Source organism: Diachasma alloeum, unplaced genomic scaffold (assembly GCF_001412515.2).
Source record: "Diachasma alloeum isolate Michigan unplaced genomic scaffold, Dall2.0 Dall_scaffold_00371, whole genome shotgun sequence".
In the NCBI taxonomy this organism is placed as follows: Eukaryota; Metazoa; Arthropoda; class Insecta; order Hymenoptera; family Braconidae; genus Diachasma; species Diachasma alloeum.
Window position 1 is genome coordinate 1,438,016 of NW_021680510.1, and position 72,089 is coordinate 1,510,104.

The window sequence follows — 72,089 nt, forward strand, 5'->3', positions numbered from 1 at the left end:
AATTTTTCACCCATAGCAATACGGTGGATGATGTCGAAATATACCTGAAATTAATGGTCAGATGAGTATGGTACAGCTATGCTAATGCTCTTGAGAATGTAATGATAATGTTAGATTAACTCAAATTTCACATAGAACGTTTGTCATGATTTTTTGATTATCAATTAATTGAAAAAAAAGATTTCGTTCATAAGTAACGATTGTAATGAAAGTTATCTCCCGTATAGTCCTTTGAAGGCGATTGAAAACCATGTTATCAGCAATGATGGTAGAGAAGTTTTACGGCAACCAGAGCAAACACCATAAAAGTCTGTGTATTAGTAGTGATGTCACGAGACTTCACGGGACATCACGAGACAACACTTTGAAGGGATCGTCTCGGTCTCAGTGAAGACGAAAATTTTTGGTCTCGTACGTCGCAGTCTTGAAATACGCAGTATCGACTCCTCTCCTAACGTATAACTTTGATACTTCTGCTATATATTGGTGACACTATATATCCGCCCCCCTCCCACTTCCACATTTGACATTGAAAAATCGATTCTTCGAGAAGGGTTATTAATATTGAAATCAAACTGGGTTCAGACAGCCTGGCCTCAGGGTGAGATCATGCCTACCTCATTCGCCTAATCGCAATCGGACGCACCTCAGTCTAACATCAGCCTAATCCAAATTTGATCAGAGTAATTGCCGGCGGAGGGCTGAACTGAAGATTGTGACCACCTTATCGGAAACTGATCAGAATCATTACAAGCAGATGGACCTCAGTTCGAGATCAGCCCCACCTAATTCAAATTTGATCAGAGCAATTGTAGGCAGACTGCTCATTTTAAGATCAGGTCGAACTAATCCGAATTTGATTAAAATTATTGCAGGTGGGCGAACCTCAATTTAAGATCAGGCCCACCTAATCCGAGCTTGATCAAAGTGACTGCAGGCAGACAGATCTTATTAGTTACTTTATTCTGTCAAATGATTCTACATTTTGAGCCTCCAAGACTCGAATTCGTTTTCAGTCTGGGTTTAATCCAGGTTCAATCAAGATTTAATCAGTGTACAGCTGGGATTCGAGTTTAACCCAGGTTCTGCCGGAAATAAGTCGGGATCATGAATCAATTTGAATAAGTATTCGAGATAATAGTTTAGCAAAAATTCAGATACTTTATGTCAAAATTTCACAGAAATATTTTAATTTCCCACATATTTAAATTTGTCTTACCGTATGTGGGATGGACTTGACTATCATTAACGTTAATGATTTATCCGCATTATTTTAATTAATGAGACTTCGTCTCAGCAGTGAACATCACGGAATGCATGGAGAGGAAAGTTGGATAACAATTACCTAGAAAATTGTGGCAAATTTTACAGTACGAAAAATAACCGTGGAGCGAAATATAATTCAATGAAAAAATACCTGTTTGTGGAGGATATTTTACGATTCCTTCGGTAAAAAAGACATGTATGGATGCAAAAATTATGCTCCTGTGCAGTAAGATACCCCACACTGGTTAGGGTATTTTTTTTCTTGCACCCCTCTAAATTAAGGTCATGGGAACGAATGAAAGTGAAATTTTATCCGACGTATTCGATAAAAAATCATTCTTCGTTACAGAAAAGTTATACGCAATATTGAGCAATCATCCACGTTTACTGGGATAATTTTTGATGAAATGCAGGGTAAATTTCACAATCACGGCACAAATTACCTTCACGTTCAGTAAAGTTTTCCTAGCCAATGGAAACAAATTCACTACTCATCCCGTACTTTTTCCCCTATTTAGGGTGAAGAAGTGCTAAAAATCGAGTTCACTTCGCAATTACTTGACTTATTTGGTAATTTTTCTCTAAATTTTTTCTTCTTGTCACTGCGGAGTAACTCATTTGGTAATAAACGGACTAGCGACATGAAATAGTTTCGTCAATATTCTCCACCTCTATTTTTAATTCTATATCAATAACAGTGCAAATAGAACGAAAAAAATGAACCCTCTATATCAATAATCGGCTGACTAAGAACGCACTGAAATTCCATTAAAGTTAAAGGTAGGTATATATGATTGCGATATTGATCGTCTCAATGTTGGATCAAGGTTTCTGAATCAAACTTTACGAGAAGTTTTTTTTCTATAAATTGTCTTACGAAACGAAAAGAAAATTCTGAAATATGTAGAGCCGTAATGTCTATTATACTGTTTGCCATGAATAGAAACATGATGTTTTTATTTTAAATAACGAAAAAAGGAAAATATAGATCTGTTGCGGATGACGCAGTTAATTACCAGCAATATCAAATCTTGAATGAATACGGAGTAAAAATCTCCAAATTTAACTGCATATAAGCAAAAGGACAGGACTTGCTCGCCCTCACCTACGGACCCCCATAAGTGTAGATGTTATGCCACTACCACCAATCGAATGAGCGTCGGTGTAACGGGAGGGACCGGTACCATAGAACACCAGTAAAAAGTCACAATAAAAAGGAAGGAGGCGACAATCCCTTTCATGAACGAACATAAGAAGTGACAGATGTATGCATTTGATTACCGAAAAAACGGATCAATCCGGCGAAACTGTCCTACAAGGTACTGATGGAAAACAGGAATATCCAGCATCCCAGCAATAAAAATGCGGATTTAACCGTGGATCTCTCAGAGAAAACGGCCCACCGTCGAAATCATAAAAACCTCGAAGTTAATCACTGACAGGTAGCTGAATGCACTGCACCGCTAGATACTCGAAAAGGGGAAATCAAAAGGCAGATGATACCTCTAGACTATTCAGTTATTTCACATTTTCTAGAAACTGAAAGACAGGAAAGACCCTTCTAATTTATAAGTGTCCGGACTCTTCTTTGGATTCCTTTTAACCAGGCCACCCTTCACACCTTCGATAGGGTGATGCAAGGAGATTCGTAGATAAGGGAGTGATTGAACATTCCCTCTCCATTCTAAAACTACATTTTGGGATGGTCATTTCGCACGATGTCACTCTGGACGAAAATCTAAAACTTTGACTGTGTTCACTGTCTTCCAAATTTTTATCTAAGACAGTCTTTGTATTATCGTGAAGCTGGGACTCTTCGTGACGACTTATCTCTGGTAGCCTTCAGCCACTCACTATACTAGTGTGGCCATCTTGAACCGAGATTTTACTGTTTACTCTCACGTAGATCAGTGGAATCCTGTGAAGAAGTAATTTCTTTGACTCCTCCTTCTACTCACCGAGTCTTCAGTCAGTTTCTGTACTAATTTCTTCACCAACCCTGCCCGGCAATTTCTTCGAAACTACAATATGCGAGTGGATCTTTCCAAGCCGAGACCTGCGTATTCTTTGCACACTGATTTCAACGAGGTTTTTCACACTCACTATCCAAGTGAGTCTCTGTGCTGAGCCACTGTCCTGAATTCACCGAGTCATTGTTTACAAGATTATCCATTCCCAAGACTCAAGTTCTGTGGACCACATTTAGGATTCCTTCAACTTCTTGATATTAATCAAATATCAATTTCGATTCTTCAACAACACCATCGACATCATCCGTGCCTTCAACCCCTACTAAAGTGTCAGAGGCTCCAGGATCATCATCGCCGTCATCACCATCAACACCATCACTGCAACCTCTCGGCCTGGCTCACTAGCCACCCGACCTCCCGAAAGATTTGAAGGAGACATCGAAGATCCTGAGATACTGCGTCTGAGTGATCGTAATCACTCCTTTGACATCTCACTAATCGTGAGTCAAACAAACACAAAATTATACATTCGCCCCTCAATTTTTCCACTAATATTTCCCCGGTTTTTCTTGGATCCTATGTATCTAACAGTGTGCGCTATAATAAATTCAGTAAACGGAATTCGAAGGTCTCTTTCTTGGTGCGTTTTTTATTGCTAACTCTTCTGTATGATAGCCATTGTACACTTTAGTGTTTAATCCCATGCAATCAGATCCCAACCGATCTGTTGTGAATAGTTACGGTCAGATCGACTCGAAGAGTCAATTTTTCCCATTATTCCATGTTATCAAATAACCAAGTGTCCGCAACAGATTAAAGCTCATAAGCTAACAAAGGATTACTAAATTTTGTTCAACTGTACTGACTGTACTGACTAACTGTTTACCACATGACAAACTCATCACAAGAATAATAAACATTAAATTTTACATGAAATATAGGAGCTTTTTTGGGGTTCCAATCAGCTACGCCCCCGTCGTGAACCGTGGGTAATTCACAAACGCTGGTGGACACTAAATGTGTACCACTATAGATTCCAATAGCCCAGGCGCGGGCTATTAGAATGAGATTTTTCATACATCGGACATGGATTATATGTCTAAAAGCGAATAATTAGTGCAAAAAAATTAATTGTTCATTGTTCGTTTGCCCCTCAGACGCTTCAAATGTTAAAAATAGTCCAGAACCTCCAATTTTCTAGCTATAGAGATTTTTTGTCAAAATTTTTGAAAAAATGTGGGCAATAATAATTACGAATTAGTTTTTTGAAATTCAGCTTCTACACAGCTAATTTTTTTTCTCAATAAAAAATTGCACCGTTCATGTAAAATATCCTGAAAAATGTTTCTGAAAGAATCGAGAATATATTTAAATATTTTAAGGATAATTTTTCTTCCTATTTTACATAAATGGCGCAAATTTTCATATTAAACAAAACGAAATTAGCTGTGTAGGAGTCGAATTTCAAAAACCTAATTCGTAATTGCTATTGAACACGTTTTTGAAAAGTTTTTGAAAAAAAAACCTTTGTAGCTGAAAAATTTGCGGCCCTGGACTACTTTCAACATTTTAAGCGTCTGCGGGGCAAACGAACAATAAACAATTAATTTTTTAGCACAAATTATTCGTTTTTAGACATATAATCGATCTTCAATACATGAGAGATCTCACTCCAATAGCCTGCGACTTTTAAAAGTCATAGTAGTTTTCCCTTAAGAAGGTACAGCGAAGGTTGAGAAGGAACACCCATTTTTAGTGTGTTTTACAACAATATCACCAGAATTATATACAGCATTACTCAAGTTCCGAACATCAACAGAGTCCAACATCGTAAATAAATGATTTCTGTGTTGAAACAGCCGTGTGCTGAAGAATGAGGAAATCGTAAAAAACAGCCGGAAGTTTCTCTTGAGCTAACATATTTACCATATTGACCGCATTCAATAATTAGACACGGTGGCCAATTACAAAGGAACACTCCGATCGTTACAACGGAAATTGTACCTCCCATCGTCAACCAATTAGATGGGAGTAAATTGATTTTTCTTCCGGAATTACACGGAGAACAAATAGAAGAATAATTATTATGCAGCACGGTAAAATGGGTTCACTTCAACGGACCCGGAAGAATTCACGTATCAGCACCAGGAAATTTTACTGTGAAATATAGGATTTTTCATCACACTATCCTTATCCTTATCCTTGATTTTAACTTTTGATGCGACAAGTGGCCCATATCCTGATAGGGTCTTCTGTGACAAAACGAATGGATAGCATATTCTCAAAGAAGAAAACCCTTGAAACAAAAAAGTTACGTCAAAAGATACTAAATATGTTGTTTTTTTATTCTTTTAACTCATAATTTTTGGTCAACATTTGGTATTTTCAACATGCCCTACACTATAAGTGCATGTGTCACTCCACTCGTGTCAAGTAACATGACCGCCCAAATGTTGAAAACTGCTACATTTTCCGCAAAACGATGAACGATTTCCAAAAATCAAAATTCATTTTCTTCTTTAATTTTCAAAAAATATTATTCGTTAAAAACATTTTTTGATATCTATCAAAATTGTGACGTAAACCGTATTTGAATACTTCAATTGTTAATAACTTCTAACTGCGAAACTGTATTGCGGGCTAAGTTACAAATTCGATTTCAGGACATCAAAAATATGAAATATGTAAATTTCAATTGTTCACATGAATTTCATATCTTTTGCTGTCAGCGTATCGACTATCATCGTAAACTCGTGCCTGCTGCTGTTCTTGCTGCTTGTAGTATCCCCCTTCAGGTGCCTCTCGATAGGGTATGCCCGTCGATTACGCAAGATGAGCAGCACAGATTTCAAATGAAATTATCAAGGCGAAAATAACAAGATAAATTTGGCTCTTGGACGATCTCATTCCACGATTGATGGTCTTTAGATTAATGTGACAATCAATTGTTGTCGCGAACAGAATGCAATTGTTCTAACGAAGAAACGTAACAATCATAATGTTCAGTCGTAAGAAAATTTTTCCTAAAATTGGCCAAAGTTCTTCTCACCTTCGAAACCCAATCGTGGGCAAATTATAGAATTTAATTTAATAGATAATAGTATGCGTAAAAAAAAAATTATTAATGGGAGTAGGGCAATAAGAGCAAGATTATGTAGCTGCAAAGCGAATCTGTATATTATCAGGAGATCGATAAAATCACTGAAATAATATTGCACTTAATACATCAAAAATTGTCACTGATCGATCCTATCGTAAAAAGGAGAAAGGAAATCGATCTCGAAATATCTTGAAAATCTCGAATAAGCGTAAGGGTAAGTAAAGACCGAAACCGAAGCGCCACTATGTGAGGAGATGAGAAGGCGCATGCGTAGCACGCGCGGCCGATCTCGTGAATTTAAAAACGTAAATTCCGATGATTCATCCGACTGACAAACGTGATTAATAAATCTTCCAAATACAGTGCACTCTCCTTTATCCGCAGGCCTCGAGAGAGGGTTTGGAAATCCATAACAACCCTAACAACCTCAACAGGGACAGAGGATGTCAAGTGAACCCCATTTGAAAAACTGTCCTCCCGGTTTTTTAATTGACCAGCTGATCAATTAAAACCATACGATTGGCTGACCCCCCCTTCCCCTTCTCCGACCATCACAGGGAAAGACATATAAGGACAACCCCCTAAACATCGGAGCTCAGAATCGGAGCTCATAGCCCTGAAGATGCAGACCGCAATGTTTGCGAAACGTCGGCGCCATGCTGAAACCAAACGCGGCATCCATCCGAAAGCCAATAATGTCATTAATAATGGCCGCGAAAGCTTCAAAACTAAGATGTATACATTTTGTATCAAATAGCCTGACAGAAAAAAAATATACCTGAGTGGAAAATATTTTATACCGGAATCAGATATATTTATAATCCTGAATCGAATATATAATATAACCAATTCAGGTATATTTTATACTCAATTCGGGAATGATAGATCTGAATGCGGTATATTTTATGCACGAATGGAGAATGATACAGTAGTAGTAGACTCTCGCTAGTTGCACGCCCGTTAGTTGCTCGTTTTCCCCTAATCCCCTTCTCGGACCTTCTTTTGTCCTCCGTACGTAAACACAGATGTCCAAATAATTTTATTAGAAAATAAAACTAATTCCCTTAGAATAAATTCCTGTAGGCGAGAGTTCTTTCCAGGTATGCAACTCGAAAATAGAAAAAGAGAATAGAAGTACAGTTGTGTTATGGAAGAAGAATTTTATTGCAAAATGTGATGAAAACTTATAATTTTTGCCATCTGGACAAGTATGACAATGCATGGACAAGGGCGGAATGAAATTGCCTTGTCCAATCAAGCCAAATACCGAGGATTCCTCAAATTCATAGGCATGAAAGTGGCCATTGAATTGCAAAGTACACAATTTTTTAAAGATAAGCCACACTTTCGATGGCATTGTGACAATTACGGATTGAATCGCACCCAAAACAGAATCATTACTCAGCCGCACAACTATAACCATTTCGAGAGAATATTTCGTGCCCTTCACGTTGATCCAATCAGTTTCTGTGATATTTTGGATTCCTGAAGGAAGTGAGATATAGAGCGGAGCATATTGCAGTATTTTTTTGAACTGCTATGATACTACTCTTCTTTGATATTTCAACATGAGGTTGAAATTCTTCGCCCGTAATGAAACAAATATTCAGTTCCCATTCTGAATCTTTCGCGAATGTCACAGGGAGTTTGCGCCGATTTTCGGGCTTTCTAGAGCGTTTTTTTCCGATGCTTGGATTCAAACCTATAGTATTCAAGAGTTGACAGGGGGCCCACATTCTCTATCACTTGTCAGGAATTAAGACAATTATGCATTTTCGGAAATAATGAACGAAATAAATAAAAAAAAATACGCTTGATTGACATTTTTCACCAACTGCTTAAAGATATGCTTAATCTCCAAGTTGATTGCAGGATACATTAAAACATCAATCATTTCTCTCATCGTTTTATACAGGACTCAAACATTTTCATTTTCTTCTTTATCCCGAAGCAGGCAGAGCGAATTTATGAGGATCAACGTGTTTCTTCTTATTGGAAATGGGGTAATTTTAAATAACTATACTGGTAAATAAGTGAACAGAATTTTCTTTTATTTTATACGCTTGGAAGACACATCCGCTGAGTACCGTTTCCTTAGAGGAACTAACTATATTGACAAGAGGGATCCAACACCCTGGGCCCGATGATTCACATTCAAAAAGGTCCCACTCATGCATTGTGTTTAGACTAGAAAAACAGTACTTTACTATGTACTTTACTTTGTACTAACAATAATTTAAGCGACGGGCTATTCAAAATTCTCAAAAGTATGTGGAAAAAGTAAAAACTGAAATTTTTTTTTTTCACTCGGAGAGCCAAAGGGTCAGATCTTGGATTTTTTCAGGGGGAAAGTTGACTCTCGGCAAAATCGAATTTTCACGCCAAGTGAACGTTGAATCCGTATCTACTGACGATTCTGAGGCCGATGAGACACTCGGAGGCGCGAGATATGTAGAAATAAAAAATTTGTATTTTCACCCGTGGCAAAGGGGAAGGTATTTGGATTTTTCCAGGCGGAGTCCACTTTCGGGAAAATCGAATTTTTTCGCCAAGTGAATTTTGATTCCGTATTTATTGACTCCTCTAATGTCAATGACACCCTCGGAGGTGCCACAAATGTCGAAATAAAAAACTTTCATTTTCACTTGGATTAAGGGTCAAATTTGTTAACAATTTCATTTTTTATTTAGAGAATGCATGCATGCGGAGGGACAAGGGTGGCTAGAATAGATTCTGCAACCTTCTCCCTCTGTTGAGTAAAAATTTCAAGCCTACGTATTCATGCGTCTCCACTCCACCCTCTCGTGAAATGTCGATTTTCGAGATTTAAAAAAAGAACAATAATTGAATTTTTTATTTTAATAATGCATGCGTAAATAGGGATATGAACCCGGATTTAATATAGGCCCATAGAATTACGGGGACCGGCAAGGATTTGGAAAGTCTGAATACAAGTCCTGCTTACACCTAACGAGTGCTGAAATGGGGCATAACCAGAGGTAGAAAGGTCTCGGAAGCACTTGGGAAGAGGCTTCCCAAGACCTATCCAGTGCTGAACAGAAAGACCAGTTCCCGGCAGAGTCGAGTCCAGTTCTGACGGAAGTAGAACTTGTACCGTCCAATTATTCGACTCGGGTTGCCTCGGCGTATAGACGCAGTCAGATTTCCCTCCCGCGAGGCGAAGCGAAAGGGAAATGTGTGCTTTGCACCCGCCGGGGCGAAAATCTATTGACAGAAATCTATTATTCATTGCAATGAAGGTTAATTCAAGTTCAAAAAAAGGTTGAATTAATCTTATTGAAGGTTAGTTTACACTTGAAAAGGATTAATTTAACTCCACAGTGAGCGTTGTTTGCACCCACTTATGTTGCTTTTTTCCCCATAAGTAGGGTTTAATTTAACCTGTAGAGTTTGCGGTTAACTTTAACGTTTTTTGTGTTAACCTTCCAACATCAAAAGATATTTCTCCGAAAAGAATCGAACTATATTTTTCATCACTATACCGTATGATGAAGGAATATATCGAAGGATGAAGATGATGGAGAATTTTTGTACATCAAGAGTGAAAACTTCCATAGAGAGAATTTTAGTTGCACTGAGAAAAAAATTTTCTAATATCTGAAACATAATATTTTGCTGAGTCAAGTAAATTTTCTTCAATTGCTTAATTCTCTCAGGCATCCTAACTCACATGACCCGAGAAAGGCCTCATGCTTTAAAATATTCTTGTACTCAAGTATGATTTTGTCGCAAATGAATTTACTTAAATCGCGGAGAATCGTCAATCTTCTAGTCTTTATTGTTTTCTTGATTTTTTCGTTATGCACTTCCAATATTGCAATATGTAAAATATTCATGACGTAACGCGGAACGATAGTGATGAATGAAAATTTATTCGAGTTCCGTGAAGTGCACATATTCTGAGATTTAAGCTATTGAAAATAATTTACTTCTCTCAAGTAAATATGTTTCAGATATTAGAAATGTTTTTTCTCAGTGTAGGTGTCAATTTCCTCTAGAGAAAAATGCGATTAATTTTATCATTGGGGTAAATCATTCTTTAAATTTTTCACCAGGGCGGTGATATGAGGCTCACATTCTGGGCAATAGCGCATATGCTGTCAGTACGCCTCAACTACCCTTGAGACAAAAGTTGGACATACTCAATTATACCTGCTATAATTCGAGTAAATACACGGAACAATTACCCTCTCCCTTCAATTTTCTTCACTCATAGCTAGCTACTTCTGCTATCTCCATAATTCTAGGTCACTTGAGGTGCTGTCTAAACAAATTACGATGGCAAACTAAAATATATGATGATTCGTAATGTTCTTGGAATCACTTCAAAATAATCATCAATTTTTTGAATAGTGAACTCTTTCAAAACACGTAATATTCATGTTTGTGTTTGAGTTATCGACGATTACCGGTTATGATATTCCGGGAGCTTTAAAATGTTTCGGTATTTCCCGATAACTTCGTTGCATACAAACAAAAATGGGCAGTGTCTATTCACACGCTCCACGGGAATTTGATCGTGGATATACACGGGACGTTTTCCCGTGGATTCAAGGTAATTTCTAGCGTGGATATATGGGATTTTACTTCTCAAATTAAATCTAGATAATAAACTAGACACATCGAATCAATTAATAAGTGATATGGAGATACACGGAGAGAAATTTTTTAGAAAAAACTAGAAAAATTCTAGTGAAAGAAATACCAAGAAATTTTACCTTAACAGTGTAGTAGACTAGTAAATAATTTTCTCAAAAGATTAATTCGTTGAATACGAATATCAGTCTAGATTAACGAAAATAAAAAATGAAATAAATAGTTGAAATAAATAGTTGAAAAAATAGTCGAATGAGTGATTCAAACAACTGCATGCGTCGCGTTAAAAATGCTGCGTTGCGCTTCATTGTAGAATCTCCTTTAAACCTAGTGCGCTGTTGTCACGTTGGCGCTTACCGCTACGCGCGCGTTTCAAGGTGACAATGAATGTAGCAACACTGTCGCTCGAGTGGTCGACAGGGACTCACTCGCACCGCGCGGCGCCGTTTTTCTGTCCGTTTGACGTTCCTTCTTTTTTAGCTAAACGAAATTTCCTGAGAAAAAACGGACACCACCATCGCTTAATAACAGGATTGAGTTGAGAACTCAAACTTTTTCAGAATTTTCAAGTGTCGAGAAACACGCTAAAATATAAAAAAATGAAAATCGGCGGCACCGCACTCATTGCGTGGGTGATCGAGGGTTGAGAGGGGACGCTGGTGAAATTTGAAAATCTTCGGGCGACTTTTGATTTAAAAATTAATTTTTTTCAATTTACTCATTTTTTACTTTTTTCGTACGGTATAAAATAATATATTGTGTTACAAGTGCGTAAAGAACCACTTTTTTGAACGCACGCGTAACACATCCTATTTTTTGTAATACCTGCCGAGTTCACTGTTCGGAACCGAAGTGGGGGTAAAGTGGTTGCTTTTGTGCACGGTGTGCATAAAGTTCAAAGTCGTGTGTAAAGGGAATTTCGAGTGCGTAAAGCGAAGCACGAGAATTCACTTTACGCGCGACCTCTGAACTTTACGCACACTGCGCGTAAAACAACCACTTTACACACACTAAACGGTTTCGAAAAGTGAACTTTTGAGGCAGGTAGTACAAAAAAAAATTAAATCGGATGAAAATTGTGGTGCAAGGAGCATTTCAAAACCACAAAGGAAAAACGACGTTTTCATCTGACGTACGAGGTAAAACGGGTTAGGCACGAAATTTTTCTTAGTTTTTTAGGTACCTCATGATATATCAAAAGTCGCTCGATAATTATTTCCATTAACCGAAAACTTTCAAATTTACCAGGGTTCCCCTTAAAAAATTCCCGAGCGCTGGCGCGAGCAATTTTTCCTATGAAATTTGACGCATTCGTTTATATGCAGGGAAGTTTAATGGAAATATTCCGATTCATCTTGAAGCTCAAGGAGTATTCGGCGAATTGTTTTACCTAACCATTTCGATAAATAGAATTGCGGTATTCGATGTCCGATACCGCAATTCTATTGGTCGATAGGGTAATGGAGGAAATAATTTATTACACCTCCCTGGGTTAAAAATATAGTATTCTTAAGGATATCCATGTACTTCGTTCAAGTTATCGACTTTTTTTTCAATATACGGCTAAATTTCATTTTTTCGGAAATCGTTTTCTCGAAAAAATGTTCGGAAACTAAAGTTGATATTGCGTCTAAAAAAAAGTCTTGTTCTATTCATAAGCTCTAAATGGCATTTACCCCAGAAAAAATTGCCTGAACTAGTTGGATATCCTTAAATTGCCTCATGGTTATTTCACCCTATCGGCGTTCAAATTATGACCGGGAGAGCGAGAAGATGAATGGTGCTGCTCTCTATTCTAAGAATCCCCAACATCTTTAGAGATGCAAAGTGACCGTCATTTTTTAGATCGCGTCATATGACCAAAAAATGACGGTCATGTGACGCACAATTTTCCAACTAGAAATGATTGTCACAAAACATTTGTAACCAAATTGTTGTCAAACCATCTATATAGTTGCATAACAAAATAGTTTCATCTATATGGATGGAAAAAAAACGTGATTTCCATTTCAAAATGCGGATTAGGTCAATACAAAAGGAATTCAACTGAAAATTAATCGAGAAAAAAATAAAGTTTCATCTATATAGATGAAAAATGACTGTCATTTATTCTTGTCAAGTTGTGACGGTCGCCGAAGGGGGAGGGGGAATTGTGACAGCCATCATGAACGCCTCGTCATGTGACCGTCATATGACGGGTCATGTGACGCATTTGTATCCTCTAAACATCTTCCCAAAAAGAAAATGGCTGGCCTTATTCAGGAGATAGGTATACCTAAACCAATAGATCTGAAAAAATCCGACGAATTACTCATTATTCATCCCGTTATCAACTCCATTGTCGGTTGAATCATAAACAAATCGGTTGAAAATCTAACAAAAGAAAGAGTGAAATGAAAAATTATCGAAATGGAGAGTGCACTGAATTGTAGAACTACAATGGCAACTACTTGAGGTTGGAGTCCGCGGCATCCGTGAGCCAATGATCATCCATTTTCACCGAGGAAACAATTCATACTCGAGTACGTGAAATTTACATAGTAATACTTCATATATAAGATGGAGTGCTCGAAAAATTCGTGTTTTGGGGGATCAAGAGCTTGGTCATGTCCAAGCTAGGTAAGCACATGATCAGTCAAAGGGAATACGTCCAATGCGAATACGTCCATTTTAACTTCTAATCATTGTAAGGGGTGTTCGAAAGTGAGTAACATTGTTGCGGAGTGTTCAGTTGATTAAAAATATAATGGAAGAAGAGGGATGTACGTCGATGCTGTAGTGTTTGGAAGCCGATGCAGTTGGAAATTCTTGCGAGGTAATTTGAGGAGATTGCTAAGAGGAGTCGAAAATTCGAGGAATTTTCCAATTTCGTTGAGTTAATTTAGAAAATTCGGTCAGTTGCTGTCGTTAGGTTCTAATTACTTATATTAATTCTTTCAGGAATTTATCGAAAGTTTATACAGATAGCTGAGATGATTTTTGGGGCAGCGAATCCATACCATATCACGTCCAATTTTGTAGACTGGAAGATAAAAGATGGAATTACATTTTTAGATGGTGTAAAGAAGACTGATTAAGTTTCTGCTGTCATGAGGTTTTCATGGACATCAGGGATACTTCATGAAATTTTAATTCAGGGATGCGTCGGTGAAAGTTAAGTCTTCACTGAGCCTTGGGACCCATTGAACAGTTAACACACACAAACATTCATCTCATCAGTTTGTGATATATGACGGAATGTGGGAATAACTAGGGAAAATCGCGGACCCGATCGATTTTGTTCCGTACCATCCCGAAAAACTTCATTTTTTTCTGTTTTTACCTTCAAAATACTACTCTCACCGTAATTTTCATACGGTGTTGACTTTTTCTTTAAATATTCGTTACACTCAAAGAATAAAATTAAGCATCCGCTTACTTTATTCGCAATAGATCATGAATAAATGAATTTTGAATTTCATAAATTTTTCGCGTCTTTAGAGTAGGACTAAAAATTCATTGTTTATTCATTGTTTTTAGTAATTGAACATTGTAATCATGCGTAATCTAATTTTTATGAACAAAAAAAAGTGGCAGGTAGAAGCGAAAAGGCGGTTCAAAAGAAAATTTATGGAATTCAAAATTCATTTATTCATGATCTATTGCGAATAAAGTAAAACGGATGATTAACTTTATTGTCTGGAGTGCAACGAACATTGATAAAAGCTAAAATCTTATGAAAACTACGGCGAAGGAGAATTTTGAAGGTAAAAATAGGAAAAAAAAGTTTTTCGGGGTTGTACGGACCCAAATCCATCTAGTTCGCGATTTTCCGCGATTTTCTAGTTATTCTCATATTCCGGCATATATAACAATCTGTTCAATGGGTCCCAATACCCGGTGAAGACTTAAATTTCACCGACGTATCCACTTAAGGGAATACCCTACTGAGTTTTAAAAGTTCTACAATGAAAAAGTGGCCTTCGTGAGGCATTTCTCACATGTGAAGTCCCTTCACAGATTATTAATCCATATAGGACCATCAAATATCGCGGAAATTTGCAAAAATTACGAAAACTGACTGGATCGACTTGAAATTTTTACGTCATATTCAAAATACTAGAACAAACAAAGCTACGGATGGGACTTTCCGTCGATTGATTTTCAGATTGCTCATCACACGGTAGAACTGCTCCCAGAAACAAATTCGTTAATTCAATTTTTTTTGTATTTTATGTTATTTACGATTTCCGGATGAATTATAATCTAAAAATCATCTGTTCTAAATTTCCACCATTAGCTTTGTATATTCTAGTATTCTGACCATTGTGTAAAAATTTCAAGTCGATCCGACAATTCGTAATTACATTTTGACAAATCGGTTTTTAGATTGTTGAGAATTTCCACCATGTTTGATGATTCTATATGAGTTAATATACTATTTCAAGTGACTACACATGCGGAAAAGCCTCACAAAGGTCTTAACTTTTAAACCGCAATAGTTCATCCTCTTCATAGAAAAAACTAGCGCATTCCCCAGAAAATTCTATTGGACTTTTATTGAAAACTCTATTAGTTTGCCGCTAATTCTGATTACAAACGAAAAAGTTTTTCTCAATATAAATACTAAATGAAAAATTTTTTTTAGAAGAAAATCAATGAAGTTTAATTATTAATTTATTCCATTGAGATATTTCCTCTAGAAATTCTTCAAAATTTTCTCAATTTATAATTTTTTTCCTTGTTTTTAATGAGATACAGATAATATCAATATTAATAGCACAAGTTCTGTAGAAAGACGAAATTTTGACGATTCATTCTATAGAATAATTCCTATTGAAAAAAACGCACAGAAAAGCTGGGGAATTTTGTAACGAAACAGGCGAAAAGCTAATAGAGTTTTTAATAGAAATCCAATAAAATTTGCTAGCAAATGTGCTAGCTGTCTCTCTAAAATTTGGTTGTACGTGTACAAGTAGCAGAGAATATTCCTGGATGAACCCAAAGGAGAAATTCTCTTCCAATCCTCAATAATGCCACCGTAAAAGTTTCGTATGGAGAGCTATTAGAATGATCATCCTGAGGTGAGAATTATTCATCAATTATATGAGATATGGAGTAAAAATGTTTGAATTACTCTGCTTTTCAAGGCTGCAGTCGTGGATCTTTCAGCATGGCAAGTAAGTGAGCCCATTGGTGGAACTCTTCGACGTCAAAAGAAAATTGTTATCATCACTCAATTTGAAAATTCCACCAAGTTTTCGGTGCCCCGACCTTGATAATTACGTGAATGTGCCAACTGGTGAATTGGTTTTGAGGAATATTCACAGACAGCATTTGGCATTAAAAGTATCAAAGACCTTATATCCTCCATGAGATCCACCTGCATTTTTTATGAAATAAATAATTTCAGGGTGTTGTGTACATCATTTATCCCCCATCCAAATGCTCCATGTCTCATTCACGAGATGAAGAGACTATGTCGTTCGGTTGAACGAAAAAACAATAGATGACAATTTCAGGTGCAGATTGAAGAGGGAATTTTTCTCATCGTTGGTTTCATAATTTTCGATTTTTTTTTCTTTCAATTGGTTTCTCTGCGCAGGAGGATAGAACTTAAATTTTTTTTCTCTTTGTTCCCCCTTTGAGGTCTTCTATCTAGTCTCTGAATTGAACAAAATTAGTTCAAGGAAAAGAGAAGGATTTCCGTGTAGAAGGTTGATAAACAAAAAAACATTTTTATTTTTGCGACTAATGATTTATTCGAGCAATCAATAATTACACCAAGAAACTAATAATAATGAACTTTATCTTATAATAAGAGGGGATATTTAACACAGGTTTAATATTAATTTTTCGTAATTTTTTTTATTTTCATTTCATCAATTTTTTTCTGCTTTCTCATTTGTTCTTAATTACCAACACGAAGATCTATACCCTAAGCCCTTAAACAATACGATAAGCCTAGAAAGGATAATAACTCCATAGTTTCACCATTATCATCATTTTTTTCCAAAAACTTTATTATTCCTCCATTCACTGTTTTTTTTCCGCCTTTTTTCAGTTATTTCGCCAAAGGATAGTTGGATCAATATACAAGGTAGATTGAAATAATTAAATCGACTCACACCCCCGGGTGATCAACAAAATTCGTTTTTTTTCTTCTTTTTATACAACAAAATAATGGTCTCTATTATCATTAAATTTTCATTATGAAAATTTTCATTTAAAAAAGGAACATTGTCACTCTCGTGAATTTTTTCATCATTTCTGTTTTTTCCTGTAATGGTTTTCATCCCTACTTAGTTTGTTAAATATATACACAACAGAAATAATTCATTTATCACACGCTTTGTACATCCTCGACGAATCAAAATGGAAATATTATCAAGTTTTCTCTCATTCACTCAATTTTACTCATCATAAAAATTATGTTTCCCCACACAAATCATTTTTCATCGCCTCAACAAATGAGGATAATTCCATCGCTTCATAATCATCATCATTAAACAAAAATACCATGTGTGTGTCGATCATCCTTCATTCCACATTACAAAGTATAAACTGTATGAAATATCAATATTTCTTAGTCTTGTGCATTGCCATTGCTCTCCCACAATTGCACACAATGCTATTGAGGAATGATTATCCATTCTTCTCTTGAACATTACATTTGAAATTACTTACAATTTAACAAATACTCATTATTGATTCTTATGTACATTTCTATCAATTTTTCCACGTTCTTCATGATTCCACATCATTCACACGTGTCCATACTCTCATGAAAATTCATCCCTTAATCATGCATCGTGGAATCAGTACAAAGAACGTGGTGCAAACTTGTACGACTTGATGAAACCAATTTTCTCATTTTCTATTTTTTAATGAAGTAAAATAGAAAAATAAAGATTCAGTCCTCGGAATAAAAACAGGGAAATAAATGCGTGGACTAAATGTAAAAAAGGCACTGAAAAATCATGCCGTACTAGTTTAACAAACTGTGATGATTCGAAACTTAACTATTAAATAATTCAAGTTCGAAACTAGTTTTTACAAAGTCGTATTCTCTAATTTATACTGATTAATGAGCCAGAATCCCTTGTTCCATTATCTCTGGCACATTAACTCGTGATAATTCGGCAGTTTAATGATTCACATAATGGAGCAGAGTCCTGACAACTCGTGGCCCTTCTGAACTGGTGGCAAAACCGATAGTTTCCTACCTTGTAGTGATGGTTTCATCGAAGCTGGTACAAGGAGCTGAGGATTCTCCTCAGTGGGTGTTTCGGACGCTTGGGGTTTCTCTTTAGGCTCCTCAGGCTCTTTGTTTGCTGTTACTAGGGTCTTTGTGATGTTTATTTTGATCTTCGATTGTGATGCTGGAATTGTGGAACCCGCCGATTCCAGCTCAACATTACCGTCTATTGAACTTGTCATAGCTGCCAGTGTTGTGTCTACTGGGGCTCCTGATTCAGGTACTATAGGTTCTAGTATTAGAAGAGAAAAAATTATAAATGGGAAATGAATTAGAATTAGTGGATTAAAAAATTTTAAGGATGTGTAGCCATTTCCTAAAAATCTAATGTAGTCATCATCGAGGAAAATTCTGCAATTTTTGATAATTATAAAAATTTAGTTGCAGGAACTGTTAGAAAAAAATGAAATTTCATGGACAGTTGACTACTAATTTTCAGGACAGTGACACTGAATGCGATTTAAGGGGAAAAAATCATCAAATTTCAGGTTTCACTGAAAATTTAGTAAAATTCCAAAATTTTAAGCAGCATAAAGACGAGAATTCGGTAATTTATTTGAATTTCCAATCTAATTTGAATACTCAGTGCCAAATTACATAGAATTTTCAGTGAAATTTTTCCCCCCTAAATCGCATTCAGTGGCAGTGTCCTGAAAATTCCGGAATATATTTACCGGAATTTTCTGGTTTTCTATTTATTTTCAACGAAAAATGTAACTGAAATTGACAATTCTCATTGACTTTTCCCCGAAATTCTGAATTTTCAATGACGAATTCCTTGAATTCGTAATTGATAATTAAATTAGATAAAACTTTCCGCTACGCGGGATTAATTTTCAAATTACTGATTCCACTTGCTGGAAGATTCAAAAAATAAACATAGAATTCTGTCTTCACTCGGTAAATTCAAAACTTGAAAACGCCTACATTTTATTCATATTGTCTATTTTATTTCTGGAGAGTCAACTCGGGCTGACGGATCAAAAATATTACCAACATGAAGATACAATTTCTATTTGTTTTAGTTGAAAGAAATCAATTAAAATTTTTTCAAGTGTTTGCGATTCTGGATAAAGCTTTTTAGTCCTTTGAATTTTGTACGTCTGCATAATTATCTTCGTAAACACGAGAAAGGTTTTGTTCACGTACAAGGACTTTAATGAAAAAACAGAAAAACGGGAATATCTCGAAAAGTAGGTAGGAACTTTAAAGGGAAGGTATATATGTTTTCGTGTCACGGGACTTGAAAAACCCTATTTTCAAGTCCCGAAATTGGCGTTTCTCAGATCTTTCAACAAGAAAATTAATATACTCACCTCCCCATGGAAAACATACCACGCTCCCCCACGTGCTTGCCATCGTCGCCTTCGGCTCGGAAGACAATCTTGCACGTGGGGGACGGTGATCTGTTTTCCAAGGCTCGGGCATGTAATGTACTATTTGATTGATTCCGGGAAGGTGGCAGTAGACATGGTCACATACATACATGGTCGCCAAACTTCGTTTCTTTACGTTTCAGACCATTCTAAATCATTTTCAATAAAAATTGGAAAATGCGAAAATGAGACGATTACAATGCTTCCATTTGGATGCAAAAAAGATTTTTTTTCGCAGATGGAAAAATTCCCTACAAAGGTGTCTTGTGTCACAGTGATTCATTACTCAAATAATCTAATGTTCAAGATGTCAAATTAGCCAGCGACATTTAACCGCTGATTTTCATAAAATACCAATACACTATTCATTAAAGTGGAATCACGAAAAAATTAGGTATTCATTATTTTGACTTCTAATTCACAGATGAATACGCGTAAAATATGGATAGTAAAAAAATACCAATACCCTGAGAGAAAAAGTTCCAATTCTCCAAATTTTGTATGGAAAAGTAGAAGAAAATATATTAAATGAAAACATTCAATCTATTGGATAAAGTGATTCTGTTAATTGGATTAAATTTGACGGAATTGAACCACGTTTAAAATTTTATAATGAAACTTACCAGGTTCAGGTTCAAGAGGTTCAGCCTTCACCTCAACATTACTGAAGTCAAACGTCGGTTCATCAGTCTCCATACTGTCAATTGGTTCCTCTTTGATCTTGACAACATCCAAACTCTCCTCATCAACTTTCTCATCCACCAGTTCTTCGCATTTCCCTTCACTGTCGCCCTCCAGCGGTTGTTCGAGGCTCTCAATATTTTCCTCATCCACAGGCTTCATCTCTTCGTCTGGGCTTTTAGGTACTTCTTCTTGATTCTCTGGCTTTTGTTCTTCTGCTTGTTCAGTGGATTCCTCCAGAGGGATTTTGTTCTCATCTGTCGATTCTTCCAAGGTAGATTCATCTTTTGGTTCTAACTCAGGGTCTTTCACGTCGTCAGTGGATGTTTCCATTGCTTCGTTTACATCTTCTTTTTTATCATCTTCTGCGTCTGTTGCTGACTCGTCGACAGACATTGCAGACTTCTCCAAGGCACGCTACAAATTTAAGTTTATCAATCATGGATAAAAGATAATTTTAGGATTATAGAGAGTCTTGCCCTTTCAACATTACAACTTATTTAATTAATTGTTGCATTGTCTCGATAATAAGTGCTGTTGGGAATAACGACTGAAAGATATTTTCCAGAAAACTTTACAAGCCACAAAGATATTTCGACATTTACCCTCAAAATCACTTATTAAGTAAATAATCACTGAAATAACTGTCGATATTTGAAGCCATCTAAGTCTATAAATCTAATGTCATTAGTTATCAAACTATCTTGGTCACGAGAGGTGCTAGGAGAAATCACCGAGAGCCATTTCAACAGGAAATTACACAGGTAAAAACAAGCTCTTCTATAATCTTTCCTTTTTAATCGTTCATTCCACAAGGAATTTTCAGAATAATGAGCTAAATCTAAATTGATGTGAGTCTAACTCGATTGAATTTTTATTCAACTTCTTTGAAAATTACGTTTATTTCTAATTCTATTGAAAAATTCTGCTCCTTTTCCATAATTTTTTTATAGAAATGTTTACTGGAAAATATTGGGTACAAAAAATTGATAAAATTTCTATAGAAATTGCTAGATTTGAAGTTTCCAAATTGTTTTCCTTAAATTACAAAAAAAATAAAGTGCAGTGAAAAAACTTGAAAAGTTCATGGCGAAAAATTTCCGTAGAAAATATGTTAAGGATAACAAGTAGTTCGGGTAATTTTTTGTAGAAGGAAATGAAATTGATAGAATCGAAGAAAAACTAACGGAATTTTTTTAATGGATAAATTTTCTCGTACGTGCAGTGATGCTAAAAGAAAATGGCGAAATGAATTTTCTATGGAAAATTTTATAATCTGCAAAGTCTGTATTTCTTTCCCCTTAAGGATGTTCGACACCCTTTTAGCCAAAATTGACGTTGTTTTCATTTTTCTGGCAAATTATCGATGGGAGTGACGTGAAAAAATATAACGATTTTGTGGTTTGTCATTCTTTAATGGCTCACGAAGTTGCGTAGTGGTGCGATAATTTTCATGCGTTTTTTCTACAGTTTTGTGATTCTTTTTAAAAGTTTAGAGAAAACGCAGGAAAATGTTCGCACCACCTTAAAATTTCGTCAGTCATTAAATAATGACAAAACGCAAAAACGTTATATTTTTTCACGTCAATTCCATCATAAGTTTGCCAGAAAAATTAAAAAAACGTGAATTTTGGCAGAAAGGGTGTAGAACATCCTTAAAATCCCTCTTTTCCAAGATAGTCATCCCACTAACAAAGGTGTCTACTCGATGCATATGATTTAAGATAGATCATCCAAACTGTAGTTGTCGATTCAGTGTAGGATGAGCAGTCCAATTTCACACACACCCCTCCCCCCCGTCCTCACAAGTCAAAGGAACCGTACCATGTTGTGTCGTGTTAATGTTGTATATCGAAACTCCACGTGAGTCGTTAAGTGTAGCCAGGCGAAGAAAATTTAAAACGGGAAAAAAAAAATTATTTATCATCGATAATTCCTTACATGAATTATAACCTCAACGAGAGTAAGAAATTAATTCATCAAATTCTCCCTACCATTATTTTTTAAACAATAGTTGCTCGCTCCACTAGGGCATTCTGTACATTCAGGATACCCAGAACCATAAATTCTTTACCAAAAATGTTTGCCACTGCCGATAATTTTCGTATTAGTCATGAAATTTTTATTTATTGTCCTCTAATTTTTTGAATTTTTTCTCCATTTTAATCTTTTCCCTAATCCCGGAAAATTCATTTCCTCGTACGACTCTATTATTTTGCCACATCTAAATTAATTATTATCAAAAATACTACTGCCAATTGAGCACGAACTCAACCAGAATGTTTTTATTCATATAAATTTCTATTGACAATTTATTTCAGATTTTTATCTTCAAAATTTAAGTTGTGTTTATACTAGTTTAAAAGGTGTTTAAGTATTCCATAATTGAGCTGCTCACCCTAACTTTTTTTAGAGTTATTGAACTTATTCTAACTATAAATGAAAAAGACTAAACCACATAATGGCAAATGAGAATGAAAACATTAATCTACAATGCACAAATCATCCTTAAATGATAATTAAGAAGCAACATACCGCGATACATTTTTCCTACATATTTGCAAGAATGTAAAAAAAATTAATGTTCATTAAAGACGTGGAATTCATCACATTGAGGCAAAAGAATATGCACGAAAGTTTCGTCAATGTAGGAATAACTAACGATTTATTAAAAAATTCAGGAAGACTGACCTTATGATCCTCCAGACAAAGAGGGTGGTAGTTTTTATCCTCAAAGCTTACAGCTGGCCTCAAGTGCCACTCCTCCTTCTCTTCATTGTAAAACTGCTCGAAAGCATCGTGGCATACTTGACACTGTGCATCCTCATCACCTCCTGTTGGTACACTTGGTAAAATTGTTTCCTGAGGAGTATCCTCGGTGTTTGCTCCCTCAGTCTCAGCATTTTGCTTCTCCATTTCAAACCAACTTCGAGCTGTGAACAAAAATAATGGAAGGAAAATTAATAAGTTTCCTGTCACGTGAGCTGTAGGACAATATTTCAATTCTAGAATGATGAGACGATTGAGTCCAATGGAAATTTTTTTCCAATGTCGCGCTCATCTTATTTCTTCGTAGAAGACAGGAAACGTTTTTTAGAAAGAAGGCTTTCTGAACAAGATGATTTACCATTTTTCTATTTTAAATACATCTGTTGAGAGATCTATTCCATAAAATGATAAAACGTTTTATTCCTGTGCAATTATGTAAATATCTATATCAATGAGTGATTTCAACAGGAATTATAACGAAACCTCTTCAATGGAAAATTTTGTTTGTTTTTTACAGAGCTTTCCAACACTTCAACATGTATCACCTTCATGCAATTGAATTATCTCATGAATGAGCGACGCCAGGAGAAAATATCACAAATTTTTTTCGATGGATAATTTCATAAGCTCAGACATTTTTCCAAATTTTGTCACACAGGCACTCATTCCTAAGATAAATGTAGATTTACGGGTATCCAAGTATCTTTTATAGTTTGCTCAAGACCACACTATAGATTCAACCACTCTCAATTATCAAATTTGTCAATTAAACTGCGTAAGAAAAATTGGCAAAAAATGGTGAACATTCAGCGTCATTTAAATTACATTTCGCACAGAATTGTCATTTTTTAAAATATTCGTTGTTTATAAATAAATAGTTTAAATGGTTTAAACTTTCGGAATTCTTTTTTTTAAGCATGAAATCGATTTTTGGTAAAATTTTGAATATGAATAAATTTGTTACGATTCCGAACAAATCATTTTTATGGTGGAAAACTGATTGTTTAATAATTATTTGTAAAAAAGGTTCGTGATGTTCAAAAATTGCAATTTGTTAATTATTTCATCAATCTCTCTCAAAAAGTAAACTTTCCAATTTTTTTCCAGATTTTTAAATGTTTTCTAATGGTTCAATATCGAGATTCAAATTCTGCAAAGTTTGAATAATAAAATCATTGTAAAATGTCCGGAAACTTAGGGTCAAATGGGGCTCAAATAAAAGTTCTGATGTTCGATTACAAAAGTAGAAAAGCATTTCACTGGAGAAAAAATAATCAAAGTACTTAGATATCCTCAAATAGAATAGTCAAGAAAAGCAAAAAAAATCAGTTTTCCTCAGACTTTAGCTTTTTCCCAATGTCTAGAAACTAAATATAGATTAACAACTCTTCATCTATACTCTTCCCCAGCTCTGATTTTGCTCTACGAAAACACCTGTTTTTTTTTTCAACCATTGGTTTATCTCATGTCATTTTACTACTCGAATCAACAAATATAATCCCATAAAAAAAATACTCACCCCTATCATCAGATTCTTCACAAGTCTCGAACTGGGTCCAGTCACTAGTATCATAGTACCACGCTCTAGAATGCGCTTTTCTAGCTGAATCCCTTTCCCTTCGGTTCTGCCTAAAGTGCCAATCCAAATGAGCACTGTACTTCATGGGTCTATCAGGCCCAAACCTGAGACTGCAAGAGCCACACTGCATTCCACTGTACAACGGTACTGGATTAGCAGACATCTTGAGCGTTTCTGGTTTATCAAACAAGATGGGTGGCGCCTCAGGCTCCTTCTTCACCTCCGTCTCCTTCTTCACATCAGCAGCAGCCCCAGTGATCTTGGGAACAATTCCGGTATCCACGAGCCTTTGGAACAACTCATTGAGATTCAAGTTCAACGGTAGTACTGGGGCAGCAGGAATGGGTTTGTCTGTTGGCTCAGCCTCGTATGACATTCCAGAGGCTGGTGCCATCGCAGTAGACAGTGCAGAGGATAACATATCCAGCTGTAAATCAGATTTAGATCCAGACTGAAGATCACTAGCGTCCTGAGACACTGAATCCTGCTCAAGTCCAGACAACGAGGTGCTAACACTCCCGCCAGAAGTCTCAGATTTCTCTGGAACAACAGGAACATCATTGCTCCCCTCATCAGGACTCTCCCCCTTCATCCCGGCGATCTTAACAGCACCTGCACGAACACCTCTAGGCAATACCGAAAACCTGATGAAATGTTTCTTATCTCCGATCATAATAGGCTTGGGTAGCCCTCCAAACTCAACAGCAAACGGTCTTCCATTCAGCATAACCGTTTTCAATGAGTCAGTGAACTCCAACGTGTGATTTTGACCATCGAGCTCGAATATCTGGGGTTTAGCATCCAGAAAAACTGGCACCATAGTCCTAGCATTGATGATAAGATTGATCTTCGCTATTACAAGATCAGTCCTCTTGACCGAGCCAATCTTCACCTGGGGCGGAGGTCCCTCCAACTTTATGCCGACCTTTTTGGATCCCAAGTCCACTGTAATTGGTGGACCACCGAAATAGCACTCGTACCACCTGTCATCGATGTACAATTCACGAGTTGGTGCCCCTAGTTTTATTTTATGAACTTCATTTTCATAGAGAAACTCTTTGTATGGCTCGTTGAAAGCACACATTATCGTGTCTTTATCATCGATGAGAATTCTACGAGCGCCATCCTGAAAGCCAATTTCTCTCGGATCGTCCCAGGACATGAAGACAACGCCGACTGAGCCGTAGTATCTGATCTCCCTGGGCATGTTGTCGATATTGATGGACTTCATGGTGTCACTGGCAATCTCCTCCAGGAGTTGTGGGTCTGGGCAGGGGAGTTCCCTGTTGGGTCTGCCGTTCTCCTCAGGCGTGTACTTATCTTCCAATTGTGGAGGTGATGACGGTGGTACTGAGGTGTTCACAGGGGTGACAGGATTGGGGAGATGACCCAGGAGGTTTCCTCGAGGTGGTCCATTCATGAGGAGGCCAGCGGGGCCGTTGATGTTGAGGGGGTTGATGCCCAGAGGACCCATGGGACCGTTCGGCATGATACCAGGCATCATGGGACCATTGGGGCCCATCGGACCCATCATTCCACCCATTCGGGGGCCAATGTTCGAGTTAAAGCCACCGTGGAACTGATTGAAGTCTGGACGCATTGGGGGAAATCTGGGGTTCTGCCAGGGGCCAACTGGCCTAAATTCAGGGTTAAAGTGAGTCCCTGGGCCGAAGGGAGGGTGGGCCCAGGGGCCTGGCTGCCAGGGCTGATTCCAACGGGGTCCGTTTCGGTTGTGGTGGTCCTTCCTGTGACCCATGTCCCCGTCATTCGGACTGTAGCCACCGATATCGATACCCTTCTCCCAGACAAGAGAACCTATTTCCTTTTCTTTTCTCTGGGCAGCTCGAAGCTTCTGGTCCTCATTCATCTGCCAAATCTCTTGAATCAATTTGTGGTATTCGGTTTTGCTTATTGATCCGTCTCGCCACTGTTCCTCTGCTTGTTTCATTATTATTTCAATATTTCTACCGCCACGGGAGAGATCTGATTTGTCAGTGTCTTTGTTTCTGCGGTTTGGACGGGAGTCCTCGTCACTGGAGAAACCTCGACGACGGTCTTTGGGGTCGTCTGAGAGCTTGTACAGTCGGGGACGACCTAGGCGGTCTTTGTTACGGTCTCGGTCACGCTTTTCATCGAAGCTTGTTTGCTTCTCGCGATCGTTTTTGGAGGGGGTTTTCAGTTTTGCCCAGCTTGCTTTATTGTCATCACCGGAGATTACGGGTGGGGGTGGGGTTGGCGGTCGACCTGCTTTTGGATTCGTCAGGGTACGTAGGTCAACGTCTTCGTGGCCGAATAATCTGGAGAAGTGAAGTGAGGAAGAGATATTATTAGGAGGAAAATCGGTGGAAAGTGGGGAAATGAAATAAACCATGGGATGACATGAATATTTTTATGGGAAATAGGGGAGAGTTTGGGAGGCAGAGGCTGGAAAATGCAATTCAAATGCCGTTTCATTTTGTCCTTAGATCAAGAAAAGGTGAGTTTAGAAGAAATTATCGAGAGATATTTGTAAACAAGAGAATTGTCGGCAGACAAGTCTTCTGATCAATTCTGTCGTGAATCGGTAAATTAGAGTAAGTGCATTTTTTTCAAAAAAAAATGTTTTCACTAAATCGCTTCCACAAATTGATGGAAAATCCCTTATTTCATTACAAGTCCATTTGATGTTACAAGAGGGGACCTTTGTGACCCTGCGTAAATTCTTTGGAACTGTAAGAATTTTTGCAATACATTACAAAGCATCATTCCTTGAACTGTATACAGTAAATTTATTTGAGTTGTCTTTTTTCAATTTCAGCTGGGATGGTGCTTTCTTGTGGAAGGAATTGAGTTATTCTATCTATTTAATTTGGAATTCCGAGATAGACTTTCTTGAATCATCTTCTCAAGTAATCTCGAGTAATTTATCTAGATTCATTTTTTCATGAATATCGATTCTCGACCATGCTTTTTCACTAATTCAATTTGAATTTAATGCGAAGCCTCGATTTAAGGATTCATATTTGAATTCTCAAGAAAAATGAATAGTATGGATATTGTAGAAAGATACGTACGCATCAAACTTCTCCGTTTTCGTCCTCTTTGATGCTCCCCCATCGATATGTTCAGCACTTTGTCTCTTATTCACTGGCGGTAGAACTCGCAGATCTAAGTCCTCTTCTAGAAATCAACGACACGTACATAAAACAGATTCACAAAACTCCAGAAACAAAAAAATTAAAGTTATACAATAAAAAAAAACATCATTAAAATCTGTAATGAAAAATTTAGTAGTGAAGCGTAAAAATGATTCAACTCGGCATCATCCATTTTGTATATTGTTGAATGATCTCGGGGATGGATGATATTATGACGAAAATCATTGAATTATTTTTCATAGAAAACTCTCTTGCTTATCGAAAAAGTCTTTTGACATTTCTACATCACCGAGAACAAAGATTATTTCCGCCAGATGAATATTTCAACAGTAATTTCAAAATGTCCTAAATTAGATTCCAGGCATTACAACTATTATCCATCATAGAATAATTAATAATTGAGGGAGTTCATTCGATGTCATATGGAACATAATCATTTCACGATGGATCGTAATTGCAACGCATGACTGTTCTATACCGGCAAGAGAGACAAAAAATATAAAACTATTTGAATCAACCTGAAATACAATCTCAATGGTTCAATTATCTTACAAATGAACAGGGTGTATCATCGAGAGATCTTTTGGGAAGAATTTTCTCTCTAACAAAAAAGATCCCTCTACATCATCGTCTGAAACAACTCGCTACCAAGACAATCCTCCCAATTCCCCACTTCACCATTGAATAAATAAAATCATCAAGACTCACTCTTTTCATTAATGACAACAGCAACACTGGTTGGTGGTAGAGCAGCCCTAAGATCTTCATCCTTACTAGCCGACTCAATGAGACTCTCACTATCATCAGCAAGCCCAGATTGCTCAGGACTGGAGCCCGGACCCTCCTTATTCCTCCTAATATAATTTCTCTGTCTTGTATTCTGCCTGATATCTTTGAAAGCTGGTGGATGAGGAGGTGATACAATGAGTGAACCAGACTGTTCCTCCTCAGTAAGACCACCTGTACTAACGATTGACGTTGAAACCTCCTTAGCATTTAAATTACGCCTTGGAATACGATACGGACTTGGACTACGTTTTCTCCCTTTACCGCTTAATTTCTTACGATTTTTTGATAATGGGGACGAGGACTGTGGTGAGGTACGTAAAGACGTTGGTGAACTGTCTGAGCTCTCCTTATCACGTGATTTTGATCTAACTGGACTCGCTTCACGATCTAATTTAATTAATTTCGTTGGTGAAGTTGATGACTGTTTTAAACGCGTTTTATTACCTAACTTTCTATGTGATGATTTTGAGGATACTGTTGTTTTATCACATCTAGATGATGATGTATCACGCTTACTGTCTTTAACTCTATTATCACTATGTGACCGATTAACACTCGTATTTGACGATACGGATGATAATAAATTTGCTGATAATGATGAATTTGTCGATATACCAACTTGATTCATTAATTTTGCATTATTTATGGATAAACTATTGTTACTATTGCTAGAGGTTCGTTCTTTCTTTTGATTTGAACGATTTGATACACTATCTTTACACGAATTTAATGGTTTATTATTGTTGATTGGATTATCGTTAATACTAGGTTTCAACGATCCTTCGCCGATCGGTGGATTATTCATTGTTGGCTTGATATTGCTAGCCTTTTTCATTGTCAACTGCTGCTTTAATTGATCAGAAAGTACAGTAGTTATTGACGATGTTGAGGTGACTTGGGTGATTTCCATTGGGGGCTGTTGAGTGGTGGATTTCAGGCGGGGATCACGGGATGTCTGGCGGGCTGAGGCTACCATCAGACTGCTTGCTGGAGCTATTCGAGGGCCATTCGTTGTGCCGGCATTTTTCAGGAGAGACGCAGTTGCTGCTGGGAACTAGAAATTCAAAGGAAAAATTAGTCATTTTGATTTTTCAGTTTGTTTTTTTCTGTTTGTTCCATGGTGTTTACTTCGTTCTTTAGTTTTTTATCTCTGCTGACCTGCTTAGACACTTGTTTCACCACTTGACTAGGCATAACTGGAGCCACTGGCTTTCCCTGGATCGCCTCAGTCGTTGGAACGACCATGGCCGTTGGTAATATCTGTTGATCAAGACAAATTCATTTAGTTTCATTCAAAGTAGTTGATTTTTTTCGTGAATTGATCAGGTGAATTTAGGATAGTTACCATTCCAGACTTGACAACAGCATCCTGCTCATCCAGTTCCTTCTGTTGCTCCTCGAAATTCAATTTTGCTTGTAGTAACTCCAGTTCAACTTTTTGCTTTTGCAGTTCCAGTAGTTTTTTCTGCTGATTTATCAGTTCTTCACGTTTTGAGTTTAGTTTTATAGGTGTTAGATCGGGGGAGGGAACTGACAGTGGCACTGTTACTGATGGGGCTTGGGTTGATGATACCTGTGACTGGATGGAATAAAAAATGAGAATTTGGCTTGAAATTTTAAAAATCTAATGAGTGGATTTCTATGAGGATTTTTTGGAGAAAAAAGTGAGAACCACAATGAGAGAAAAGATGATTTATGCCAAATGAATATACTTTAGACAGCCAAGTGCCCGAAATTTTAATATTAAATCTGCTCGCAACTTCTGGTTTTAATCAAATTTGTCTGGCGCAAAATGTTCTTTCTTGCTGTACAAAAAAGGTGTTTATGTAAATTCCAATTACACATACAAAAAAGAACAAGCTTTATTTTAAGATTTATGATCTCAAACGGAGAGTTTTGAAAGTCAATCGTAACAAATTTATTCATATTCAGAATTTTATCGGAAATCGATTTCATACCTAAAAAAATAAGTTTTCCGAAAGTGTACACAATTTCAATTATTTATGAATAAACAACGAATGTTAAAAAAAATAATTCTGTGCAAAATGTAATTTTAATGACGCTGAATATTCATAATTTTTTTCAAATTTTTCTCACACAATTTAATTGACAAATTTGACGATTGAAAATGGTTGAATCTATAGTGTGGTCTATATCATATCTGATATCAAAAGTATCAACTTGAGTCTATGAAAGTCTCAAAGTAAGACTTTCAGGAGGTTTAAATTAAAATCTCAAAGTCTCAAATTGCGACTTTTAAAACGCAACTTGAGAATTTCAGGCGTCAAGCCAAGATTTATGACGATCTCATTTTAAGACCTTTGAAATCGTAAAATAAGGTATTATTTTTTGGGTAATTCCTTTCAATCCCAAGGTATTTTGGAAAAACTGTTTTTGAAGTGAAATCGACCGATTTTAAGAATAAATTTAGAATCGGATAAATGAAATTTCAGCTCATAATTTTTTGCAAAATATCTAAGAACATAAAATAAGTAACGAACGTTTTCGAGAGAAAAATCAGACCTACAATAAAGATTGTCAGCAAAATTTTGTTGTCTCTCTTATATTCTAAAAATATCTTCCAAAAATTTAGTAGCGAAGCGGTAAAACGGTTTAAGCAAATTTTGAGTGTTGTCCAGTTTTCAATGAATATCTCGAAATCTAAGGCAGATAGCGCAATTTTTGCCATGACCTTTGTTGTAGCACTCAATTCGCTCTACTGAAAAGGTCATTACGAACATATCGTTATCTCTCTTAGATTCGGAGATATCCCTCGAAAAATCAGCTAACGCCTAAATCGAGTTAGACAGTTTCACCACTTTGCTACTGAATTGATAGTGAGGCAAAATTGTCACCTCTTAGTAAATTAGTCATCGAAGGCTCAACTCCCAATTGAAATTTTTGAGAAATATCTTGGAATCGAAGAGATTGCAAAATTTTCCACAAATTTTTTGTAGTGAAAAATGAAAATTACAAAAAGGTCTCCACACAGCCACTGCGATTTCTCATAGATTCGGAGATGTTCCTCGAAAATTCAGCTAGGAGCTTATTCGACTTATTACTCTTTGCTGTTAAAAAGTAGTGAGAGGAGTGGAATAAAATGAAGGGAGCAATTACCATGGATAGAAATCTTGGATTCAGATGTATAGAACCCGAAGATATCGTTGGTGGTGATGCAGTGATGGGCCAGGCTGGATCGATACTCTGTACTCGTACATCAAGGGAATACAATTTAGTAGCTGGAAAAACACCATTCCACGTTTGTCTCAGCTTCCACATACTCGCCCTGGTAGCTTCATCAACCTGTTTAGTGATGAAACATCGTGTCAAGCCCACTTCAAAACTGCCCTTGGATAGTCTCATTCAATTCAATTTCAGAGGAATATTTCAAGTTGGAAGAAAGAAAATCAGCGATTTTGCAACAACAGAAGTGCATGCCTTTTCACCCTACAGTCGTAGTTATTGATCATCTTTTATTATAACTGGGGTTGATACTCGCGTATTGGCAAAACTATTATCTTATGATTCATCTGTTACTCAAGACCAAATCTTCCTACTACTGAAGAGTAGAAGTTGAGTTTTTGGTTTGGAAAAAATTGTTAAACTGCTAGCTTTTGAATTATCTTGGAACTCATTGAAAGACATTTATTGGAGAGAATTTTAATCATACATTTTCTCCCAGAAACAATTATTTCCACGTAAAATTACCAAATGATTAGTAGTGAAATGCTTCATGTTGAATTAAATATAATTTGTTACTAAGAGAGTATCTGATAATTGAAGAGTTCGAAGAAATGCTATGCGTCCTCTTGCAGGGGAAAATATAATTCCCATTAAAATGAAAAATCTCTTGGGATTTCTCCCTAGAACGATCCGGTCTCACGTAAAAGCAACAATTAATTAGTAGTGGAACGATTCATATCGAATAGAGTATGATCATGAATTAGGCCAGTATCTAGGGACTGAGTACTTGCAAGGAAAAATGTCGAGAAAACTTTTTTAACTAAACATCCTCAATATTTTCCCAACAAAATAATCATTTCTACGTATCATAAAACTGAGTAAAGTTAAGAAATAACCTCAACAGACTCTCTCTCTCTCTCTCTCTCTCTCTCTCTCTCTCTCTCTCTCTCTCTCGACATTTTTTTTGTAAAATTACTCTTTCCCTAGATAATTCAAGAAAACATAATGAATAAAGTTTCACCACATCCGATGACAACTAAAATGTAATCAATGATTTAATTACCTTCTCGAAGACACCACAAAATGTATTGACAATGTTTTGTGTGAAGAGGTTTAAATATGCTCCATTAACGTTCTTGACGATTGAGTCGATGAGATAAAGGACCGGTAGCTTGTACTTGCTTTCCACCTGAATAAAACAACAACAACACTATCCCACTGTTCCATCCAAAACTGCCCATTTCTTCAATAATTATTTTGCAATGTGAAATTTTTCATCACCGATAAATTCACAAGGTCAACTAGACAACCTTTCATATTCTCCTTGATGTGTCGTGACTTTTAGGTTGAATTTCTTTGCAGAAATTTTCATCATTATCATTATTTCTTAATTATAAATAATATTTATATCTACACTCATTTTCAAATGATGGAAGAAGAGTTGATAAACTTCTCTTTCATTCGTGAATTGTCAACTTATTTTTTATTTATAAAATCAGACACTTCGATGTGAAATTTACATATGTAAACATCCACTGGATTGTAGACACAAGTGCCAACATAATTCTCCGAAGAGGTGAAAAAAAAAGTGAAAAAAAGCCCGATATTTTAAGTTTTTTTAAGATTGCTGAATTATAATTTGCACTCTTTCAATTTAGTTCGTCGTTTAGGAATTTATTTTATTGGAAAAAATCGCTTTTCCTTGAGAAAAAATGTGTTTTTTCCCTTTAATTAACCTTAATTCAATTCGACAAACAATTCATAGGCGAAGCAGAGACGAAATATTACAGAAGAGAAAGTGAGATAGAGAAAAAAAGTAATTCAAAAACAAACGATGGCTGCGGTGAAATGTCGGTAGTTTGTAAAAAACGGTACTTTATTTTTTTTCCACATTATCATGGTTATTCATAATACTGAATATTATCACAGACAGAAGTTTTACGTCTTTTATCTTTTTTTTGTACCGTAGAACATGAAGAACCTGGAAGAGAATTCTAACTATTTTCGTACCTTCACTCAGGTGCACACAGTAGGTTTTCTTTGTCAATTCTGTGCCAATTTGTGTACTCATTAATTCTATTCCAATGTATCACTTTTACATGCGAAAGTATTTCAAAATATTTTCACGTTGTCATTGTTTTAAGGCCCCATGTTTAATTTACAGGTGAAGAGAATTTAATGTGCTGACACTGATTAATATTTTCTCATTCATCGTGTAGAAATTAATGCTCATAGCTTTTTAGATTTTATATGACAGTATGAAGATTAATATTCATTCGTTTTAAATATTTTTTGTGTCTTGAAGTGATAAAAAGATCCAAGAATATAGCCGAACATCGCCAAGAATATCGCTTTAGGAGTAATTTAAATGACTATTTTCACCTTCGTCAATTGCATTGTAAATAATGGTAAGATACGTTCCACTGATAATTATAATTATAGGCCCTCTCCCAAATGTAGAATTCAACCAATAACATGAAAGAAACATGAGTTTTGTGGCTGTGAAAGTGAAATCTGAACAACTTGTCTACGTCAAAAAGAACTTGGAAAATTCCTGTTAAATTTTTTCAAATCCTTGGATCTCTTTACATCTCCAATTTTCAAAAACTATACAACGTGCATTGGATCAAAACGTATCCACTAACAAAATCCGAGAACACTGAACAAAAATTATCTTTATTTTCCTGTAAAAAAAATTACAGAGATGATCTGAAAAATAGTTGATAAATTTTCGACCAAGAGATCTGAGCTTGAAATCCTTTGAAAAATCTTATCAGTTCCCTATCTAGAGTCTGGATACGTTGTGACTAGAGTTAAAAACATTCTCCCTCACCCTCATTGAAAAAAAGCTAGCAAATAAGAAAATATTTATGACTCTCACTCCTTCGAGACTGTAAATTTTTAACAAACTGGCGTGAAATTGATAGGGCCCATGTTCAATTTAACATTTTCGTCAATCATTTCTTAACAATTTGTTAAATTAACTCTATGTTTAAAACTACGGAGGATAAGTAACCTTTTGTAAGTGATTCTCAACAGCTTCGACGATTGCCTCGGCGTGTTCAACGTTGTCCTCAGCAAGCATTGTGAGCATATTTATGAGGGGCTTTGAATTGATGGTGAGGTCCTTCAGGGATGAAAAGTAGTCATCCGCTATTTCCTTTGCCTTTGTCGACGTCATCCTGAGTTTAGTCAATTTATTTTCTTCTCCGATATTTTTCTCTATATTATCTATCCGAGACAGCTAGAGTTCCGCTGGTTCCGATTTTTATGTGGTTTCTTCTCTGTTACACACATGGAAACAGAAATACATCAACTTTATTTTTTCCTTCGTATTGAATTAGCTAGATAACTCAAATTGATTGAATTGATAATCTACGTGATTCTGAAATTGAAAAGGCAAATGCGCAATATTTTTTCTGCTTCGACTCAAGAAAAACGAACACGATTTCCGGTTGTTGGAAAAAAATGATTGATGATTGATGGAGATGAATTATGCGGCGAAAGGGTTGGAGGCAAAAGCGGCACAAATATATTTCTCATGCAGATTATTTCGACAATAATCGGTTATTATCAAACAATTGTATTACTTCACAGATGGGAAAACTTCGTTATTACGCAATTATCACAGAATTGTGATTTTAGCACAAAATGTCAGAAGACGTGTTTTGCGGTCCATTGAACTCTCTGCAAAAAAATCTGATGAAATTCTCTAAACTCTTTCGTTAAGAGCCGTAGTTCATTCCTTCCAACTACTTCACAATTGAATTCATTTTCAGTCAATTATTGATGTTGAATGATGAAGATCCGTGTGTTGTACGGAATGGGATTGTTGCATTAACATCACTGCAATTTCAGTTGCATCACATCATCAACTCGACAATTACCGACAGCACGAAGGCTTTCAAGTACCTCAACATCGCGTGAATTATTTAACAAGATTTCTACATTTATTCACGCGTATTCCACGGAATTATGAATTATGAGATGAGCCAGTCGAAGACTTAACTGAACTATTACAACTGATAATGTATCACAAGGCGTATATTCATAAACCAGAATAACTGGAATACAAATGTAGTAAAGAACAGGGAACAGGTCTTAAAATCGTAAACTCATTATATTTCAAATATCTTTGAAACTACTGGGTCAAGAGAAAAATGTGAACAGCGCATTTTTGTAGCCTATGAAATATCCTACACAAAAAAACCTTTCAACATAATCTTTTGAATCCATGAAAAGACTGCATTTACATGACCTGAATAATTTGTTATTACTGTCCTGTCATTGTCACCACTTAATCGTGCAAACATCTTTAAAATTACTGAATTGCGAGAAAAATCGGAGCAGACCTTGTCTGTAGCCCATAAAATTCCTTACAGAATGGTCTCCAGTATTTGCCTCCACAAGTCCACCTTTTTCATTTATTACCTATTCATTACATTCACTGTAAGTATTTGACCTAATCCGCCTTTTCATAAGGCTAAGGGCTGCGGACAGAATTCTCAGAAGGTCAAACCTATGAGTGAAAATACCTGGCGCCTGGGGGAGGCGCAGAGCACGTTTACACAGAAATGCATTGACCCCTGAGTATCGAATAGAGCTGTTAATCTCTAGGCAATTATTCCAAACGGATAAACTCTCTCTCTTTATTTGATTGCAACAAGTTAACATCTTTCGCAGGAGTTTCTCGAATCTGAGGGAAATTACAAAATTACAGAATGTTTCAACAATAATTTCGATATCCGTCTCAATTTCCGAGATATCTCGAAAAACCGTATGGGATGCCGAAAAAGACTTGGGCCGTTTCATTTCTTTGCTACTAAATTGTTCACAATCGTTAAACATTTGCTCACCCTCTACCTTCCCACTAAAAATTAATATGCATTATTGTTTTCTCTAGTAAACGGTTGTTTCGATAAGAAAAACTGCTCGACACAGCTGAAATTTTCAATGACGCATTCGTCCGACTTTCCTCAACATACACACATATATAGTAACCAGCCTTATCACCTCAGTCCACAGTGCGACAAAAAAAAATCCAGAAAATCCAACGACGAGAAAAAAATATTCTACGCATGAAATCTAGGAGAAATTGGGTGAAAACTACGTGAGGATGAAAATACAACGCGGTATTTATGTAATCGTGGCCCGTTGGTGAAAATCAGAACGGCCTTTTGTAGATGTCCCGCAGATGCCATATTAATAAAACAAAGTAAACAGAAAAATTCAGGGCGAATATTTTTTTGTTTAATTATCACGCCATTAGTTACAAATTTTCGACGTTGTTTATTAATTTCGAGTGGATGATGCACACACTCGCACGATAACGAATGGATTTCATTCACGCAGCTGGTATTTTATCCAACGCCCGAGAGCACATTCATTCCACTTTTACACGAGAAAAAAATAGTAAACGTTTCACTGACCAAATAAATATCACTCACTGATTACCAGTAAAATAGGAAAATATTAGTGTTTATTTATTTACCTTATCCAGGCATTGTGATTATTTTTTGTTATACTGCGATAAATAGAGGAATGAGGATAAACTGCTGCACCTTTTCGCAATATTAACACACGCACTACTGCTTACGCGAACGATATTACCACGGGAAAATGGCGACAATTCTACTCGGGCTGGGGTTGTGAAGCAAAATGCGTGTGAATGGTACGCGACTTGTTATTGGTCGCCTGCCGAGTGTGCACGTTATATCCGGAGGTGGATCGACCAATGGCTGGGGAGCTTACAGAGTGACGAGAAATCGTGCAATCACGCTCACCTGTTTGGTGGGGTTGTAGATTGCGGACATCTAGCGGTTCATTCATGAAATTTGAGGGAATGAACTTGAAAAAATGAGGATTTCTACGTTGATTCTGATATGAAACCAAAAACTACGAGTGTAGCTAGTTTTTTTTTGGAATTCCGTTCATTTAAAACCTAAAATTTTTTGTTATTGTTTTTTCTCGGAGCGATTAATTCTCATTGAAAATTCATGAGTGGCTAGAAACAAATAAAAAACAAACTAAATCGAAATTGGCAGCTAAAAAATAATATCTTATAGTAAAGTTTCAACGGTCTTTTTTTATTGTTTAGAGTGTGCACATCAACAAGTTTTATTTACACAATCAGTAGGGGAGAGTGGGGTAAAATGGACACTTTAGACGTTTGTTTTAATTACTCATAACTCAGAAACAAATTTATCAATTGAGCTCAGTGTAAGCTCATCACAAAGGGAAAGAATTGTTCTTTGCAATAAACAAAGAATTATTCAATTTTATCAACATTTCAACCCAGTCATTAACATTTAAAAAAAAGTCAAGTCGCCATTTTACCCCAACCTCCCCTAATGTTCTGTTAACGTAATCAAAATATTTACACTTCTTACAATCATTGATTTTAGATATTACATAATAATAATCCGATAAAATTTGTAGTCTTCACTACTTCATTTCTGTCATTTATTCGGTTCATTCTATCAAAAGACAAGGGTAGAAATCAAATTTATGGGTATTCTTCCATTATTCGGAAAAATATATCGATTTTAAAACTTTCCCAGAGACATTCAACATTTTTTTTATTTCTTCCCACGCATGAAAAAATTCAGTAGAAAACGAGCGAATTCGCTAGAAAATTCTATTGGAATTCTATAGGAATTCTCTGGGGTTTCTATAGGATTTCTATCGGAATTCTATTGAACAATTCTATTGAACAAAATTATTGAATATTACATAAGAAAAAGTCAATAGATTTCGAATTTCTGTTAAAATTTTTTTCTTAAATCTTTTCTATTAGAATTATTGGGCACAAATTTTTCAAGTTTTTTCCGCTGGATTTTGTTTTGTTTTGCATTGCAGACTCCGAGTGGAAAAAACTTAGAAAATTGGTGCCCAAGCATTCTTACAGAAGAAATCTCAAAAGAAGAATTTAAACAGAAATTCGAAATCTATTGACTTTTTCTTATCGAATATCCAATGGATTCAACGCAAAAAACCAATAGAATTTTTCAATAGAATTCCAATAGGAATCCTATAGAAACCCCCACAGAATTCCTATAGAATTCCAATGGAATTTTATAGCGAATTCGCTAGGTTTGCTATTGAATTTTTTCATACGTGCCCGCCTATATTCTTTTGCATTTCTTTCATTTCTTATCGTTGAAATTAACGATAAGAAAAAGAACAAATTTTTTCAATTTTAGCCGATTATCCCTTTTTTTTTATTTTTAGTCTCCAATTCCACATTTTGCAATTCATTGCCATTTACGTAATTCTATTCATTCTATCAAAAGACAAAGAAAGGAATCGAATTTATGAGTATACTTTCATTATTTGAAAAAAAAAAACATTTAAGGAGGGACCCCGGTGAAATTTGAGAGTCTTCGGTGCATCTGGGGACTTATTGAACGACTTTATATGATGGGATATGTTAAAAAGTGGGAAAAATCGCGGACCCAAACGGTTTTGTCCCGTACTTCCACGGCAAACGTCGTTTTTCGTGCTTCTACCTTTAAAACGTTCCTCGTTCCCCAATTTTAATCCGACTTGATTTTTTTTTCAAAATGTTCGTGACATTCCAAAGAACAAAGGTAAGCTTCCGTTCTACGATCCATTATATAGATCACGAAAAAAAAGAAAAAGATGAAAAAAGGGGGTTTTCCTCTTGATCGTCAACTATTCAAAATAAAGACTTTGCAGGCATTATGCAAAAACAATCAGAGGGGAAAACCCTTTTTTTCGTTTTTTTTGTTTTTTTTTAGATTTTCTCATGATCTATATAATGGATCGTAAAACGGAAGCTTAACTTTGTTCTTTGCAGTCTCACGAACATTTTGAAAAAATAAAAATCAAATCAGATCAAAATTGGGGAACGAGGAACGTTTGAAAGGTAGAGACATGAAAAACGACGTTTTCCGTGAAAGTACGGGGCAAAATCGATTGGCTCCAGGATTTTTCCCACTTTTTAACATATCCCATCATACAACTAAAGTCGCTCAATAAGTCCCTAGATCCACCGAAGACTTTCAAATTTCACCGGGGTCCCCCGTTAAAAACTTTGCGGAAACATTGAAAAATTGATTTTTTTAGTTCTCCCCGCCCACTTTGCTGCATTTTTTGAATTTCTTCCCGCTGAAATATTGATATTCCTCTAATACTTGAAGAAAAAAAGTGATTCGAAGTCTCCGCCGACATAAAAGAATTAAAAAATCCATTTTCTAGCCGATTATCCCTTTCTGATTGTCTTTTCATGTTCTTTTTCATAATAATAATTGGAACCCGACCATAGGAACGAGAAGTACCGATATCCTTTTACCCTATGAAGGGAAAGAGATTCAAAAATTTTCAGGAATACTTGGAGAAATCTTTGTATTACTATTAGAATAAACTAGCGAACGGGCGCGAAGCCTACTATGTATAATAAAATGGTGTAGTATTTTAATGATGTTGCTCTGTTCTTTTTAAAAGAGGGGTCATTGGTTTTGTATCTGGAACTAAAATAAGATTTCCTGGAATCTTAATCTGAAGCCTGAAATTCTTAGGTTTAGAAAGTTTTGAAGTCTTAAGTTGAGACTTTGAAAGGTTTTAATTTCAGATCTACAAAGTCTCTAGTTAATATTTTCGAAGCCTTCAGTTTGAGACTTTCCAACTCTCAAGTTGAATCTTTTGAAGGTCTCAATTTGAGACTTATAGACTGAAGTTGATACTTTTGAATGTCTCAAGTTAAGACTTTCAGAACTTAATTTTTTTTATAGTGGAGTTCTGAAAATTTTAGCTTGAAAATTTTTAAAGTCCTAATTGAGAATAATTGAGACGGAAAGTTTCAACTAAAGGCTGCTAAAAGTTTTAACTTGAGACTGTTAAAAATCTCAAGAGAGTTTTGAAATTGAGAGTTTTGAAAGTCTCAATTTAGGATCATAAGCCTCAAAAGGCTACAGGAACTTCTTGGTTTTCTGTTGGGTTGATGGAAAAAAACTGTAAAATAAAGACCCGCATCGATCACGTATTAGAAGTAGAATTTGAGCTTTATTTCCAGGACTGTTTTTTTCAAGATTAAAATTTTTAATGTAGGGGAGGGTGAGGTAAAATGCTCCACATACAAGCATGAGTATCTGCTGACTCAATCAGATGATTTCCATCAATTGAATTTCATTTTGAAGCCTGGAAAAATAGCTTCGAAATGAGAAAATAAATGTTCAACTGCACCCTGCCAATCTCGAGTAGATAATGATTGGAAGCGGTCACTTGTAACCCCTCACCCATTCCATTTCAGCAATTTTGAAACAGATTGAATAATTATAAGCAAGAAATTGTTGTCAATGACTCAATGTTTCGATTTCTAGGCAAGCCCTCATCCAGGGTTTCTTTATTCTTTCAAAACACAAAAAAAAACAAATATAAAATCCTTTAACAATATAGTCATCAAATCGAAATGGAATACTTCAACGATCACATAACTTAATGTATTAATTTTAAGTTCGATCAATGTCTTTTCTTTTTAATTCTAGGAGAAGAACGCTAACTACCATTAGAAATCAGTAAAAATATTCTTTATTTGGTAGCTATGAAGCTTTTGAGATAAACTTTAATGTTAACAATGTTTTTTTCCCGCGCTCGTAGCTTTCACATTCACCGAGACCTCTTCAGCAGGTGCTGCCATCTTCAGTATTTTTTTGACTTAAAAATCCAGAATTTCAATCTCGGGCGGATCATCTATTGTATGCAGTATCTTGTTTAGTAGCTGAAATTCAATCGGTAGCTGGCTAAGTTCCTCAACGTCTTCGGACAGGCTCTCCTTTTCAAATATTTTATCAAAATCTTCTTCTCCAGTTAGCCTCAGTGTTTTTTCAATTCCTTGCATCTGAACCGTTGAAACATTTTCGAACGTTTCTGCAGTACTATCTTCCGTCGCAGATACGTCGTTCAAAAGTCCAACGTCTGCAATACGAGCCTGTTCCAATGCCTTCATTCGCCTCCTGATGGAATAAATGGTTCTTTAGGACTGATTAACGGGAATAAGTAGAATAACTTAATGTGGACTATTCAAATATTACGTGACACGGTTTTTGGACTTTTTAGACTCCTTCTCCCCTCAGTCTTAAGCCATCACAAAATGCATGACCCCTTTATTATGCCTAATTTTTTAGATTATTTATAAAATTGAATTTTAAAGATAAGAATAGGAAAAAAGAAAACAAATGTTTAGGTGAACGATTCAATCTTCATGCGATTCTCTCTGAAAATTTTGTAATTTATTAAGGTATTTTACTGAAAAACAGGTTTTTGTTACGATTGTCCAAATGTTTTTATAGATAATGTTTATAATATTCCCCAGTTATTAGAGAAAATTCTAAATAGTTACACAACACAGTTTAGGAGATGATAAATAGTGAAATGCGGGCTTTTAGCACCGCATCTTTCAATCTTATACGAGAAAACGGTTCTTACGATGGTCTTAAAAAACGAACCCGTGGTAGATTGGTAAATTCCGAATACGGTCAATTTTTTGTAAATTTTTATAGTACATAATTTTTGCCATATTCAACTCTAAAACATGGAAATTTCGTAAAACCAGTTGTTATTTGATTCAAACAGTTATTGTTGCCTTGATCAAGGCCATATAAGGATAAAAAAACAAAATAACTTGTGAGAATGTAATGAATCAAGTCATTTAGAATTGTTTTTTCGGAAATCCATAGGAACTAACGTTATCAGTGGTATTGTGTTAGAATATGCCTTAACGATATCCAAATAGTTCGGGCATTTTTTTCTGGATGAAATCCTCTTCAGAGTTTATACATAGAATAGATTAAGAGAAATTGTTGGGCGCAATATCAACATTAGTTTCGGAACATTTTATCGAGAAAACAATTTTTGAAAGAATGAAATTTAACGCATTGCGTACTTAAGAGCTGTATACTCCCACTTTCAATCCAATCGTTCATAGTCTTGAAGCATTTTATGGTACCCATGGCCATATATGATGTTGTTCGTGATGGTGGGAGAAAAATTTACTAATATATTTACTTAAGGATAATCGGGCGAGCCCGGAGGGTTGGAAAAAAAGCAGCCATTCTCAGTAGAAAAACTCAATAGAATTCAATTTTTCTATATAACTTATTCTATTGAGATATTTTCTATAGAATTTCCTCGGTTCAAATTTTCTAAGTTTTTTCGTTTGATTTTCTTGATGAGAAAAAAATAAAAATGGAATAAAAAAAATTAAGAAAATTTGAGTCGAGCAAATTCTATAGAAAATATATGAAACGAATAAGGTATATAAAAAAATCGAATTCTGTTGACTCTTTCTATTGAACATGTCAATAGAATCAGCCAAAAACTAATAGAAAGTGTAATAGAAATTCAATAGAATTTTCTAACGAATTCGATAGGTTTTTCTATTAAATTTTTTCGTGCGTGTGAAATCTTGTCTGAAAAAAAGTTGCTAATTTGAGCGAAGTAGGTACTTGGACATCCGTAAGTGGTTGCCATCACAATATTCCGAAATTCCCGTTTGTAAATCTTTGGGATAGTTTGAAGAACTAGTGGAACGTCAGTTTTTTTATAAGAAGATGAGAACTAAATTACCTCTGCGATTTCGTGGACGAAAATTCGAAGAAAAATATGGTGTGATATCACAATCTGAGGAACCCCCTCCCCCCTTTCGTCGCAGAGCGTCACAACAACAGACTCCCCCGCCCCCCTAATCGTGCGACTTCATATTCGAATGCCCCCACACTGAGAAATAAAATTACTTCTGCCAAGTAAATTTACTTATCACAAGTAAATGTATATAAATATTTGCATTTGAAATTTGTGGATTTTATTGTAATGACTAAATTTACTTGACAAAAGTATTTTTTTCTCAGTGCAATGGAATGACACAATTAGTTGAAGCATTCAGATATTGTAATAAAAAGAATTATGAAAAATTGTATGAAATTAAACGTACTTATTGCGAAAAATTTTTTTACGACTGTGTCGTCTAACAGAACGTACTAATCGTCTCCGCCCACCGGGTGTAGTTGGTGGAAGATATCGCCGTTCTGCAGGTTTTCTGAATAACGCTTTGCATTTTCCACGGTCTCGTTCCTGTATAAATTCCAATTGCTGAACCCTCGAACAATATTCACTTCTTTCTTGAGATATTTTGTCAGAATATTCTTCATTTTCTGTGACTTCTCGCTGATATTCAGACCCAAAATTTCCGTATTTGTTTGCACAAATCTCATCAGAATCGTCTGGTTCTTGTTTGAATGCTTGCTGGTAAATCGTCAAAAAATTTCCGTTTCTCTCTGTACATATCTCATCAGGACCTTCTCGTTCTTGTTTGATTTCTTGCTGGTAAACCGTCAGAAAATTTCCACTTTTTTCTGTGAATTTTTCAGGAGAATCTGTTCTTTCATCTAGATCTTGTTCTTGTTTGATTCCCTGTTGCTGCACCATCAAACAATTGTCGCCCTTTTTATATATTTCATGGGAATCTTGTCTTTCGTGTGATTTTTGTTCTAATCCAATTCCATGAGGCTCAATCCTCGAGCGATGAACGCTGTTTCCCTCAGATGTCTCCTCAGAGTCTTCGGGTTCTAGTTTGACTTCTGGTTGGTAAACCGTCAGAAAGTTTCCAGTGTCATCATAATCTTCTGGCTCTTGTTTGATTCCTCCAGGAGGAATCTTAANATCTTGTCTGAAAAAAAGTTGCTAATTTGAGCGAAGTAGGTACTTGGACATCCGTAAGTGGTTGCCATCACAATATTCCGAAATTCCCGTTTGTAAATCTTTGGGATAGTTTGAAGAACTAGTGGAACGTCAGTTTTTTTATAAGAAGATGAGAACTAAATTACCTCTGCGATTTCGTGGACGAAAATTCGAAGAAAAATATGGTGTGATATCACAATCTGAGGAACCCCCTCCCCCCTTTCGTCGCAGAGCGTCACAACAACAGACTCCCCCGCCCCCCTAATCGTGCGACTTCATATTCGAATGCCCCCACACTGAGAAATAAAATTACTTCTGCCAAGTAAATTTACTTATCACAAGTAAATGTATATAAATATTTGCATTTGAAATTTGTGGATTTTATTGTAATGACTAAATTTACTTGACAAAAGTATTTTTTTCTCAGTGCAATGGAATGACACAATTAGTTGAAGCATTCAGATATTGTAATAAAAAGAATTATGAAAAATTGTATGAAATTAAACGTACTTATTGCGAAAAATTTTTTTACGACTGTGTCGTCTAACAGAACGTACTAATCGTCTCCGCCCACCGGGTGTAGTTGGTGGAAGATATCGCCGTTCTGCAGGTTTTCTGAATAACGCTTTGCATTTTCCACGGTCTCGTTCCTGTATAAATTCCAATTGCTGAACCCTCGAACAATATTCACTTCTTTCTTGAGATATTTTGTCAGAATATTCTTCATTTTCTGTGACTTCTCGCTGATATTCAGACCCAAAATTTCCGTATTTGTTTGCACAAATCTCATCAGAATCGTCTGGTTCTTGTTTGAATGCTTGCTGGTAAATCGTCAAAAAATTTCCGTTTCTCTCTGTACATATCTCATCAGGACCTTCTCGTTCTTGTTTGATTTCTTGCTGGTAAACCGTCAGAAAATTTCCACTTTTTTCTGTGAATTTTTCAGGAGAATCTGTTCTTTCATCTAGATCTTGTTCTTGTTTGATTCCCTGTTGCTGCACCATCAAACAATTGTCGCCCTTTTTATATATTTCATGGGAATCTTGTCTTTCGTGTGATTTTTGTTCTAATCCAATTCCATGAGGCTCAATCCTCGAGCGATGAACGCTGTTTCCCTCAGATGTCTCCTCAGAGTCTTCGGGTTCTAGTTTGACTTCTGGTTGGTAAACCGTCAGAAAGTTTCCAGTGTCATCATAATCTTCTGGCTCTTGTTTGATTCCTCCAGGAGGAATCTTAAAAAAAATACTTCGATTCTCAAATTTTTCAGGAGAATTCATCCTGCCATCTAGGTCTCGTTCAACAGTTTTCGCATTACATTGTTCTCTTGCACAATTCAAAAGTGTATTCTGTAAGATGCGTATTTGCTCCAATCTTTTCATTCTTCTCCTGTGAAGAGATGAATAGAAATGAATATTACTTAAATTACTTAAAAAATAAATGATGATTGTAAAAACAAAATATAGCAGGAATGGGAGTGGGGCAAAGTGGAATGTTTATCGCTGACTGAAACCCCCAATATATTTGTTTGTAAACAAGGATATCAACAATTAAAGTTCTTCACAACCGTTCCACTTTGCCTCGTTCACTCCTAGAATACGACATCCAACGTACCGATTGGCAAAAATCTTCTTTTTATTGTATCGGAGGGCAGGTCTAATTTTTTTACTTCTCGGATTACCTCGTACATAACGACGTTTGTCTGGTGGAATTTGGAGAGTATGTAGACATATAAGCATCTCAGGATGGGTTTTCTCCCTATGTGTTAATTTCCGACTTCACTAGAGAAGGATTTGAAGAAGGATTCCATAACAATTGGAGAAGATTTCACATGGTGTTTTTCATAAAGTTTGAGGCCTCGTAGGGGTAATTATTTGCCAAATCTAATTTTCGTAAATGTTTCAAACTGAATTGTGTCCAGAAGATATAAAAATCGCTTTACCCGATAGTTTATTGAGAGACTTGAAGAACAATGAAACAACGTGTTGTGTTTTCTCCGTGTAGAACTGCTCAGCTGTTCTATTGCTACTGAGGATGGTAATGTAGGGAGTCGTGGTTCAGGTGCAGACGTTCTTTCCGGGACGATGTTGCATATCTTCATGATCGACGCACACTATGGCACAGGTCGAAATGTGCGGCAGGGATAATTCGAAATATTGTACGATATGACAGTATTTTATGTCATAAGGCGATAAAACTATTATCTGGCGAATGTGAGTTTATAATCTGAGCCGAAGGCGAGGATTATAATCACATTCGCCAGATAATGCTTTTATCGCCGTGTGACATATGATATTTTATGTCGTTCGGCCCGAAAACCGTGATCTAACCGAGCGAAGCGACGTTAGAATCGCGGTTTATCGGGCCTAATGACATAACTGTATTCTCTCGAATCGTACTATGAGTTCGTATCGTACAAATATTCGAATGGCAACTGTTTCTTTCATGTAGATAAAATGTACGTACACTGATAAAACGGTTTAGTCGAACCAAACGAGACTCTTTAACTATTACCACGATTCGTTAACTATTAGCGAATCGCGGTAACAGTTAAGAAGCCTCGTTTGGTGCAACTGAATCGTTCCACCTTTTCTATCAGCGTACATTTATTCTACAGTATTTCAATACAAAACTCACTATATATGTGGGTGTTTCTGCCAATTATTAATATGGTTTTGTCCCTTTAAAATTTTAACTCTGTTGAGGTCTTTTTAATGGTTCTGTCAGCATTTTGAAAGCCTAACAAGTTTTTTTTTTATTTTCAGAATTTTATGGTAAGCAAAAAGTCAATGTTTTACACTTTTACACCTCATTTCATTATTGTTCCTTTCTGAAGGCAAATCGGAACAAATTTCTATATTTCTGAAGCCAAAATTTTATTGTAGATAGTGTCATTATTGATAAGTGTTTTATAAATTTATATTAACTGAAATTTTCAAATACTCGCGAATTTCCAGGAGCGACTCTCGTATAGCATGCGTGTCGCTAATGATAGAACATACCCGCTAGCACGTCCCATATGCGAGACCAAATCTCCGGACGCGCGCGCCCACCAAATGTCGGCCTGCCGGTCAAAGTTTCTACTAGGGTAAGAAAAACGTTCTGAATTGATTGAATGATGGCTTACAAAATTTCTTTGGATATCGTTTTTGGCCGAGTTCGAAGATGAAGGCGACAGCAATAATCGTTATTTTAATTGATTTGAAAATTTGCAAAAATTTTGTATTTTTTGAAAATAAAAATTCCGGGAATAATTTTGAATATTATGCTTCAAATGAATTCAGTAGTGAAGTGGTAAACGGAGATATAAGTCGACTTATCTCCTATTTGAGTTTTTGAGGAATATTTCCGAATCTAAGGGAGATGACGAAATTTTTGTTATTTCATTTGTTGTAACACCCAATCGGCTCCACAAAAAATGTTATAACAAAAATTTTGCTATCTTTCTTAGATTCCGTGACATTGATTGAAAACTGGTCAATAGTCAAAATTGACTCATCTCCTTTTACCACTTCGCTACTGAATTCAATCATAGCTTGAAATGTTCGCTTTAATGCCATTCAGACGAAATTAAAAGATGATTACGACAGGTATATTGGTTGATTCAATTTTTATGATAATCGTTGAATATTTCGAATTTTCCATGAATTTCCGGATATAGTGATAGTGATCGTTGGGATGATTTCTTCAAATGGAATCCCGGAAAAATAGACCACGGGAAATTCTTAAGGTGGGTGGATTTTACGCATGTTTTGGGTGTCTTGGATATTTTTGCTGGTCTATTTTTTTCGTCTACCCTCCAATGATGATGTCTCAAATTCATTCAAGTATGTATAAATGAAATTTTCTATTGAAATTTTATCGAAGGGCTAAGGGGAGAGATAGAACCGTAAATAAGGCAATCGGTTGTATAGAAGCAAGGGATAATAAGAATAATGATGATAACATTCAACTAAGTTAAAAAATTGTCATAATTAGTTAAAAAGAAATCTTATTCCACGTAATAAATTGAAGCAATGAATTATCCATGATAGAAGGAAATGATGCGCAGAATACCCATTTGGAAGCATATTGCTAATTTATTAGCAAAAATCACTAAACGAAATGTAATACAAGAGCAATTTCCCACTTGTTTTCTTTCAAAAGTTTTGACGAATTGTCAATTTCTTTTTGAACGAAATAAAAACGTTCGGGAAACAAAAAGCGATTTTAGGGCATTTCCAAAGGCTGGGGTCTAAGAAACCATGCTGAATCGAAAGAGCGAAAAACTCTGTTTGGAAATACATATTGAAAACTCAAAAATCTCTTTCTATCTGTTTCAAAATGAAAATTTTCCAAATTAATTTTTTGATAGGGAAAATTTGCGTTTTGAAACAAAAATTTAATGTTTTACACTTTTTGTACATTGTAAAAAAGTGGCAATCATGACACTGCCTACAATCAAACAATCAATCGATCAATCAATCAATCGATTTAGCTTCAGAGACATAGAAATTCGTTCCGATTTGCCTTCAGAAAGGAACAATAATAAGATGAGGTGACCCTCCTGACAAATATTAGAGGCTCGATAAGCGGTGGTAGAAAGAGATCCAAGTCACAGAGAATGGGGTGACCAATGTATTAATCGCTTACCCTCCTAGAAAGCAATAAAAATATACCTGAGATTTTTCCTGTGCACGTGCACCTTCAGTTTGCTGGAGGGGCGCCCGATCGTAAAAATGTGTTGAAGAAAGGGAAAAGAATGAGTCTTAGGAAATGCCAAAAGGTCGGTGTGCACTCCAACAGGGTTACTCCGGACAGGGTCAATTCGTAAAAGTGGACCCCAAGACATCCCTAAAAAACGTTATTCTTACGATTGTTCTTATAGACAATGCTTACAATATTCCCCACCCGTTGAAAGAAATTAACTGTACTACACAGTTTAGGAGATAATAAATAATGAAATGTGGGCTTCTATAGCACGCGAGGCATGGGCCAAACGGGAGTTATGGGTTACCCCGAACTTGATTTTTCCATGTTACGAGAAAATAGTTCTTACGATGCTCTTGAAAAACGAATCCGTGGTAGATTTATAAATTCTGATTACTGTGAATTATCTGTAAAATTTTATAGTACGTAGTTTTTGCGATGTTAAACTCTAAAAAATGGAAATTTCGTGCAATTATTTTCTATTTGATTCAAACAATGAGTTAACAGATTATTAGTTATTGTTGCCTTCATCAACAACATATGAGGATAGAAAAACTCAATAACTTACGAGAATGCCATAAATTAAGTCATTTAGAATTTTTTCTGGAAATCCATTGGTTTCTAACTTTTGGGTGGTATTGTCTTGGGATGTACCTTAAATCGGCGACTCTGTCACAAAAGATCAATTTTTAATCTTCAAGAATTTGAAAAATTTGAATGAAGTCTAAGGTTTAAAGACAGAGCGCCTTGCTTCGAAAAAGTTCCATACCGATACTCTCATTGTACAATATATATCGTGAGGCCTGTATTTTCTGCAGAAAGTGTCCGCGTTGTACCTCTGTTATGATGAGCTGGAAAAACGCATGCAAAAATGAAACAGATCAATGCGCACTCTTATTCAAACACGCAACCATTAACTTTTAACTTGCCACACATGAGTATGATTCGGTTAAATGATTATCAATTAAGGAATCGAACTACTAGTATCACTCAACTGATGAAGTACTTTTGAAGGGGGGGGGGGGAGTCATACTACCATTTTTAGAGTACCAGAATATTTCATAAAAAATTTTGATAATTTTTTTCAATTTTATTTTTTACGGATGAAAAAGTAGATGAGACATCATTCTGGTTCTATTCGTCAAGAATATTCATTATTTATTTGTTACAAGAAAATAAAGGGGAACCTAAGTGAAATTTGAACGTCTCTGATTGAAGAAAATAACTATTGAGCGACTTTTGATAAATCACGGGGTATCTTAAAAACTAACAAAGAGACGCTCAGGTGTGTGAGTCACCGATTTTGTCGAGTCTGCCCCCAGTTGTAGAGGACCATTAGAGGATGGCACCACCAAAGCTCTAGAGTGTAACACTCAAGAATAAGGGAAAAATTTGAAACACAAAATATATACGAGTTCCAAAATTGGAATCATCACAAAGCCGCCATGGCGCAGCGTTAAGCCTATAGAATCGATTGTCTCGAGTTCCCCGATACCCTGTTATGATTATTATAATCATCAATTAGCATTCGCATATTATAAAATCTTTTTTTTATTACCCTTCTCTACGCCAGTAACTTAATGCCTTTTTTTAAAAACACACAGTGCATCTCGTTCATTTAAAAAATTTTTTTGGGCATCATAGTTGTAAACAAATAGCAATCGTGTGTGACCATGCGCATAATTGAAGAAAAAAATTATTTTCAATAGATATTTTCCTAATAGATAAAATAGAAAATTAAAATTCTCTTAATAAAGTTTAAACTCGAGAGCTGCTAATAAGCCATAAGTTTATATATTAAATCTAAATACTGTATATTAATTTTTTTAACTACTTTTTATATATGTAAATATTGTAAATAAATTTTGTTATCTGAATAAAAACATTGTTAAACAAAAAAAAATAGTCTCGAGTTCGAGTCTCCTACTGCCCACTTTTTAAAAATTTTTTCTTAATCGTATAGACAAAATTAAATGATGAAATATCGTACAATCATTGTATAATTCCTGACATTCGGTTTCATCGTATAATTGTTAATTATTATTTGAAATAAGAGAAGAAAGAAAATATAAATGATACACTAGTAATAGGAAAAATATAATTTTTTATTGTTATTCATTTGGAGGGGCTTCTAACACTTCTGTCATCGTCGTATGTTCCTCCACGTTTGACGTCATTTTTCCAACATTTCAATTGGTATTTCCGCTTCAAACTTCGCGAGCCTCTTCTCTTCAGTGACTCCAGATTCCACTCCGGATGTTGCATCGCTAACCTAACCACCTTCATTTTGGTTTCCATGGGAATATGTTCGATTTTGCTTTTTTTTCCTCAGGAGGCTCATACTCATCGGACGTTGGCCAACCGCCATCATCATGATTATCATCATTCTCGTCATCCTCTGGATGATATAGATTCTCCAAATCTTCTTCATGGGTAAGAATTAGTTCTTCGTCTTTCACCATCGTTTTCTGTCCTAGCCTTTCCACGATACGATGTATAATTCTTCTTCCATTGTCACTGCTTCTGACGAGATCGGCCGTGTTGTTTGCTCGGCAAGGAGATCATTGCTCAATAAGAGCTGCTCACATATTTTATCATATTTCTCACATTCATTGTGTAGTACGAATATATAAACTGCGATGCGTTTATCATTTCCATATCATTTATAAGTATTGTAATTGGTTTCGGCTGTCTTAACTTGAACAAACAAATAAATAAATGAATGAATAAAATAGAGGAGTAAGCACTACAGTATATACCGGAGGATTGAATCGTAAAACATATGATTCAACATGAAGAAAATTCATACTATTTGAATTATTTACTTCCCGTCGTTGAATTATCAAAAAACAATGTAAAAAATCAAGCGTTTTGAGTGTTCTCGTAACTCATCTTTTCGTACGTATATTGTATATGGTTTATTGTTGAAAAACAACTACATTGAAACATAAAAGAGATTTAACGATGTAAAAATTTTGTAAAAATAAATCGAATTCTGTAATTTTGGCGGTATGCTAACATAATAATTTTACATTTTGTATATTTTTCGTGAGCAGAGCAATATTCAATGCTCACTCTTGTTCAAACACGCAACCATTAACATTCACCTCGTTATAGATAACTTTTACACGCCACAAAATAATATGATTTTTTTGCAAGATTATGAAAACGTGAAGTAAAACTACTATCACCATTCAACTGCTGAAGCAGTTGGCGTGCTCTCGAATACTTCGAAAGGAACCGAAATGAACAAAAGAGAGAAAAAATTCTACTTCTGCCTCATTATACTAAGCAATTGCTTCGGCCTCTTCGAATTCGGAGTGAAAAGAATTAAGCTAAGGGGGAGAGGTACAGAGCTTCGGCTACAGAAATCTCGACTTGCAAGAGTTTGGAGCCTTATCTTGATCGGAATCATTTTATACACAAACTATCTCATACCAATTTTGGACTGTTGGATGTATACTCAAGACAAGTGGATGATGTTTGATTATGCGAAGAGTTTCCAAACGATCCTTGGAAGTTTGATCGTTATTGTTCTTTGGATCTATTGCTTTTTGAAGCAAAATTCATTAATCAAGATGGCTAACAAATTCATCGAGATCGATAACTTCTTCGAAAAATATCGTCACATTTTTCAGTTGACGGGATTCAAGGATGTCATCCCATTCACTGTAATATTCATAATAATGTCGATCGCTGAAGTTGTTATGGAAAATGCGGCATACGGTTATTACGGCAAATATTTATGGTACATCTGGTGGTACAAGTACCTGTTCCCTCACTTTGTACTTATGACATTCATCCTACAATACGCAACCGTTATCAGAAGTATGAGGATCCGCATGGAATCGTTGAATAGAGGACTTGCGAAATTGACAAGTTCATCGCATGACTTTCAGAACAAATTTACAGTAGCTGGAAGAATGTTTACGAATGAAATGATGCTTGAGAGTTTCGACTCTATCAGAAATCTATATGAAGAGCTGTATAAGCTATCGGTGGAAATTTCGGAGTTCTACTCATTTCCGATCCTGCTTGTGATGGCATATGTTACATTTCTAATCGTCACTTTGGCGTATTGCTTGGTGACAATGGTAATGCATTTTTATTCCAGTGAATTAATCGTGAGAATATTGCCAGGTTTGTCATTCTCACTATTGACTTCTCTATCTGGGCGATTGATACATGAAATTGAAGGACTTGTCAAGGAGGTAGGTAATATTTGTTTACAGAACAAATATTATGATTGAAGATTGACTTCCATTATGATTGAAGAATACTACCAAATAATATGGCGGAAATTGAAGAAATGTTGAGAGCTGAATGCGAAAGTACGTACGAAAAACTTCGTAAAAAACCGGTTTAAATCAATTTTTGTAACATGAACTTCTTTTAAATTTAACGCCTGAACTTCTCAAATTGAACTTCTCTCAAATGAAGTTTTCCGGTTGTATTGTTTATTGGAAGAATATGGGTACAACCAGCGTTGTGTTTGATCTAGTGTTATCTGTTTTGTTGTGGTTTCTTGTGAAAGGGTCGACTTTGTCGATATGAAGTTATATATCTTGTGATAATCATTAACCCCTTGTTTGGTCATCATATGAGAGCTTGTGACTTTGGTCACCTCCGCGGGGATTTACCGCCGTGTTGTTAAGGCATGAGCGGTGTCGAAAAACAACACGGCAGAATTTCGCAAAACGGGCAATTTCATTTAACATGGGAAAAAAATTATTGGTCTGTTCGATCTAATTTGTTTTCTTGAGGAATTCCATACATAAATCATTAAAAAAAATAACTATAATTTTCTAGACACTTGAATTAATGAACTCAAATTTTTTAGGATGATTCTGCTTAGTCAGTCAATGGGAAGATAACAAGAACGACATTCTGCGGTGTTTCCTTCCTATAGTGACCAAACTAGGGTTAAAAGTAACTATTACATAGAGAAAAAAAATGGTTTAGCTTTAGAAACTAGTTTCTAGATTTTAACTCCAATTTTTAAGCTTTATCCTTGGTACGATCATGAAAACTAACCAATTTGGGGATTGTTTTGAGGAACAAATATTTTCTAAAACCAATGCTGAATTTTTCTCAATTTTAGAAAATTTTCAAATTGAACTAAAAAATTGCGGCCGAGGTATTTAACCCTAGTCTGGTCACCTGACGGGAAAATGCGACTTTAGTCACCTTCACGGGAGAGTGCCACCGTGTTATTTAGGCTCCAGCGTTGCCGAATCTACTCTACACTTCCCGGGCGCGTTTAGCGAGTTCCCAGCAACGTCGCGCAACAGGCAATTTCATTTAACACGGGAAAAAATTGTTCACCTGTTGGAAATAATTTTTTTTCTCCCAGAATTAAGGATACAATATTGAAAACGAAATACTAGAATTTTCCAGATACTTCAATTGACGAATTCAATTTTTCTCAAATTTTTCCGGTCAACCAGTCGATGGCAAGGTGAATAAAACGACGTGTTGCGGCAATTCCCTCGCATGANTCTCTGAAACTAAGCAATATAGCAGATTTTTACTGAAAATTCAGGAGGGGGAGGGGAGAATTGTACATCGAGAATTAATAATAAAATAAGTTTAACAATACAACTTCCCTCCCCCCTCCTCCTCAAATTTTCAGCAAAAATTCGCTATCTCTCTTAGTTTCGGTGATATTTTTGAAAAACTCACTGACTCAACTTTTTTTTGTTCTGAATTCTCAATTCACAATTCCCCCCTCCCCCTCCTTGTCAAATCATCCCTCAATAATTAAAGAAATTGTCTAGATTTCGGAAAATATTTTTTCTAGAATTAAGTATATTTTGATTTAAAATTAATCCCCGTTTTGATCATTAATTTTAACCGATTTTTTTCGGGGCAATTTGTAAATTTTTTTCCAACCTTTTTGCTCTGTGTAACCCTCGAACACTCGTATTTGGCCGCTAGCATCCATCGCACGGTTAGCGCTGCGCCGTAGGGGTAAACCGAGCGCGCTGTTGCCACATTGGCGCTTATACACAGTACGGGAGCTGGTGCATGTACCGTCCACCTAAGGAAAGTCGTTTTTTCTCGCTCCGCTCTCTACAAGCAGTCATAAACGGTTAAAATGGGTTCTTTGAGGTTTTTACGGGAAGATGTGAAGAGGACAGATTTTTTATTAACATTCAACATATTTAATGATGCCCTGCAATTGCCATCGGCCAATAAGTGATGGAATCGAATGTTGAGGGTAATACCGCCCAACATGCGTCCAATACTGCCCACCTTGTGTTGATGACTTTTGAACAATGCAGACCAACTGTTATAATTTTTCCTATTTTCATCCTTCATTCTATACTTTGGCTCCATTTTGAAAAAGATTTCACGTGACTAATAATAAATTATCCTGAATTTATCCGGTGTTCCAGTGGCCACCCCCCACTAACCCCAACAATCGAGCTGTCACTTGACCGCCTTCGAACTGCAGAATCTAGCAGCCGTATAGAAACCCTGGGCGGCATTACCCACAAATGCGGAGGCCGATTAACTAGCCAATAATAACTGATGAAGATATTTTTCTGCTATCGCAAAGGTCGCAATGGATATAGAAATGTATAACGAACACATATTTCGCACTCCATTCAATTATGGGTCAACTGAAAATTTGAAAAATCTTAAATTCTAGGGTCGAAATATTTTAAGAATTCGATAGGAAATGATTTGGATTTTTTTAAACAATGTTTCTACTGGAGAAAATTGAAAATTTCTGCTGGAATTACTTGTTATTATGAAACATTTGCGTACTAAAAAGGAAAAAAAATCTCAGCCAATTCTGAGGAATACGGGTGGGCTGTATTATTCGCTGAACGGTACAGGCACACCCTCCCCTATAGAGAAGCTGATGCCTGTACCGCTCACCCGATTTTGTCCACAACCATCAACTTGAAAATTTTTTTCTGTTTCTGATCATGAAGAATTTGATGATACGATGTGATTGTCGGAAAAATTTCACTTTATTTACCACTTTAAATATGAAAAAACACATAACGAAGTTTTGAGGTCTTTTATACAGTGTAAAATTTGTGGACTTGTAATTAAGGTTTTTGATAGTTTCAAACGCTGAATTCTCATATTAAACTGTGGTTATTCGATTCGTGGTACTTTCACGCGTAATTTGAGAGCAATTCGAACTCCAAACTCCACTCATGTCAATAATTATCAACAATTTTGTTGACGCCGAGTGGAGCTGGTAATACCGCTCATAAGATCGGCCACGTAGTTGCTCGACAGCACTCGAGTACAGGTTAGGTTGCAGCGTGAGCGATACACGCAAAGTCCTATGAGCGGCATTGGAATCGTGCTGAGCGGTATTATCCGACGGCGGGTAGTACCGCTCAATAGGCGCTGTCTTTTATTTTCAATGAATTTTGTGGATTCTAAGGAGAATTAGGCGTCTACACTTCGAGAATAACGAGTTCAATAGTTAAAGAAGTCTCACAAGTACGTTTTTTATACTAATNTGAGCAATACACGCAAAGTCCTATGAGCGGCATTGGAATCGTGCTGAGCGGTATTATCCGACGGCGGGTAGTACCGCTCAATAGGCGCTGTCTTTTATTTTCAATGAATTTTGTGGATTCTAAGGAGAATTAGGCGTCTACACTTCGAGAATAACGAGTTCAATAGTTAAAGAAGTCTCACAAGTACGTTTTTTATACTAATGTTGAAATATAAAATAGAAAACTGGAATTTCCCCTTAGGTGGGCGGTACAGGCACACCCTCCCCTACAGCGTGAAACAACCGGCAGTGAAATCACCAAAAACCCAAGTTGTCACATACACATACGCATAACCCTTAAAACATCATTTTTTCACGTTTCATAACATTTTCGGTCATTTGCAATCAAAATTAGAAAATCGAAAAATCGGTCAAACACGAGGCTTTCATTCGAAAGCAAAAACGAAAACGAGCGGCGCGGCGCTCATTGAGAGAGCGATCGAGGGTTAACATAAAAAAATATACTCTAAAAATATTAATAACATTCCCTATATTTAAAGCCCAAAGTGATCCTGATAGAGTGACAAATCACGGCGCTAGGGAAAATGAGGAAGAAAATTGAACACTGTCTTAAATGGGAGTTGTGGAGACAAAAACGTGAATATTTCGAAACCTGGAATCGACAAAATGAGTTCTTTTCATTTGGACGTCCACATTTATTTCATTGGAATGGAAGTAGTTTGCGATTGCCAATAGGGAAAATATCAATGAGATAAGCAATATGATGGGTATGGATATAATATTTGCGAATATAATGGTGTGATTTGGTAGTTTTTTCCAAATTATAATTTTTGTGGTTAGGCATTTACTAAAGCGTTATTAACGCTTTATTGTTATCTTTTTTAATCATTTTCCTGAAGTTTTTTAAGGTTCAACGAATAAAGTTCTTTAGACGTGGACCTTGAATGCGCTGAGTTTCAAAGGAAGGATCGAATGTTAAGAGTCAAGGGAGATAAATATAAAGTGTCTAACTTGAGGGTTAAATATTAAAAGCTCAACATTAATTTGACCTTCTATATGTGATTCATAATATTGGACTCTTTATATGTAACAAAGGATATTTACCTCTCAACTTTTCCTCTTTGATGCTTGTGTAAGGCTCTCAGAATTTCACTCGTAATATTTGGGATTATGAAAACAATCGCAAATTTCTTTTTTTTGTGAACTCGCTTACGCTTCGGTTATTACACAGTATCGAACTATTTTATATTCAAAGATAGTTTTCAATGGTGTTTTCCGATTTTAGTTCAAGAAGATAGCGCCAACTGCGTTTGAACTGTTACATAGCTTCCCTGGTGATCATGCCTTGACTACATCAGTAACTTGACTCGATATCATCATTAAAATATATGAATTGCCGTCTAATTCTTCTTTCATTGTTATTCATTATTTCTAGGTGATATGTTTCACACAGGAACTCCTGCACAAAGACCTTGTATTCACGGCTTATGGATTATTTCCGTTGAACAGCACGTTGTTCCAGTCGGTGAGCCAACTATAGATTAAAAATTGAAAATTTTATGGATTTCATTTTTCTCTTTTCAAATCGACAATTGACTGTTTTCCGGTGGGACTTTTTCATTTCAATTTCCTCTTCTTTCGCTACAATTAATCATCTTGCAGTAGCACAGGCGTGATGCATCCTATTTAAAAAAAAAAGATTTTTAGGTGTCTTTCAGAACAAATACGAAATTAATTGTTTTTTCAATGAATGAAGGAAGGAATATCGAATAAATTTCACTTTTACCCTCGTATTTTGATAGAAAGAATTCAAAAAAAGACAAGAAGGACCATAAACGTCGGAGACAAAACATTTTATCGGATTATAGTATTAGCATAACGTAATAATCGAAATACTACATTCTGGGGAAGGAGTACAGTAGGATCTAGCAATTCGGATACTTTCAACACCGCACGGCCTAGTTGTTTGCATAATTCCCCTCTTGCTTTCTTCATCCCCACTACTTCCTATAGTTCTCCGAAGCTCGGCCTAATATAATTTATCAAACATTAACATTATATTGTTAATTAATTATTAATAATATAATTTATTAAATCAAGTATTTACGTGTTCTACATTTATTGGAGTTCAGTATCACAATGAATTATGTAATAAACTTCATTAATAATTACGACGATTACAATAGGACTAAAATTAAAATTGACATAACAAAATATAATTCAGAAAAGCAATATTTTTTTATATCACATTTTAAGAAAAACCTCTTTACAGCATGGGAGCTAAAAGCGCTGCATGGCATCCCTCCCCCATCCACCCCCGATTACCGTCGGAATGACTCATCCTAAGAGTAACTTTAACAAATTTGACAGGTTAACTCTTCAAACAATCGGAATAAATTGAGTTTACGAGACATCATTAAAATATTTGTTGAAAATTTTCAGTTGCAGACAAGTTCATCATTGATATGTAGACAAGCTGGCCCCAACATGGGACAATAAAATCAATTATTAGAAAAAAGTTCTGCATTTCTAAAGGAAATAGTTCAATAGCTTCGGAGTTACCTGGCTTCGTTGGGACATTTCTCATTATTCAGTGCATAGACTTTGAAGCGAATTTGAAATACCAGATGCGTGCATTAGGCTGTGCACATATCTCAGAGTCAGGTGATTAATTACAGAAGGGATAAGAAGGCAGTCCTTAATATGAGAACATCTAAAGCGAAAATATATATGCAAACAGCTGGGTCCTATGCATTTTGCCAGTTTGCGAACTGCTAGGTACTACTAAAATCCTGATTTGAATGCCCTAGTAGAAATCCAGACAGGTATTACAAAGTAGTATACTGTGTTACCAATGCTTAAAGTTCGACTTTTTCGTACACCCACGTAACACATCCCATTTTTTTGTCATATCTATTGAACTCATTTTCTGGGATTGCAACGGGTGTAAAATGAATAAATGAAGCGTTAATAAATCAAGCATTTCCTTTTTTGCACAGAGTGCGTAAAATTCACGGTCGTGTGAAAGCAAATTACGAGGGCATAAAGCGAAGGTTTGTGTATAATAATTTACTGTACCTACTCTGTGTGCTCTGAACTTCGCACACATCGTGCAGAAAACAAATGTTTTGTGCCCACTAAGCCGCCCCGCGGAGTGAGCTTTTCTAGCAGGGATTATAAAATATTCCATTTTCTCTTATTTCGTCGTCATTTACAATATTCCAAGTTATACGCAGTAATAAATGGATTGGAATACGTTTTTTTTGCAGATATTTTCTTCTGCACTCACCTACTCAATCATTATTCTTCAAACGCAGGGGTCTGGTCGTGCAGTTGCAACTGGATCCAATAATCAAACCCATTGAAGATATTGCAGAATCGATTCATAGAAGTATTATAGATCATAATTGTGGAAATTATTGTGTATGTAATAAAAAGTTAAGGTGTCTATTATCATAAACTCTGGAATAAATTGCAATTGAGTATCGGTATAGATAACAATACACAAATAGATATTCCCAAGTATACGAGAAGAAAAAAAAAAAGACTTATCCAGTTCGCTAGCACATTGTCGTTTTGTGGCCAAAATTACTCAGGAGATCCCTAAAGCATCCAGGGCAGAAGAGTCAAACGTCCAATGTTGAATTAGTATCGGCAATCGAGCTTTTCAGCATTGGACGCCGGTCTTCAATCAGAATTGAAATACTCCACTGTAATACCAAAGGTAAAACGAGAGTGGCAAGCAAAGCATTTAGAAGGGTCAAATTTTTCTGACATCCCGTTGGTCTTTTACAATTTACCGACTTTTTACAATTTTTTGAATAACATTGTTTTGGAGCTCTACAGAAATTTGAAGTCCTACAGAAGCCCTGCAGAAATTTGCCTAAGTGGATATTCATTCACGCACACCCTGCCAAAAACAACCACTTTACGCACACTAAACCGTTTCGAAAAGTGCACTTTTCAGGCAGGTATCACAAAATAGTATATGTCGTAACGAGTGCAAAAAAGTGTTTTTTGGCGAGTGGGAGGTTTATATCACGAGCCGAAGGAGAGTCACGTCACGAGGGATTATATGACTCGCGAAAGTCCTATGAATGGCGAATATATGAATGGCGAAAGTCAAATCAAACGAGGCTCCTCAAATATACATTCGTTAACTATTAACGAATGAACATTTGGTGGGACCGAATAGACCCTAACCTCCAATCAAAATCCACTCGTTAACAATAACTAATCGGTTTTATCAGTGTAGAAAATTTCTCTCCGTGTAAACTCGGCAGGTATCACAAAAAATAGGATGTGTTACATGTGTGTGCGCTGAAGTGGAACTTTACGCACTACTAACATAATATACTATTTCATCATGCTGTGACGAAAAATGAACTTTTCGACACGCTCCGCGTGCCTAAAAGTCCAATTTCCGCCACATTGTGATGAAAAATATTGTTCGTACCTCGTGAAAAAATGTTTTTTAGCTCGTGGGATTATATCACGAGCCGAAGGCGAGTCACGTCACAAGGGATTATATCACGAGCCGAAGGCGAGTCATATAATCTCACGAGCTAAAAAACATTTTTTCACGAGTTACGAACAATATTTTTCATCACAATGTGGCGGAAATTGGACTTTTAGGCACGCGGAGCGTGTCGAAAAGTTCATTTTTCGTCACAGCATGATGAAATAGTATATTATGTTAGTAGTGTGTAAAGTTGCACTTCAGCGCACACACATGTAACACATCCTATTTTTTGTGATACCTGCCGAGTTTACACGGAGAGAAATTTTCTACACTGATAGAACCGATTAGTTATTGTTAACGAGTGGATTTTGATTGGAGGTTAGGGTCTATTTGGTCCCACCAAATGTTCATTCGTTAATAGTTAACGAATGTATATTTGAGGAGCCTTGTTTGATTTGACTTTCGCCATTCAAGTGAACCATTCGTTAACTATTAACGAATATTTATTTGGTCATATTCAACTCTACCATTCGTTAATAGTTAACGAATCTCGTTTGGAATAAATGAATCATTCTATCAGTGTAGAAAAATTCTAGTGCGAGTACTGGAAAAAATCGCAATCCGCCTCTTTTCCCGTGCTATGGCACTAGAATTTCTCTAAAAGACATTCCTCTCCGTGTACTTCAGAACGGTAGTGGGGGTAAAGTGATTGTTTGTGTGTACGAGTGCCTAAAGGTCAGGAGCGTGCGTAAAGGAAATATCGAGAGTGTAAAGTAAAGCTTCGCTTCACGCACTCGAAATTCACTCTACGCATGCTTGTGAACTCTACGCACGTCGTGCGGAAAACAATCACTTTAGGCATATTGAACCGTTTCGAAAAGTAAGCTTTTCAGGCAGATATCACAAAATAAATATTTAACGATAATGCTTGTATTAAAGATTCTGTAGTTCGTTCAGTGATGCTCTAATGTTGATTATAGATCTTTTAGATTTTTCCCATTGATCGTTGTCGATATGTTCGCTATGCGGCGCCGCGCTCACGGTGCGACCAACGGCGTTGGTAAGTCAAGGATAAGCCTTATCAGGTTATGACAAGCCTATCAGATAAGGATTCAAAATTACAGCTCACTATGTATTTCGGAAGTACTAGCCCTCTGAAATACACACAGAAAAACCTAAACGTAAATTCCGTTTTGTTAAATTCCATTAAATTACGTCAGTAAATTACGTAAATTACGCCAGTAAATTACGTTTTGCTTAACGTCAATATGATGTCTGATGGCTTTTTTTCTCATAAAAATCGGAACTTAGGCTTTAAAATAGTATATTTCTAACCTAGGGAGGGAAAATAAAGGATCCTCAGCCGCCAGTGCAATTACCAGCCCAGCCGAAGGCGAGGGTGGTAAGCATGCGGCTGAGGGTCCTTATTTTACTTCCCGTGGTTAGAACGCGATTTTCCGTCTCGGCGTAGGCGCAAAGTCAGAGTTTTCGCGGGAGGGAAATGTAACTTTGCGCCCACCGGGACGGAAAAGTGTATTTTACGTTTATCAAAACGTAAATTACGCCTAAACGAAGTGTGTTTTACGTTTATTAAAACGTAAATTACGCCTAAACGAAGCGTATTTTACGTTCAGCAAAACACAATTTACGTTTAACAAAACGTAAATTATGCCTACACTGGTAAAAAAATAATATATTGTGCATCAAGGACAGAAAGTCATGTTTTCCCGCCCGAGGTGCACATGCTATTTTTTAACACGCCTGCAAAGGAAAGCTCGTATTTTGCTCTTCGATGAGCGGGAAGAAAGTGAGTACTTTCCGTCCTCGGGCGGAAAGTCAAGATTTTCCGCCCTTGGGAGCAACTTTCCACCCGAGGGCGGGAAGTACTCACTTTCCTCCCGCTCATCAGGGAGCAAAGTACGAACTTTCCGTGCAGGTGTGTGAAAAAATAGATTCAGTAGTTGAAAAAAATTGCATTTTCTGTACACACAAGAATAGTATCTTATGTCATAAGGCGATAAAAGTATTATCTGGCGAATGTGAGTTTATCGCCGTGTGACATACGATATTTTAGCGAAGCGAGGTTAGAATCGCGGTTTATCGGGCCTAATGACATAAATGCCATTTCTAGCACTACTCCTTCGTTATTCGATACTCCCATATGTATTTTGCTTCCGAAAAATCTTTGATTTATGCGAAACGAAGGATAGTAGTTTTTCGTTTCGATTGTCTAATAATCACAGACAAAAAATGAATCATCAAATGAAACAATAAAAATGATATGATAGAAATCGTGTAACTTAGGGATAAAATATTTGTTGATAAATTTTTCTCCATGAGATAGTTCCATCCTAAAAAGGCACCGTCGGGTGTGAATTATCCACCTCTTGATCCAAATATTTTGTTGTCGTCGAAAGCAGAGCAATTATTCATGTTTGGGACTTTGAAATTCGAATCAAACAAATTCTTTTTTGGCAATTTTCAACTAGTAATTTTGTTGGCCCAAAACTTGTTTGACAACGTGTTTGTTTTTCTCTAAGTGTATGAACCCTCGAACCACGTGTTCTCCCGTGGGGAAAAGGGAATTTTCTAAATCACAGGAATAATGCCCATAACTACTGATGTATTTTCACTCTGTTACACGTAACTGCATAAAACACATAACTTGAAAAATTTTTGGTTTCAAGCCTTTCAAAAATTTTCTTTTGTATGATAAATCTCAAAACAATCTTCAAAACAGAGTCCCAGACCTCGCAGTAATAGACTGATGTCTTCTTTTTCCCAAGTTTTGTGAAACCCCCCGCCTCCCAACTCCTCCAAATTGCATCCAAATCTTATTCAATAATGCAATTACCTCACTCTCGTCAGAATCATCGCTACTGGGCTATTTACCATTCTTCTAATCACTTTCAGAATTTGTGTTTGGGAAATCTGTGTCTTCTAAAAGATTACGTATTTCAGAATCTGTGCAATTTCGTCGTGCCTTGTGTTTGCAACGCCCGCAAAACATGCAGATCGGAACAACTAAACGCAGGGCCTGTGTTTTGATATGTGACACTGTCGTCGTCGAGTAAGGCACACACGCACGCATGGCGCGTCCCCACTACGTGCAGCGGGCGAAGCGTTCTAGCCATTATTTATAACAATTGATATTTCAGAAACAAATTAGTTTAAAGAATTGGAATTTTACAGTTTTGATTGAAAAATAGCGAATAAACTGACCCTAGAATCGCCTTTGTGGACTGATTTTGGGAAAAAAAGATAGCATTATATCCATTTTTATGCGTAACAAATGTAAATATGGATAAAAATAACAAATTCATGCGGGCGCTGTTAAAGAACGAATTGAACTATATTGTAGAATTATTTCAGATTTTTTTATCAATATTTCCTCGATAAACGAGATCCTCGAAGTTCCGGAGCGACAGAGAATAAAATTTTTTTAATTGCGTAAAAATTAAGGAGTTGAACTCAAATTTAAAAAATTTTCAAGATTCCATATTGACGATCATTTATTCACCTTTATGATTCTTTTAACAGAATGAAAATATCTTCATAATTGATGCAGATAATGCAATGTTCTTGTCGCGGGGTAAGGATCTCTATAGTATACAGACCCCGGCCTGGGAAACAAGAGCGAGAGGGGCCCATATACATATTATGAACCCCATATTTGAGGGATTAATTCTTCTATTTTATAACATTTGACCACCAAGTGGATAGGCGTACATACACACATGGTCCTCAAACTTCGTATTTTTACGTTTCAGCCCATTTTATATCATTTCCAAGGAAAATTATGCTCAAGTAGTAATAGAAAACGTGCAACTGCAGTTGCTACGCGAGTAATTATAAAAGTAATTGTTCGGTGGCAGCACCATGCAGTACAAATGTAATATTCAGACTTATTTTCAACAATTATTTCAGTTTCAACGAAAAACGTCACAAGTTTTCGATCCTACAAGTAGTTATTATTTTAAAAACAATAAAGATTTTTCCTCCTTCTTTCCCGAAGAATTAGGACCAGGACCGTGCACTCTCCCCTCTCTACATCTTCTTTCGACTCCAGAAATGGAGAAGGGGAACTTCCTGTTTCACCATCCAGTGCGCGGATGTATTCGCAGTTCAGAAAGCTTCCGAGCGTCAAGAAAACTACAACGGATATTAAGCCTCTCTGTTTTCGAAGTTTCCCGCCCTGACTTCTTGTGTTTTTTTCCTTTTGATTTGAACAATTTATAGTGCAAGTACAGTAGCATAGTACACAGTGCTGGAGAATCAACCTGCTATAAAGTGATTTAAGCGTCTGAAGGAGACAGTGTTTCAAAAATAGTCAAGATGGTTCGTATTTTCATTGATATCGTCATTGATAAATTCAAGCCCACACTATTATAAATTTTTAAAGATATTTAAGAATTTTCGTCAAGTTACAGTGTCTTTTATTGAATCAAGTCACCGTCGCATTCAAATTTTAAGGAATTTTGGCATTGAATATTCACAATCTGATGAAAAAATAAATGAAAACTGTAAATTTCAGTCCAATTACGATATGAAAATTGATAGAAATCACAAGAATTCACGTAAGTTGAGGAATTCTTGTCTTTCTGCTGCTCAAAAATTTGGAATTCCATGCCCGGTAGAAATTGCGACTTGCAATCGGCTAGCTGCTAGGTTGCGATGTTAGACACAATCCAACAGCTAGGAAATAATAGCGCTATGGATGGTTTGCGCGGGAACTTTTCAGTTCCGTACGTTCAGATGTGCGCGTTCATTTTCCCGCGGAATAGCGCTGTGGATGGTTTGAGCGGGAACCTTTCAGTTCCGTACGTTTAGATGCGCGCCTGCAGTAGTAGGTCCCTACATTGCCGCGTAAACTTTTATATCGGTATATATCGTTTCGAATTAAGAATACAAAGTGTATAATCAATTGTCACTTTTATTCCGGTTCAAAATCTATACAAAAATCATTTAGATATTATACTGATAGAAAAATTTATTCCTTGATAGTAAATAAATTCGTCTAGCAGTATGTTGGGGATAAAAACTATATAACGCATGATCCAATCCTGGATTTTGAATGTCGAAAGTCTCCATCTTCATCCGAAGTATTCAGCATGTCTTCAAATGCGTTTGAAGATTGCGCGCTACCTGGAGCATCCGAATCCCTTTCTCTATGATACAGCTCAAAATTTTCAATCTGCGTTATTGTTGGAATTTTGTGGTACATCTTCGTCTGCCTGCCAACATCTTCGTCAGACATCCCCTATAATTGATGTAATTCGTGATTCAACAAAAATTGCTTATACCTGTAATTTATTCGATAAATTGTATCTTGTGTTTTAATGGTTTTTGTAAGTAACTAAATTTTTGCAAAACTCTGTTGGTATCTTCGTAAAAATTCACTCATTACTGCGATACTTCATGTTTAAAAGAAAATTGACTTGCAAAAAAAATCAAAATATCTAATAGTATTCAAGCTAATGAACAAAATCCTATAATTAATCAGTAATAACAGAAATGCAATTAAATTATTAAAGATTCTGTTATTGTTCTACTATGATATTCCCCATAGGAATTCCTTGACATAAATTTTTTACGTTTATTTCACTTCATTTTTTTCTCATTAAAAAAATCAAACAAAAATTTCGAACATCTGGGCCAAAGAATTTCTATATAAAATATGTCAATACAATATGTTGTATTGAGAAGTCCAATTTGATTAGTTTCTCACGATTAAGTGTTTCATATTGAAAATTCATATTGAAAATTGATCGTTCACTGCACTGTTGCAACGCGCTGATATGTATATTTAGATACATAGGTTGGGTATGCAGGAGACACAGTAGCGACAGCCCAGCAGAATGACAAATGTAATTGTATTATTAATTAATGTAATCTGTCAAATGGCTTCTGTCGCGTGGGTTGTTTTTTCTCCCTGAATTAAGGTCGATGTTTTTTTTTGAAAATTACCACTGAATTATCCATAGAATTTCAACTTTTTTCCTGACACTTTTCTCACCCTTTGTTACTCTAGGGAAGAAAAAAGTCGCCACCAAAAGAACCATCGGGGGTGGTGTCCCCGCTCTACTGTCGGACGGATCTAACATCGGAGTCTGGTGAATTTCCGAATAATTCGAACTCATACTTAGCGGATCAAGTCCCACTTGAACTTGTGGACGTTAATACTCCTTCAGGGAGTGAATTTTCAGGAAGAAATTCAGCTGAATTTCGAAATCGGAAACATCCTGCGGAGTTTATACCTTCAGAGAGGCCCGAAAAACGTCTAAAAATCACCGGAACGTCGGCAGTTGTGAGCAATCAGAGTATTTTCCAAGAGTTTCCTCCGTCGACCTCGAGAGGATTCGATGGCATGCAAAAGAGATCCAGAACGTTATCAGAGGAATCCGTGGTGGAATTAATTCCCCAACCGATGCCTCTTTACATTCCGAAAGAGGAACCAATGTCATCAGATGAAGACTTTGATTTTGAAAACCCTGACGCTTTTCGGGAAATTTCACAGGGAAGAATGGAACTCACTGAAAGTGCCCCTCCGCACCACCAAATGTCTCCCACAAAAAAGTTCACGGACACGTCGAAATCTTTCAACTCCGTAAATTTTCATTCTTCTGGCCAAGAAAAGGATAACGGTGAAAAAGAAACTTCTGTAACCCTAGAAAAAACTCAAGGACACAGAACATTGATTTCAAGAAATGTAAGAGGTCCGGAAATTTTGGGATGCAGGGGGTCCCTTGAACCATCATATACAAGCGAGGGACAGTTTTCTTCTGCACCCGTAGTGAGGGAAGGGAATGCGGAGAAAAAAAATGTGCCAATGCAAGAAACAGACCCAGTACAGGGTCTGGAAAGTGTCATAAAAGAGGAAGTGATGTTATCGGAAGATTATTTTGAAGAGGGAGACGAAAACCCGGTAGATAACCAGACTGATGAAATAATATTGCTTCAGGAATTCTCGGAGTTGGACTCGTACCCTTCTCAGACGGTGAAATCAACAGAACAGTTCGAAACAAAAATAAATTTTCCTTCGAAACCTCAAACTCCTTACGTCAAAAATGGCGCAACTTTTTCCGAAATTGCTCCGAACACATCAGCACAGCTGAATAACTTGAATTATTTTCAGGCAGAAGAAAGAATGAATTGCAGCCCTAAAATACCTGTAATTCCACAACAAAGCCACGAAAACAGGAAGTCAGTTTTAGAAAATTTACCCAGTTGTTCGAAAAGTCGAGAGAGTGTCAACATAAGATCACTGCAGCCTCGGGAAATGCCACCCGCAATTGAGAGCCATTGTTCTCCCGAAAATTTGGTGAAGAACCTGAAAAGGGCTGAACAAGCAGGGACTACAAATGAATTCTATTTGGAAGAAATTTATTCAACGAAGAACTTCCAATTTGAATGGGGAGATCAAAGACCAAATTTTGATGGGAATAAATATAACCTTCGAGACGTTGTTCTACCTGACGATGAACGTTTTGAGTTATTTTTTGAAATCATCTGTTCGGTTTTCTCTATACCCATGAATTACGGGTATTTCAATGAAGAGGAGAGGAGCTTTGTGTTCAACATATTGACTTTAAGGAAGGAGGAACAGTATTTCCTGATGGTATTTCTTTTGAAGTCAGGAGGAGACTGGTTTTTCGCCAGAGAACAACATTATGACAAACTTTTCGATGTGAAAATCCACGAGGAGCTCTTCCCGCAAATGCTGGAGAAGGGATTTCTGGAGAGCGGTAAGTAAATGTTTTCTAAATGATTTTGTGAATAACTATGATAAGGACACGCAGAAAAAAGTTGGAGAATTACCGAAGAAGTCAACTAATCGTGGAGCAATTACGATTTTCAGAACTTTTTCACTCTATATCAGGCAAAAAATGCGAGATAAATAGTGAATTTTCCCCATTAGCTCGGAAAAATTTACTGAACGTGTGGGTAATTTGTGCCAAAACCGGAAAATTTGCCCTGTATTCTATCAAAAATTATGCCAATGAATGTCCATGATTGCTCAATATTGCGCATAATTTTTCTGTAACGGAGACTGGTTTTTTACCGAACGCGCTCGATAAAATTTTACTTGCATTCGTCCCCATGATCTTCAGATGGGTGCAAGAAAAAAAAATACTCTACCGATGTGGGAACTTTTACTGTATAGGAGGATAATTTTTACACTTATAGATGGATTTTTTTCGAATGAGAGCCTTGCATTCGACCGATTTTTCAATTTTCCAATTTTTATTGCAAATGGTCTAGAATGTTATGAAACGTGAAGAAATTCTGTTTTTAGGTTCATGTCTGTATGTAGGTGACAACTTGGATTTTTGGTGATTAATTTTTAGAAAATTCAACATAAATACGATGAAATTTATAGATAAAAATCTGAAAGTTCTTTTACACACGATAACTGGAGAACAAATGAATTATTATAGTTTTTACAGCATTGAAGGTTGGTTCATTCAGAAGCTTACTACGAATGGCGTTGGTAGAAATAAAGAAAAACTGATAACGCAAAAAGTAAGGTCACATGCCTTCTGTCGAATAGGCTCGAACCCGTGCGTGTTTTGCCAAGTAAATCATAAAATATCCTCCACAAACAGGTATTTTTTCATTGAATTATATTTCACTCCGCGATTACCTTTTGTACAGTAAAATTTGCCACGATTTTCTACGTAATTCTTATCCAACTTTTCTCTCCGTGGAGGGGCCCGGTGGAAATCATCGAGGGACTCTATCTGCAGAGCATTTTATTGGTGAAAATAGAGCGTCTCACAAGTTTCATCCAAATGCGTATGAAATGAATCCATAAAAAATTCTAGGACACTCGCGAGGAAACTTTGTCGAAAATACTATCAGTTTTTTACCGATTTCTTGTGAAAATTACATAACTTATCCGTGAGTTTTTTTCAATAGAAATTATTAATTAATATCATCATGAAATTGCAAGTGAGTTGATGAACTCATCCTTGTAGAATTTTTTGCTTTTATATGAGGAATACCAGTATCTACCTATTCCGAAAAATATCATCTGTTGATCAAAGAATACATGAATAATTGTTTAGCAATGAATAGTAGCATCCAAGAACAAGGATAATTGAATATCATAAATTCCGTTACCTGTATTTAGGAGAGTCGAAGGAAAAGTCGATAGTATAATCCTATCCTCCTATCGTAAAAAGGAGAAAGGAAATCGATCTCGAAATATCTGGAAAATCTCGAATAAGCGTAACGTAAGACTGAAACCGAAGCGTCACTACGTGAGGAGATGAGAAGGCGCGTGTGTAGCAGGCGCGGCCGATTTCGTAGAAATAAATTTAAGAACACGTGATAATTATGTTTTGACGTCGAGGTAATAATAATTTTGTTCGAGTTTTGAGACTGTCGTGGCTAACATTATTATTCATTGTTATGGCTTCCGGATGAATGCCGCGTCTACATTCAGGTTTTGCCAACGTTTCATAAACATCTCAGTCTGTATCATCAGGTCGAGGTTGCTCCGATATTATATCACCTAGCCCTAGTGATGCAGAGTGAAATGTTTGTGCAACGTCAGTAAAAAACGGAATCTAGACGCGGCATCCATCCGGAAGCCATAATAATGAATAATAATTTTGTTTATTCAAAAATATTTGGAATTAAAAATCAAATCGAAGTTATTAAGAGATTTCATATTTTAACACACATATACATTCGCACTCCCGTTATTTAGAAAGAGGATTCTCAGGTTGAAGAATTTTCGTAAAAATGAGAAATAACAAATTCGTTCAGTTGAATAATTGCAAGTCAATCACAAGAATGATTTGGTACTAATGAACTTAGCTATAAAAATGTCGAAAATAAAAATAAATCCATTCGCGATACAATCCACTCAAATTCCTAACCGAAATAAGACTTCCTGTTTGTCAGTAACAATTTCTGTATTCCCTGAAGCACCCCAAAGAGAGAGAGAGGCATTTCGATGGCATTAGCCTAAAATTTGCTGGGTTTGAGGATGACTGTCCATATGGAACAGATTTATACGGACACGCATCCGTATAACTAATTAGATCGCAAGAATTTCCCGCCAATTTTATTTGTTCAACTCTGATTGGTGTGCGCAGATGCGTCTCTGTGTGGACGGCGACCATGCCCCGTATGGACCCGAGAGCTTGTCCCATCGGCCGGCGTCCATATATCATCCGTGATTAATAAAAATTCATTATCATTCGCACTATTGGAGATAGCGAGAGCTCCGTGAAGTGGGCACCCCACTTGGTTGGATTTGAACCAAAATTTCATAATTGATAGATTTTGAGCTACTCGTGATAGTAGTAACGTTTTTCTTGTTTGTAGTTTGAAATTGAGCGTCCAATTCGTTTTTGAAATACAGTTAGGAACTATTCCATAGTTAGAGCTGGAGTGAGATTGGATTCTCGTCTGCAATCGTTTGTAGTTGATTGTAGTTCTGGAAATTTCACGATCGGAATCGCAATAAACGTTCAATCGATTTTTTTTAACAGTTAGGAACTATTTCATAGTTGTATTTGAGATTACGTGGGATTCTTATCTGCAATCGTTTGTAGTTGATTGTAGTTTTGGAATTTTCGCAATCGGAAATCAAATGAGCGTCCAATCGATTTTTGGAGACCAAGTAGGAACTGATTGAAAGCTATTGCCAGAATGAGCTCGGATTCCTGTCTAAAATCGTTTGTAGTTGTTTGTAGTGCTCACAAATTTTCAATGCACCGAGAAAACGGGGTGGCAGACAGTTGATATATGTAGAACGATTTGTTTGTAGTTGTTTCTAACAGTGAAAAAAATGAAGAACCTTATAAACCAACGTTCATACTTGATTGTAGTTTTGGAATTTTCCCAATCCGAACTCAAATGAGCATCTGATCGATTTTAGGAGCCCAAGTAGGAACTTGGTAACAGCTATAGCCAAAATGAGCTCGGATTCCTGTCTAAAATGGTTTGTAGTTGTTTGTAGTACTCCCAGATTTTCAATGCACCGAGAAAAAAGGGTGGTGTAGCATTGAGATACGTGGAAGAATTCGTTTGTAGGTG

At 36.2% G+C, this 72,089-nt stretch overlaps 4 protein-coding genes across 8 annotated transcripts in view; 2 read left to right on the forward strand and 2 right to left on the reverse strand.

The window, feature by feature from the left end:
- Window positions 1-17,069: 17,069 nt before the first annotated feature.
- LOC107041696 lies at window positions 17,070-37,318 on the reverse strand. Of its 3 annotated transcripts, none has more exons than XM_015262363.1 (13): window positions 37,196-37,318; window positions 34,721-34,988; window positions 32,768-32,893; window positions 31,639-31,824; window positions 29,867-30,100; window positions 29,680-29,781; window positions 28,441-29,575; window positions 27,649-27,754; window positions 24,536-26,892; window positions 22,939-23,180; window positions 22,783-22,797; window positions 20,190-20,664; window positions 17,070-18,422 (listed from the first exon to the last, which is right to left on the reverse strand). In XM_015262363.1, exons 2-13 carry the CDS (start codon window positions 34,883-34,885, stop codon window positions 18,088-18,090), a joined length of 5,478 nt encoding a protein of 1,825 aa, XP_015117849.1. In that variant the 5' UTR covers window positions 34,886-34,988; window positions 37,196-37,318; the 3' UTR covers window positions 17,070-18,087. The 3 variants fall into 3 exon arrangements, with proteins under 3 accessions (XP_015117849.1, XP_015117848.1, XP_015117847.1); XM_015262362.1 differs by having other exon boundaries at window positions 27,649-27,751; window positions 29,650-29,781; XM_015262361.1 differs by having other exon boundaries at window positions 29,650-29,781.
- A 3,919-nt stretch (window positions 37,319-41,237) lies between these two features.
- Window positions 41,238-46,418, reverse strand: LOC107041666. 3 transcript variants are annotated; one of them, XM_015262312.1, is made up of 5 exons: window positions 46,340-46,418; window positions 46,079-46,178; window positions 45,633-45,786; window positions 43,655-44,376; window positions 41,238-41,678 (listed from the first exon to the last, which is right to left on the reverse strand). In XM_015262312.1, the coding sequence occupies exons 2-5, from the start codon at window positions 46,126-46,128 to the stop codon at window positions 41,381-41,383; spliced, it is 1,224 nt and encodes a 407-aa protein (XP_015117798.1). In that variant the 5' UTR covers window positions 46,129-46,178; window positions 46,340-46,418; the 3' UTR covers window positions 41,238-41,380. The 3 variants fall into 3 exon arrangements, with proteins under 3 accessions (XP_015117798.1, XP_015117797.1, XP_015117796.1); XM_015262311.1 differs by having other exon boundaries at window positions 46,012-46,178; XM_015262310.1 differs by lacking the exon at window positions 43,655-44,376 and having other exon boundaries at window positions 44,911-45,786; window positions 46,012-46,412.
- Window positions 46,419-52,331: 5,913 nt separating this feature from the next.
- LOC114841392 lies at window positions 52,332-59,940 on the forward strand. Its single transcript, XM_029126360.1, has 4 exons — window positions 52,332-53,297; window positions 57,861-57,932; window positions 58,011-58,100; window positions 59,845-59,940. Exons 1-4 carry the CDS (start codon window positions 52,332-52,334, stop codon window positions 59,938-59,940), a joined length of 1,224 nt encoding a protein of 407 aa, XP_028982193.1.
- Window positions 59,941-68,568: 8,628 nt separating this feature from the next.
- The window catches only part of LOC107041656 (fanconi-associated nuclease 1 homolog), a 10,155-nt gene continuing 6,634 nt past the window's right edge, over window positions 68,569-72,089 (forward strand). The window contains exon 1 of the mRNA XM_015262297.1: window positions 68,569-68,782. Coding sequence (XP_015117783.1) covers window positions 68,569-68,782 — 214 coding nt within the window. The remainder of the gene's footprint in view (window positions 68,783-72,089) is intronic.

What these genes read in the sequence shown, in the direction of transcription:
- LOC114841392 (XM_029126360.1), top strand. Translation starts at nt 52,332, where the DNA reads ATGAACAAAAGAGAGAAAAAATTCTACTTCTGCCTCATTATACTAAGC. An exon ending in ATCATGCCTTGACTACATCA is followed by an intron (nt 57,933 to 58,010) that starts GTAACTTGACTC and finishes CATTATTTCTAG; the next exon opens with GTGATATGTTTCACACAGGA. An exon ending in ACAGCACGTTGTTCCAGTCG is followed by an intron (nt 58,101 to 59,844) that starts GTGAGCCAACTA and finishes TTTTTTTTGCAG; the next exon opens with ATATTTTCTTCTGCACTCAC.
- LOC107041666 (XM_015262311.1), bottom strand. Translation starts at nt 46,136, where the DNA reads ATGCTTATATGTCTACATACTCTCCAAATTCCACCAGACAAACGTCGT. An exon ending in AAGAAGATTTTTGCCAATCG is followed by an intron (nt 45,787 to 46,011) that starts GTACGTTGGATG and finishes ATCTCTTCACAG; the next exon opens with GAGAAGAATGAAAAGATTGG. An exon ending in AAAAAAATTTTTCGCAATAA is followed by an intron (nt 41,679 to 43,654) that starts GTACGTTTAATT and finishes TTATTCCATCAG; the next exon opens with GAGGCGAATGAAGGCATTGG.
- LOC107041696 (XM_015262361.1), bottom strand. Translation starts at nt 34,885, where the DNA reads ATGACGTCGACAAAGGCAAAGGAAATAGCGGATGACTACTTTTCATCC. An exon ending in ATCCAAGATTTCTATCCATG is followed by an intron (nt 30,101 to 31,638) that starts GTAATTGCTCCC and finishes TATTCCATCCAG; the next exon opens with TCACAGGTATCATCAACCCA. An exon ending in CTGTTGTCAAGTCTGGAATG is followed by an intron (nt 29,782 to 29,866) that starts GTAACTATCCTA and finishes CTTGATCAACAG; the next exon opens with ATATTACCAACGGCCATGGT.